The 72,089-nt window shown below is 44.6% G+C and overlaps 1 protein-coding gene and 1 pseudogene across 3 annotated transcripts; both read left to right on the plus strand.

Moving 5' to 3' along the window:
* The first annotated feature begins 11,173 nt into the window (after nucleotides 1–11,173).
* On the plus strand, nucleotides 11,174–15,187 carry LOC123404002 (annotated as a pseudogene). Its single transcript, XR_006611609.1, has 7 exons — nucleotides 11,174–11,650; nucleotides 12,055–12,395; nucleotides 12,495–12,713; nucleotides 12,959–13,018; nucleotides 13,175–13,330; nucleotides 13,416–13,509; nucleotides 14,815–15,187. The product of XR_006611609.1 is annotated as a nicotianamine aminotransferase 1-like (transcript).
* A 22,067-nt stretch (nucleotides 15,188–37,254) lies between these two features.
* Nucleotides 37,255–41,751, plus strand: LOC123404074 (phosphoethanolamine N-methyltransferase 1-like). 2 transcript variants are annotated; one of them, XM_045098002.1, is made up of 5 exons: nucleotides 37,255–37,818; nucleotides 38,542–38,679; nucleotides 38,810–38,947; nucleotides 40,390–40,533; nucleotides 41,430–41,751. In XM_045098002.1, exons 2-5 carry the CDS (start codon nucleotides 38,650–38,652, stop codon nucleotides 41,673–41,675), a joined length of 558 nt encoding a protein of 185 aa, XP_044953937.1. In that variant the 5' UTR covers nucleotides 37,255–37,818; nucleotides 38,542–38,649; the 3' UTR covers nucleotides 41,676–41,751. The 2 variants fall into 2 exon arrangements, with proteins under 2 accessions (XP_044953937.1, XP_044953938.1); XM_045098003.1 differs by having other exon boundaries at nucleotides 37,255–37,784; nucleotides 41,430–41,700.
* Nucleotides 41,752–72,089: the final 30,338 nt, after the last annotated feature.

Here is a 72,089-nt window from a genome sequence, read left to right on the forward strand (position 1 = left end):
TATGTAGTAGACAAGCTACAATGGTGTTCCTTGAAATGAGGGCTAGAGGAGGATGAAGAAGCTTGCTTGCTTCCCTTGCCTCTCTACTTATGTGTGTGTAAGAGAGAGAGTGAAAACCCTTGCATCGGGGGCACCGTGAGGCTTTATAAGCCATCCTCTCGCTTATAATATGCGTGGATAGTACAGATGGGGCCCGATTGGCAGCTTCCGTGGCCGACTGGAGGGTCTCGCGGTTGGTGCAGTTTCGTCGCTAGTGGGCCTCCAAGGTGCGGGGTCCCGTCGAAGTGGTGGCCCGCAGCGCCTTGTCACCGTCAACCGCGGTTAGCGTCTTGTTGGACATCCGTGATCTAGTCAAATTTGAGACATTGTTGTACTAGACTTAATTTGCATGCTATGCATGGATGATTTGTGCTATTTTCCATCCAAATTTTGATGAGTATCGGTCGGTTTGCATGAATTTTGTTCGGTTTGTTTAAATGTGAGTTGAAACGTATGCGGCTACGGTTGTGTTAGATAAAACGAGATAAACGAGACACGAGAGACACGGATTTTTACGTGGAAACCCTTGCGAAAGAAAACCACGGGCGTACGAAAGTGCAATCACTATGAGGAGGAGCATTACAAGCACGAGACGACAGACCGTCTTTAGGTGCAACTACGTGGAGTATATATGAGGGGCAATACATGAGAGTCCTTGGAGGACAAGTAAACGACTGTACTTGTACGCGTCGATACCAACGCAAAGGCCCACACCGTTTGTACTACGTCTAGTCCAATACCGTAGAATTTGGATCACAATTTAACAATCTCCACCTTGAGCCAAATTCCCTCCAGTAGTCGAAGAAAAAGTGAACAACCACATCCAAATCAGCATAAACACCTTGTGCGTCAAAGTCCATAGGACTAGTGAGAAATACCAACTAAGCCTGAACAAAGCTCAAACTTATTGGTAGGAACTAGCTTTGTCATCATATCAGCAGGATTATCATGTGTACTTATCTTGCATACCTTCAAATCACCTTTAGCAACAACATCTCGAACATAGTGAAATCTGACATCAATCGATTTTGTTCTCTCATGATACATTGGATTCTTTGTAAGATATATAGCACTTTGACTGCCCAAAATATGGTAGGGCAAGATGAATCTCCACAAAGCTCAGTGTACAAACCTCTTAACCAGATAGCTTCTTTGCATGCCTTAGAAATAGCCATATACTCGGCATCAGTACTGGAGAAAGACGCAATAGACTACAAAGTTGCTCTCCAACTCACAGCACAACCACCAATGGTGAAAACATAACATGTGAGTGATCTTCTCTTATCCAAATCACCAGCAAAATCAGAATCAACAAAACCAACAAGTCCATCTCCAGTTTTCCCAAACTGTAAATAAGCATTAGAAGTACCTCGCGGGTATCTAAAAATCCACTGAACTGCTTTCCAATGCTATTTTCCAGGATTAGCCATGTATCTACTAACAACACTCGGTGCATAAGATAAATCCAGACATGAACAAACCATGGCAAACATAAGTGAACCAATTGCACTCGAATAGGGAACTCTAGACATGTACTCAATATCTCCATCTGACTCAGGACATAAGGCTGATGATAATTTGAAGTGTGCAACTAATGGAGTACTTACAGGCTTGGCATTATGCACATTAAAACGACGAAGAACTTTATCAGTATATCCCTTCTGACTCAGATATAATTTTCCAGATGGTCTATCTCTGGATATTTCCATGCCAAGTATTTTCTTTGCTGCACCCAAATCCTTCATCTCAAATTCATTACTCAATTTCTTCTTTAGTTCATCAATCTCTAACATGCTCTTTGCAGCAATTAACATATCATCAACATAAAGGAGCAAATAAATAGCTGAACCATTGATAGTTTTCAAATAAACACAGGTATCATAATTAGACCGTTTGAAACCTTGAGAGAGCATAAAGGTGTCAAATCTCTTGTAACACTGTCGAGGGGATTGCTTCAATCCATAAAGAGATTTATTTAACTTACAGACAAGCTTTTCTTTTCCAGGAATAACAAAACTTTCAGGTTGTTCCATATAAATATCCTCTTCTAATTCTCCATGTAAGAATGCAGTTTTAACATCCAATTGTTCAAGATCAAAATCATTCATGGCAACAATACTAAGTAAAGTGTGAATAGAGCTACGCTTCACAACAGGAGAAAAGACTTCGTTATAGTCAATACGTGGAATTTGGCTATAACCTTTAGCAACCAACCTTGCTTTATATCTTTTCTCATCATTAGGAGAAACACCTTCCTTTATTTTGAAAACCCACTTGCAACGAATAGGTTTCTTCTCTATAGGTAATCTTACCAAATCCCAAGTGCCATTCTTTTCAAGTGATTCCATCTAATCATGCATAGCAATCATTCACTTATTACTATCAGGAGAAATAATAGCCTCGGAATATGAAGAAGGCTCACCATTACCTTCAATTTCTTCTGCAAAAAATAAAGAAAAAGAAACAATATTGCACTCCTCAATTAACCTTTCAGGTGCATTAATACCCCGCCTAACTCTATCACATGCGAGATTCCAACCGGCTGGAACAATAGGTTGATTTGGAGTGACATGTTCATCATCAAAGACGGGTTCATCATGTGCATCAACATTTTTCTTATCAGAAGTATCACCTAAATCGATAACATGCTCCACCTGAACAGTAGGCTGCTGAACAGTAGGCTGTTGTTCACTCTCAATTGGAACATTAGTAGATGTAATATCATGTAACATAGAAGATTCATTAAAGATAACGTTCCTGATAATAACAATCTTTTGTGTTTCAGGATTCCACCATTTAAAACCTTTAACACCAAATTTATAACCAAGAAAGATGCACTTAACAGCCCTAGGCTCCAACTTTCCATTATCAACATGAGCATAAGCAGTGCAACCAAAAACTCTCAATTGTGAATAATCAGCAGGTGAACCATACCATACCTCAACTGGAGTTTTCTTATTAAGAGCAATAGATGGTGAACGGTTGATGAGATGACAAGCAGTGGAAGCGGCATCAGCCCAAAAACACCTATGCAAACCTGCATTGGACAACATGCAACACGCTCTGGAAATAATGGTCATGTTCATATGCTCAGCAACACCATTTTGTTGAGGAGTATAAGGAATGGTGTGGTGTCTGACAATGCCTTTAGACTTGCAATAATTCCCAAATTGCTTAGAACAGAATTCCATACCATCATCGGTGCGAAGTATTTTTTACCTTCTTTTCAGTTTGTCTCTCAATCATAATCTTCCACTCCTTAAAAGCTGAGAAAGCTTGCCATTTATGCTTCAAGAAATAAGGCCAAACCTTTCTCGAATAATCATCAATAATAGTCAACATGTAAGTAGCACCACCTAGTGAATTTTTGCGAGATGGTCCCCATAAATCAGAATGGACATAATCAAGAATACCTTCAGTTGTATGAGTCGAAGTGTTGAATTTCACCCTCTTGTGCTTGCCGAAGATACAATGCTCACAAAATTTCAATTTACCAGTTTGATATCCTTTAAGAAGACCTCTCTTATTTAACTCTGCCAAACCAAGTTCACTCATATGTCCAAGCCGCATATGCCAAAGGTTAGAAGCATCACAATCAGAATTCTTTGAAATAGTCGGAGTAGCTTTACCTGAAACGATTGAACCTTGAAGGTGATAAAGACCATTGGTCGAACTTAAGTCACCTTTCATCACAATGAGAGAACCTTTGGTGACCTTCAAAATGCTATCTCCACCCGAATACTTGTACCCCTTTGCATCAAGAGCACTCATAGCGATAAGATTTATCTTCATCTTCGGAATATACCGAACATCTGTCAAAGTTCTGATTGTGCCATCAAACATCTTGATTCAAATGGAACATGTGCCTTCAATCTTGCATGGTGAAATATCAAAACCCAAAACGGAACCAGCAGCAGTAGTAGAATCAAAAGTAGTAAACCAATCTCTATGCGGGAACATACAAAAAGTACACGCAGTGTCAAGTACCCACTCCTCATTGGTCTCAGCACATCCAGCAATAACAACAAGAGCATCATCGGAACTATCATCATGAGCAACATTAGCAGAATTTTCACCTTGTTTGTTACCTTTCGGTTTATACGTGCCATTCATCTTTTCCTTGTTCTGCAACTTGAAACATTCTGAGATGTCATGCCAGTCTCTCTTGCAATATCTGCAAGACTGCTTCTTGTCTCTGGATTGCGACCGGCCCCTCTGGTCGTTCTTACTTTTGCCACGGTTTCCATTATGTGAGTTCTTCTCCTTTGTCCTGCCACGAACAGATAATCCCTCGGCTTGGGATGAATTTGAACCATCATGAGGCACCATTAATTTCATCTTCTCCTTAGAGTTCAAAGCTTCATAAACTTCATTAAGTGTGAGAGTGTCATGAATATATAATATGGTGTATCGAAAATTGGTATAAGAATTTGGAAGTGAACAAAGTAACATTAAAGCAGTATCTTCTTCATCATATGTAACCTCCATTGCAGCTAGATCGGATATGATCTCTTTAAATTCCGAAATATGATTCAAAACATCACCTCCCTCGGGTAACCTGTGCATGAATAATTTTTGCTTGAGATGCATCTTGCTGGTGAGATCTTTTGTCATGCAAATCCCTTCGAGCTTTAACCATAGAGCGGCGGCAGTTTTCCCGCTCAAAACTTCCTGCAAAATATTATTATGCAAATGGAGTTGAATTTGTGACAAAGCCTTATGGTCCCTTCTTTTCTCCTGGCTGTCCAATCCTCAATTTTATTTTTTCCAAAACTATCGAGTGCATCATCATAGTCGGCCTGCGTCAACAATGCCCGCATCTTGACTTGTCATAGGATAAACCTTGCGTCACGGTCCAGCAGGGGAAGATCGTACTTCATGGATGCCATCAGTAGATAACTTTGTGTACACAAAATAGTACAAGCTGGCAGAAAATTCTTGATAGAATTAATATGCGGATGAAACGGAATAGGATAAATAGCATCCGGTAGCTATTGGGTAGATGTAGCAAGTGAAGGGGAAAAAATCTGATATACTAGTAACTAGTACTCCCTCCGTCTGGAAATACTTGTCCTAAAAATGAATATAATGAATGTATCTATAACTAAAATAAATCTAGATACATTTATCTCTAATACAAGTATTTCCAGACGAAGGAAGTACTAGTCTGCACGAGTGGTGGGTTGCAAAGCAACTAGCAGTAGCACCTCCTGTCGCGGCGCGGCTGTAGCGGTGGCTTCACGTGAGTAGCAACAGACCTCGGGAGCTTGTAGCTGCAGCGACTCACTTGATGGATTTTGCCTTGCTGCTGGGACGTGAGTTGTACTTTGATCTCGCGGCAACAACGATGGACTTCGCGTAAGTAACAGCGGCGGCGACACGAGACAGATGCAACCCTAGCTCTCGTCTCCAAACGAATCTCGTATACTAAATCATAGCTCCGTACACCACTTGTTAGATAAAACGAAATAAACGAAACACAGAAGACATGGATTTTTATGTGAAAACTCTTGCAAAAGAAAACCATAGACGCACGAAGGCGCGGTCACTATGAGAAGAAGTATTACAAGCACGAGACGACATGCCGTCTTTAGCTGCGACTACGTGGAGTATATATAAGGGGCAATACTGAGAGTCCTTGGAGGACAAGTAAACGAGTTGTACTCGTACGCGTTGGTACCAACGCAAAGGCCGACACCGTTTGTACTACGTCTAGTTCAATACGGTAGAATTTGAATCATAATTTAACAGATTGGATGCCGTCCTTCCACATCTGTGTTTGTGAATTGATACCCTATCCGCGAAAGAATGCAAGAGAATTTTTGCGAGTTGTTGTTGGGGATGCTTTATGCTGCTCTATTTGTCTCTCGTTAGAGCATCTCCAACAGCCGTGCTAAACAAGCGTAGCGCCGCAAATTTACCCATTTTAGCGTGCGCGCAATCCGAAAAGTGTCTTCAGCGGGCGTGCAATAACCGCGCACGCGGCATATAGGGTTGGGCGCGCGGTCCAAATCCCCATCGCGTGCTGCGTATTTGGGGCATCCGCTTCAGCGTGCGGCACACACGAGCGCTCGCGCCGCACTCTCTCCCACCCCTCCACCTTCGCCCCCGCACGCGCCGACGCCGGCGAACTGACCCGATGGACGCGCGCGCCAGCTCCCCCATCACCCCATCCTACAGTCACGAACCCTCAGCCGCCGTTGCCGCAAACCCTAGCACTCGGAGCGTTGGCCTCGCCTCCGCCTCCGTCGGAGCTCCTCCGAGCATAAGCCTCGCGCGCGGCCTCTTCATGCCGCCGTGGATGACCTTGACGGCTAGCATTGTCGCGCCGACGCCGGCGCCCGCTGTGATGAAGCCCTCGAACCTCACAAATGTGGCGCGGCCGAAGAAGGGCAAGACATCCGTGAAGAAGAACAAGGCGGCGGGCGGCTCCGGAACCTCGAAGGCGTCGAGGAAGAAGCTTGCAGGGCGTGTGAGGGGCGAGGCGGCTACCGAAGCGCCGACGAGCTCACTTGTTGAGCCCGCGGCCGACGCGCACAATGTATTCGACGATATGCCCCAAAGGTAGAAAATTTCCTTAACTTGTTTTTCCTTGTTCTTTTTTGAATGCATACATATAGATACTTATTTGCATTGTTCTATATACTTTGTAGTGTCAACGACGATGCATACATGTCAACTATGGGTGTTGGCTTGAACAATTCACATTGGTCTCAAACCAATGACATGCATTTGGAAGACCATGAGTTCGAGGTGGACGAGGATGGTGAGGGCATTGTTGGCGCACCGAAAGGAAGAGGAGGCAACTACACCAACGAAGAAGACGTCGTGCTATGCAAAACTTGGTTGAATGTGTCGAGGGATCCTGAAAGGACGTGGATGTCGCCTAGAGGGGCGGGTGAATAGGCGCTTTAAAATAATTACGGTTTAGGCTTGAACAAATGCGGAATAAAACTGACGTTTAATTTGTCAAGCACAAAACGTACAACAACTAGGCTCACCTATGTGCACCAACAACTTATGCTAAGCAAGATAAACAACTAAGTGATAGCAAGATATATGACAATAAACAATATGGCTATCACAAAGTAAAGTGCATAAGTAAAGGGTTCGGGTAAGAGATAACCGAGGCACGCGGAGACGATGATGTATCCCGAAGTTCACACACTTGCGGATGCTAATCTCTGTTGGAGCGGTGTGGAGGCACAATGCTCCCCAAGATGGCACTAAGGCCACCGTAATCTCCTCACGCCCTCGCACAATGCAAGATGCCGTGATTCCACTAAGTGACCCTTGAGGGCGGTCACCGAACCCGTACAAATGGAAACCCTTGGGGGCGGTTACCGGTACCCGTACAAATTGCTCGGGGCAATCTCCACAACCTAATTGGAGACCACGATGCTTGCCCGGAGCTTTACACCACAATGATTGAGCTCCAAGACACCACCAAGCTTCTAGGATGCCAAAGCATCCACGAAGAACAATCTCTAGGGTACTAAGTACCAAAAGGTAATATGGCTTCTCAAACTTCACTTCCACGTATCACCGTGGAGAAGTGAAACCGATGCAACTCATGCAATGGCAAGAACACACAAAGTGGTAAAGTCCCTCACACTCAAATCCCTCCACAACAACAAAAGCTATGGAAAAATATGAGAGGAAGAACAAGGAGCTCACAAAGAACTCCAAGATCTAGATCCAAGAGGTTCCCCTCACATAGGGGAGAAAGTGATTGGTGGAGATGTGGATCTAGATCTCCTCTCTCTTTTCCCTCAAGCACTAGCAAGAATCATTGGAGGGACTGAGAGTTAGAAAGCTCTAAGAAGGTCAACAATGGGGGAATAACACGAGATCAACAGATAGATTAGACCAAGGGGGAAGAAGACCCCCTTTATATAGTGGGGGAAGGAATCAGACTCTTACCCCCACTTACATCCCGAGCCCAGCGGTACTACTGCTGGCTGAAGCGTACTACCGCTAAACCTCCAGCGGTACTACCGCTGAGCCCATGGTAGCGCAAAGATACTATCGGGCCAACCACCGCCAAGAAAGTCTTCGCAAAAAGTCTAACGTAGTACAGCCGCAAGGATGACGGTACTAAAGTCCTGGAGCGGTACTACCGCTGACCAGGGGCGGTACTACCGCCGGGCCAACGGTACTACCGCCAGCTCTAGCGGTACTACCGCTAGGGCCAGCGGTACTACCGCTCGCCACTGAAACAACCATAACTTTCGCATACGAGTTCCGAATCGAGCAAACCCAAGCTTGTTGGATTCACGACGACAAGAGCTATCCAAACAGCGAATGGAAATCTTAAGACCATGCAGATATGAAAATGCCAATGATATAGAGATGTGAGACCTCTATGAATGAAGAACCGACAAAAACTCCAACATCGAAAACATCATAGTAGATGCATATGGACTCCATTTTCGATGAACTGGAGCTTGTCATGAAGATGACCATAAGATCTAAAACTCACAAAGAGAAACACCAAATAAGAACCAGGAAGTATGATGTAAGGATGGAAATGGTTGGAGCTCTCAACGAACGATACGATCGAGCTACTCACTTGAGAGCCCCCCTTGACAGAACAGCAATCTATCCTTAAAACAGAAAACCTATCAAGGGCAAACATATACCTTGCACCTCGTCCTCTTGAGATAGATGACGATGATCTTGGCTTCCTCAAGATGGACCACCTTCTTGATTGCGTTGGCTTGATGAAGACTAGTTGATTGCTCCCCCATACACAACATGGGTGAGCCGCTCTTCAGTATATCTTCACAAGTCCATTGCCACCACAATGGACGGCAGGCTTTAAGCATGATATCTTCGTGCTGATCGACTTGAACTTGCACACCGCAATCTTGATGACGATCACCAATTGACGTCATCCTTCATGGGTTGTATGAGATCTTCCTCTAGACGCAAGCCCATGGAGACACACCTAACCCCACATAGAACTCTCACGAAGACCATGGGTTAGTACACAAACACGTAATGGACAATGCTTACCATACCATGGGATCACTTGATCCCTCTCGGTACATGTTGTACGCTTTGTGTGTTGATCATCTTGATTACTCTTTGTCTGAGATCTTGATCAACCTTGTGTCTCTATGACCATTCTTTGGATAATACCTTGAATACCATCTTGGTGATCATATAAACTCCTTGAACCCAACAGATGGACTTCAAGAAGTGCCTATGGACAAATCCTATAAATATAACTTAAGGCAACCATTAGTCCATAGGAATTGTCATCAATTACCAAAACCACATATGGAGATATATGCTCTAACAGATCCGTTTGTTGGAGGTGATCAAAGTAGAGAGGCTTATTGGCTCCGGATGAAAGAACACTTTGATCTTTGCAATGTGAGTGGAATTGACCGCTCCGCACGATCGCTTTGCTCCCGATGGTCAACCATCAACAAGGATTGTCAACAATGGGTGGCCGCACAAAAAAGCGGTTGACAAGTTGAACCCAAGTGGCACCAATGATAACGATAGAGTAAGTGTCATTTCATCATTCCTCGTGTTCATCATCATGCTTGTTGTTGGTGTTCCTTGTGCTAAATATTGCACAAACTTGCTTTCTTCATGTAGTTAAATATTGCACAAAACTTGTTCAAAGGAGAGGACAAGAAGACCAAGAAGGGGAAGCTAAAGAAAGGAAAGCCATTTTATCTTGCCTCATTGCTACGAAGTATTGAAGGATGATGAGAAATGGAAGAAGCGTGATGATATTGATGATTTGGATTTGAGCAAAAGACGCAAGCGAACAATTGATTTGGAAGATGATGATGAGGAGGATGCATCAAGTGAAGAAGGCAAGAGAAGCCCCACACCAAATTCGGTTTCATACTCGAAGCCCGAACGACCGGATGGCACCAAGAAAGACGCAAAAGAAAAGAAGAAGAGGAAAGAGATGATGAGCTCAAAAATGCTATGGAAGCAATTGTCAACGCAAGAAAAGGAGCCAACGAGGTGAGGAAAATGGCAAGGAACCAAGATGACGTGGCCGATGAGAGGAGGGTGGCGGCCGACGAGAGGAAAGTGGCATTGGAGGAGAGGAAGGTGGCCATGGAGGAGCGATCTAAATTGTTGGAATGGGAGAAGCACTTGTTCTTTTTGGACACATCTTTCTTCAATGATGCACAAAAGGAGTATGCCAATCTTGCCCGTGAACAAGTCTTGATCCAAAAAAGAGCCATGATTCGCGCAATGGGTGGTGGTGGCCTTGGCGGCATGGGTGGCGGTGGCATTGGTGCCATGGGTGGCTTTGGAGCCACCATGGGCGGCATGGGTTCCATGGGTGGCTTTGGAGCTACCATGGAGACCATGGGAGGCATGGGTGGCTTGGACGGCACAGATGGCATGGGTGGCATGAGTTTTGCGGCTCTCATTGGCGGCATGGGTGCACCTCCGGACGCCGGTGTGCCACCTTCCCACGATCTTGGCAACACCTTCCGAGCTTCACCTGATGAGGATGCGGCGCGCAACAATGGAGAGGAGGAGGAAGAATCGTCTTCGACGGAGTCGGATGAATTGGAGGAAGATGAAGATTGATTGTTGTGCCTTTCGTTTGTGTCATGAACTTGTTTGCATTTTGCACTTCGTTGAATGATGTTGTGGGCATGTTAAACTTATGGGCATGAACTTTTGGGCACGAACTTGGTTGAATGATGTTTGTGATTTAAATTTATATGTCATGTGTTTTGTGTTGAGGAAATGTGTGAAATCTGTATCAAATTGCAAGAAATGTGAGACCCCGGCTGCTCGTGCACGCTACATTTCAGCGTGGCTGCTGGAGCGAGCGTTGCACGCCACACTAAACCTGACGATGGACACGCTGTATATAAGTTTTTTAGACGCCGAGCGAAGCGTGTCTGTTGGAAATGCTCTTGCATCATTATACTTTTGCTTATATATATATATGCATGCCACTCCTTAATATAGGAGCATTTAGATTAGATCACTACGCACATGGTATTTCTTTACGGATGGAGTACTACTTATGTGACAAGGAAAACAGATCAAAGCTGTTGTTTGGTTGACTAGTGAAGACTTGCACCCACTGACCATCGAGAATCAAATGACAAGTTGGTTGTATTACCCGGTGTCTGATGCTCTGTCCATCACGAAGCCCGGTTGCCTTGAAATAATAGAGTTGAAGATGCTCTTAAAAGAAACACTGGTAGTAGAGCACTAAATACCAAGAACGAGGAATCCCTTGAACAAAATACACGGGCAAGCAACCAAGAACACGTACGGCCACACAGAGAATGGCGAACAACGGCAGCGGCAGCCGCCGCGGGGACGACGGCGTGGGCGTGACCCCATCCCGATGGCGTTTCTTCCGGCCATTGGTCGGCACGCCGCTGGCGGCCGCAGGGAGCATGAGCATCCGCTCGGTGCTCAACCGTCTCAACGCTTCCGTGGACGCTTCCGGGACGCGCCCCGTCGTGCCGCTCGGCCACGGCGACCCCACCTCCTCCGCCTGCTTCCGGACCGCGCCGGAGGCCGAGGACGCCGTCGTGGACGCGCTCCGCTCCAGGAAGCACAACGGCTACTCCCCCACCGTCGGTGTGCCCCAAGCACGCAGGTGAGCACGTCCACCCACCCACCCACCCACGGGCCGGCTCCCGGCTACTCCACCAGCATCGGTGTATGGCTAGCACCCAATCTCCTCCATGTATGGCTAGGAAAGGAAACTATCCAGTCGACTGGAATATTGGAGTGTTCTCATAAATGTACTTACCCTGTTTGATGTACTCCTATTTCGCATCAGTATAAAAACAACACAATCTACTAATATAGGACTACTTTTATTGGACACGTTTCATCCGAGTAACTGAATTTATTGGCTTGAGGTAGTCTTCATTTTGATAAAATTTCAGCCTGTAACATTTAGTCTGTCCAAAATTTTGCTGGCCAATATCACACTATCTGTTTCCAAAAGTTACCATCCCCAGACAGAGCATCTCACATCCGTTTGTCAAAACGCAGTGCTATTGCAGAGTACCTATCTCGAGACCTTCCTTATGAGCTTTCACCAGATGATATCTACCTGACCTCCGGATGCGTGCAAGCCATCGAGATCATGATCTCTGTCCTTGCCCAGCCCGGGGCTAACATCTTGCTCCCAAAACCCGGTTTTCCTATGTACGAGTCACGGACCACATTCAGCGAATTAGAGGTTCGATATTTTCGACCTCGTCCCCGAAAGAGGCTGGGAGGCAGACCTTGAGTCTCTGAAGGCTATCGCTGATGAGAACACGGTTGCGATGCTCATCATCAATCCCAGTAACCCTTGTGGGAGTGTCTACTCACATGATCATTTGGCCCAAGTGAGTATATGTTGCTAGAAAAAGTTAGTAACTCTACCGTTTGTTCAATACTATTCTGCATCTGATGCAGTTTGCGCAACGTGTACTTGCAATGAACAGATTGCAGAAACCGCAGGAGAACTTGGCATACTGATAATTGCTGATGAGGTCTACGACCATTTGGCATTTGGGGATAAGCCTTTTATACCAATGGGTGTTTTTGGCAAGACAGCCCCGGTCATCACCTTGGGAGCTATATCAAAAAGATGGCTTGTCCCTGGTTGGCGACTTGGCTGGATCGCAACGTGTGACCCGAATGGCATATTAAAGGAAACCAAGGTGATCTTTTTATCTATAACTGGATGCATCCCCTATTTTTGATCTTTCCATTCAGGATGGGGGCCGATCCACTGTATATAGTTTCTGCGCTTCATCCTTTATAAAACATTTTAGCACTTAGCTGATAGGATATCAAGTTTTAGCTATCGAAGTGGAGCCAGTAGTTCTTGAAAGGTTACGCTTACAATCTTATTTTTATCACCCGGTTGTATGGATTGGTTACTTGTCTTTATTTCTCCTAACAGGTTGACCAATCGATTCAAAACTACATTAACATCACAAGTGATCCTGCAACATTTATTCAGGTATATATATGCCTTATGATTTCCGCTTTTTTGAATGAAAATCTATTCATTTCCACATGTATCGTTTAAGATAATATGATTTACAGATGTCCATCTATCTCTCGTACCATAAGTTTGCATCAAGTGTCTTACATTCTAAATAATTGTTTATCACAGGGAGCAGTCCCTCAAATTATAGCCAACACAAAGGAAGAATACTTCAACAAAATTCTTGATTTATTGAGAACTTCGGCAGATTTATGTTACGGTAAAATAAAGGGCATCAGGGGCATTACATGTCCGCACAAACCGGAGGGATCGATGTTTGTGATGGTAGGTTAACATGCTCTAGATCAGCTGGTTAAGTTGTATTCTAGTCCAGTGAGGATATAACTCTGAGTTGATGCTTGTTCTTCAGGCTAAATTAGACCTCTCTTGCTTGGATGGCTTTTCTGATGATATAGATTTCTGCTGCAAGCTGGCAAAAGAAGAATCTGTAATAGTTTTACCAGGTGAGGTTCTATATATGTTGAAACTCTTTTGTTGTTGTATCGCTTTGATAAGGTGCAAAAAATAAATTAAAAGACTCCATTTCGAAGAAAGGTATATATGCAGATTTTCTAGTTTGCAAGACCACCTCCCTCTTTTGGAAAAATTCCTCTGTTTCATTGTACAAGAGTCTTCACAATATGTATTTACCAAGGAAGCAGCAAATTATATACAAAGAATTAATGAACCGGACAAGACATGCATGACCCTACAAAATTTTATCTGCATTACACATTTATATCTAAAGGATGGAGTGTATTACTAGTTTCATGATCTTATTCAGTGATTGTTATAGAAGAAACTACTTAGTAAATTAAAATAGATTTTGCAAAACCAACCTTTCATGCCCAATTATGAGTTGAGAACTCGTTCTAGAAAGTTGGTATGGAAGTTGGAACAGATTTATGGTTCTTTGCCCTATTCCAACTCTACCATTTTATCATATTTATAACATAGACGTGCTAAATTGGAAATAAATTTATACTAAATGGATTCGCAAAAGAAGATCTCGTTCAAAAATTAGTACTGACTGAAGAATGCGAGAACTCACTTTCAGAATTCGCAACTTTTCTAGCAAGCCATATATAGCTCGAACTTTGCTCTGAAAGAAAGGGAAAGTTCTGGTTGTACCCATATACTGGTGTACCCTCTATGCTCACCGTCCATTCTTGCATCAAAGTTTGTGCAAGAAAACTTCTTTTTTTTTCTCCCGAATAAAAGGCATTTGAACTCGAAACTTTGGGGATCAACATCACACAAGTACTACCATGTACATAAAATTTCAGGATTTTTTGGCGCAACATAATTTTTCTAAATGATACAATTCATTTGAAATTTGAAATTTCACAAATTTATGTTTCATAAATAAACTGGAAACATTTTATACAATGAATGACACTTGTGTGTACTTGATCTGCAAAGTTTCAAGGTAAAATGTTCTCTTGTAAGGTCTTTATGAATAATCAGTAAAATGGCCGCATGCATCGCCCAGATGCAGAGGCCGGGGGTAATCCTCCTTTTCTAATAAAAAAATGTTCTCTTGTTTGGAAGAAACAAAAAAGAGAAATTCCTACAAAAGAATAGCACGAATCTTGACGCAAACTGAATAGCGTAGATAGAGGGTACACTGGTATGGGGATAGTGCAAATCCACACTCAGAAATTCCTCTAAAACGACAAATGTACACAAAATAACAGAAATTTGGACAAAAAATGGTTGTTGCTACTCTGTTGCTCAAATCTGCCCTGATGTACATGAACTTTTTGCAGGTAGTGCACTAGGAATGAAGGATTGGCTTCGCATCACTTTCGCCATTGACTTGGTATCTCTTGAGGATGGGCTTGAAAGGCTGAACTCTTTCTGCGAAAGGCATGCTAAAGTATAAGCCTAGGCTCAAAGATGATTGAGCTTTCACACTACTGTGGCGAATGGCCAGCAACGCGTTGGATCGCCATTGTGTTGTTTTCAATAATCGCTTCTCTTTATGTCACCAAAATTAACATATTTAGCTTTCCACACATATATTTTGTATTCTGCCTGGTTGACTCGTACCAGTTTGTAAGTGGCGTACTATTGGAGAATCGTGTAATTTGTAACCATTATTGACTATGGATGATTTGAGGGTCAGTTTTTTCGGGCTTTTGGGTCTGCCTAGGGCAATTGAAGTTGAAAACAACTCGAATATGTTGCCCTTCTCTCCCGGCCCACACCAAATATATATATGAGGCTTTCCTAATTTCTCAAGCCCCTTTCTTAGGGCATCTTTAAAAAAAACCTATGTTAAAACTGCCAAAAGTTCTCCTGGTCTCACTTTTCTAATAATTTTCAAGGGAAACCACTATTCCGCACCTAACGGATCCCCCAAAGCTTACTTCCCTAAAGTATATATTTGGTTCGCGCAATTCGTTGAGCACCTAGGCTGAGCCGGCGAGGAAAGCCATGTGGCAAAACAACATGTGACATGCGTCATTCATGGGGCTCAATCTCGCACACGGTCGGTAGCAGCACCTTCATCAAACTCATGCAACCGACATGAGACTTGTGATGTGCCCTGTTGCTGCGGCGGCGGCCTCCCGTGACAGTGCACATGTCCACGCCCAACGCTCACACCGTCGTAGCCCCCTCCGTGATGTCATCTTTCTCCTACCTCACCGCCATACTTTCTTGTCCCGCCAGCATGTCATTACACTGTCATAGACTCGTTGGAATATCCCTGCTCTTGCCAATGCTCCCATGTGCCGACGAGTCGTGCTGCCCTTCTCCCAGTGACATGACACTACTAAGAAAACCCTTATAGGCAATCACATAATAGTGGCGCGGGTTACATGACACGCGCTACAGCCATACATGATCGGTGACCATGTTCACTAATGGGCCGCAACCTTAGCATCTGAAGCGGATGAAAAACTCATAGTTGACTTCTATCGCATCCAACACTTGCTTGCGACGCTCATCATCAAAGATGTCGTCGAAGAGGGTGGGGTTTTCTACGCCTGTTGGGGCATAGTTTATGCCTAAGTAATTTTGGTGATTGATGACAGTATCGTAAAGGACTAACCGTGTGTGTTAAGGTTTCAGATAACACACGTCAACGGCACAAGACGACTTGCCTCCTCATTCATGGAACGGAAGCACGACGCTCTCTACGATTCTCTTTATTTGAGTCATAGGAAAGCCATACTATTAAGAGGGGAACCGTAGTGGAAAGGCTTGGGTGGAATCTATCTTTGCACGCGCACACTTCACATATTTTCCCTTACCTTCATCTTTGGAGCGACCCCCGCCACTGTGTTTCTTTCCTCCTTGCAAAATGGTCCCCAGTGGTACTACCGCTGGCTATCGCTGGAATGCTAGCGATAGTACCGCTGGCTGGCGGTAGTACCGCCCCTGGTCAGTGGTAGTACCGCTCCAGGAGCTTAGTACCGCCTGCCTAGCGGTTGTTCGTGGACGGACCTTTTTGCGAAGACTTTCTTGGCGGTGGTAGTGCTTTTGCACTACCAGGGGCCCAGCGGTAGTACTGCTCGGGCCAACGGTAGTACCGCTGCAACCAGCGGTAGTACCACTAGTCAGCGGTAGTACCGCCCCTGGTCAGCGGTAGTACCGCTGCAGCCAGCGGTAGTACCGCTGGAGCTCGGGCAGAGAGTGGGAAAACGGTTGGATTTTTCCCCCACTATATAAAGGGTTCTTCTAGCTGTGGAACCTTATCTCTTACCCTCTCAAGCTCCATTGTTGCTCCCTAAGCTCAAAAGTGCCCGATCTCTCTCCCTAGCCAATCAAACTTGTTGATTCTTTAGGGATTGGTTGAGAAGGCCTAGATCCACACTTCCACCAAGTGAAAAGTTGATTCCCCCACCAATCCCTTGCGGATCTTGTTACTCTTGGGTGTTTGAGCATCCTAGACGGTTGAGGTCACCTCGAAGCCATATTCCATTGTGGTGAAGCTTCGTGGTCTAGTTGGGAGCCTCCAAGCTTTGTGTGGAGTTTGCCCCAACCTTGTTTGTAAAGGTTCGGTCGCCGCCTTCAAGGGCACCTATAGTGGAATCACGGTACCTTGCATCGTGCGAGGGCGTGAGGAGAATACGGTGGCCTTAGTGGCTTATTGGGGAGCATTGTGCCTCCACACCGCTCCAACGGAGACGTACTTCCTGTCAAAGGGAAGGAACTTCGGTAACACATCCTCGTCTCCATCGGTTCCACTTGTGGTTATCTCTAACCTTTACTTTGTGTATGCTTATATTGTTGACTATATCTTACTTGTCTTAATAGCTCTCGTTGTTAGCTCCATTAGGGTTCACCTCATTGTCGTAATATTTGTGAACCCATATGTTGTTTACCTTAACTTGCTAAGATTAATTAAAAAGTGGTCGATGTCTATTCACCCCCCCCTCTAGTCAACCATATCGATCCTTTCAATTGGTATCAGAGCCACGTCTCTTTATTAAGGGTTTAACCACCCGAAGAGTATGGAAGGCGAAGAGGGAATTAACCATGGGCAACCCGAGGCCATGGACTTGACTTCGGTCACAAGGGACGACTTGAATACGGCTATGGCCGCTCTCAAGACGTCCTTGACGAACGAGGTCAAGACCATGCTTAAAGAGTTAATTGAGGGATTTAAAAGTTCACCCGAACCGGCTATAGTGGTTAAACCCACCGTTTCTGATTCGGAGGCCAACTCCTCTAAGGAAGCGGCTAAAGGTATGCGACCTCCCTCATCTCACGAAAAGGATGGGACTGGAACATATGCCTCAGTTCCACCCCCCATGGTCTATGGAGGATCCGTTCCCACACCACGTCTTAATCCTGTTGGTCCTCCTCCTAAGCTTGTGAAAGGTGACTTTGCTAACTGGGTATTTTCTATTAAGTCTCATTTGAATCACAACTCAACAAACTTGTGGAGAATCATCGAGCAAGGATATTATCCCCATGATCCAAGCAACCTCACTCCAAGAGAAGATGCACACAATCAATACAATCACTCTGCTTTGTTTATTCTCCAGTCTGCAGTGCCACCTGAAGATCTTCCTCACTTGCGTCCCTTCACTTTGGCCAAGGATTGTTGGGAGCATATTATGGTGTTGTACAAGGGAAGCTCAAGCATTCAACGATCCAACTATGAAGTGATACTTGATAAGGCCGATGAGTTTGTGATGAAGGAAGACGAGGACCCTCGTGATCTCTATCGGAGGGTGACTGCTATTGCTGTGGCACTCAAGGATCATGGGAGCAAGGATGTGGATGATACACGGGTCAAGCGCAAGTTACTTAAAGCCATCATGCCTTTCAACAAAGCCATGTCATCTGTCATTCGTCAGCGGCCAGACTTCCACTCCTTGTCTTCCAGTGAGGTGTTGGATGAATTCATTGCAATGTCAATCATGAACGAAACAGCCGACAATGCACTTGCTCGTGTTCGATCAAAGACAACTTCACCCAACCTTGCGTTGAAAGAAAAAGCAATGCTTGAAGAAGAAGAAGAAGATGAGGAAGAGGAGGGCTGCCCTGAAGACACAAAGTATGCCTATCATGAGCACATGGCTCTTGCATCAAGGCAATTCTGGGGCAACAAGAGGAACTCAAGACCCACCTTCACCAAGAACAACTCGAGTGGATTCAAACCCAAACAACGAGTAAGGACATGTTATAACTGTGGTAACGTGAGTCACTTCATGGCAGAATGTCCCTATGAGAAAAGGGAAGACAACGAGGCAAGCTCATTCGCAAAGAAAAAACTAAATCATTTCCAATCAAGAACAACTTTGTGAAGAAACCTCACCCAAAAGGGATGGTGGCCCTTGAAGAGTATCCTTCCGATGATGATGGTGGTGATGATGATACAGTGGCAACGACAACTGTTGCTATTGCCACTACCTCTCCCCAGAAGGTGTCTCTCTTCAACGCCCCCAACGAGAACCACATCACCAAGTGCCTCATGGCAAAAGGTATCAATCAGGTAACTCCCATCATTAAGACCAACATTGCTTCTGCTCCTTCATTGTTAAATTGTGTTGAAGATAGTGATGTTGGGGAACTTAATGAGCATGATCTTGACAAGTTTCTCTGCACTATTAAGGGAGAACCCAAGAAGCACTTTGTTGCTCTCTTGGAACAACTGGGTGAGGCCACTGACCTCATTGAGTCTCATGAGGAGACCATCTCCGAGCTTCAGGGACACAGTCGTGACTATGCCGATGAAATTGCCGAATTATCTAATGCTCTAGAAGAGGAGCGCACTCTTCGTTGGCTCTCGAGGAGTCATATAACGATGACTGCGCTAAAATGCAAAAGAAACTAGATCATGATGTTGTTCTTACTCGTATGCTTAAGTCTGAACAGTATGCTCTTGGGGTTGGCCATGACAGACTCAAAGAGGAGTTTGACACACTTGACAAGGACCACAAGGTCTTGAAAGGTGCTCATTTCTCTCTGAAAGAGTCTCATGATCAACTCCAAGCAAAGCTTACCAAGGAGATCTCTACTTGCCCTCCCTTTGTGTTAATTGATAATGCTTGTGCAACTAACCCCTGTTGTGAGCATGTACATCTTGTGGAGGAAAATGCCAAGTTAAAGGAGAAACTTGAGAAGGGCCTTGTGGCATGCATACAAGGTGAGAAGAGTCTGAACGACCTCTTGAGCACTCAAAAGGGTGTTGTAGGAAAGGAGGGACTTGGACTTACCTCCAAGTCAAAAGGTAAAAGAAGGAACAGGAACAAACGATCTCCCACCCTCATGGACATCTTTGTCAAAGAGGGTGAGGGGACTCAGAAGGTGAACAGGAACAAGGTGGACTATGGAAACCTCAAGAAGGGCAAAACCATTCCTACTAACACAGCCGGCAAATTCAATTGTTCTTATGTCTTATGTTGTGCTAGTGATGGGCATGTTTATGCCAGATTTGTTGGTTCCTACGATGAGGATATTGAATGGGCTATCTGGGTTCCTAAGACCCTTGTCTCTAACATGAAAGGACCCATTAAAAAATGGGTACCTAAAACCAAGCCTTGATATATTGCAGGAGTTTGCTTCCGGTGGGGTGTCATGGTTGCTCGATAGTGGAGCAACAAATCATATGACCGGAAGCAAGGACTTAGTGGTGGATGTGCATCCTTCTCCATCTATGCCCACCCATGTCCAATTCGCCGATGCATCCTCTTCAAAGGTATTGGGATTTGGTAAGGTGGTCATATCTCAAGATTTATCTATTGAGAAGGTCATGCTTGTTGAGTCACTTGCCTACAATTTACTTTCGGTTCGGCAACTCGCAATTATGGGTTTTTCCACATTCTTTAATCTTGATACTGTGGTCCTCCTGAGGAGCAAGACTCTTAAAGTAGCCTATGTTGGACATGTCGAAAATGGTCTTTATGTGGTGAACTTCTCAAAGCGACCCACTAAGACTGCGACATGTTTAATGGCTAAAGTTGACGTGGGCTGGCTTTGGCATCGCCGCTTAGCTCATGTCAATATGAGATCTTTGCAAAGTCTTCTGACAGGGGACCATATTCGTGGACTAACAAATGTGAGCTTTGCTAAAGATCGTGTTTGCAGTGCCTGCATTGAAGGAAAGATTCATGAAACTGCTCATCGTCCAACGACTCTTATCTACACTAAGAGGCCATTGGAACTTCTCCATATGGATCTGGTTGGTCCTCCATCATTTGATAGTCTTGGAGGCAGAAAGTATTGCTTAGTGATTGTTGACGACTACTCAAGATATACCTGGGTATATTTCTTTAAAAAGAAGAGTGAAACTCAACAAACGGTCATCAACTTTGCTAATGAAGCGCAACGTCAACATGAAGCAAAGATCTTGATGATTAGAAGTGACAACGGCACCGAGTTCAAGAACTACACCTTAGATGAGTTTCTAGGTGATGAGGGAATAAAACACCAATATTCTGCACCATATACCCCTCAACAAAACGGCATGGCAGAAAGGAAGAACCGGACCTTGATAGACGCTGCAAGGACAATGATGGCAGAATTTAAATCTCCATATAACTTCTGGGCAGAGGCCATCAACACAGCATGTCATGCATCCAATCGGCTCTACATCCGCAAAGGCTTGAACAAGACTCCGTATGAGATTCTAACTGGAAACAAACCCAATCTCAAGTACTTCCGGGTATTCGGTTGTAAGTGTTTCATTCTCAAGAAAGGTGCACGGTTAGCTAAATTTGATTCTAGAGCACATGAGGGTATCTTTGTTGGTTATGCTACAAACTGTCATGCTTACCGTGTCCTCAAAAAGTCCACCAGACTAATTGAGGAGACGTGTAACATAGAGTTTGATGAAAATAATGGCTCCCAAGTGGAGCAAAGTGGTCTTTGTGATGTAGGTGATGAAATTCCTCCCCAAGCCATAAGAAGAATGGGGATAGGTCAAATACTCCCCATTGAGGAACCCCTTGTGGCCGAAGGAGAAGGACAATGCTCTACTCAAGTGGAGCCATCACCTCCACAAGCCCCACACGCTTCCGATGAACAAAGAGAGGACTCTCAACAAAATAAACAAGCTCAAGGTCAAGATAAATTGCCCAACAATGATGATGTGTCTCAGGATATTCAAGCACTACCCCAAGACTCCGAACCTACTCATGATCAAGATCAAGTGCAACCCCGAGATCCAGACCAAGTAGAAGCACAAGATCAAGATCAAGAGCAACCACAAATACAAGAACAAACTAGTGAGCCTGCTCAAGTCGAAGGACAAGATGATCAGGAGGCTGTCTCACAATTCCCTTCTGGAGCACCAACAACCGGCTCAAGACGCAAGGGCAAGCAAAGTAAACAAGTCAATGCTCCCCCGTTATCTAATGAAGAACTCTTGGAGCGTCGAGCAGCCAAAATTGCGAACAAGCTGAGAGTCAAGTCACATCTTATGAAGAATGTACTTGGCAGTTTAAAAAGGGGAGTATCCACTCGTCAACAGATTTGGAATTATTGTGAGCATCACGTGTTTGTCTCGTATTGTGAACCTCAACAGGTACAGGAAGCGCTCGATGATGAGGATTGGCTTATGGCCATGCATGAAGAACTTAACAACTTCGAGCGCAACCAAGTCTGGGATTTAGTGCCTAGGCCAACGGAGGAACATAATGTCATCGGGACCAAATGGATATTCAGGAACAAGCAAGATGCCAATGGGATTGTGATTCGAAACAAGGCAAGATTGGTGGCTCAAGGCTACTCCCAAGTCGAGGGTATCGACTACGGTGAAACCTTTGCCCCTGTTGCTCGTCTAGAATCTATTCGCATGTTGCTTGCATTTGCTTCTCATCATAACTTCAAATTACAACAAATGGATGTGAAAAGTGCATTTCTTAATGGTCCTTTGAATGAGTTGGTCTATGTCAAACAACCCCCGGGATTCGAACATCCCAAGCTCCCCAATCATGTGTACAAACTTAATAAGGCACTCTATGGCCTTAAACAAGCCCCACGCGCGTGGTATGAGTATCTTACTGAGTTGTTACAAGATCGTGGGTTTGAAATTGGGAAGATAGATCCCACTCTTTTTACTAAGAGGATTAAAGGGGATTTGTTCATATGCCAACTATATGTTGATGATATTATCTTTGGCTCTCCTAACATTTCCTTCAATGAAGAATTTGCTGCACTAATGACTGAGAAGTTTGAGATGTCCATGATGGGAGAGTTGAAGTTCTTCCTCGGGTTCGAGATTAAACAAGGTCTAGAAGGGACATTCATCAAACAAGCCAAGTACACTCAAGACATGCTCAAACGGTTCGAGCTCGAAGATGTCAAACCGGTCAAGTTCCCCATGCCAACAAGATGCAAGCTTGACAGTGATCCCAATGGTAAAGCAGTGGATCAAAAGGTATATCGCTCCATGATTGGATCCCTCCTTTACCTTTGTGCATCTAGACCGGATATTATGTTGAGTGTAGGGATATGTGCACGGTTTCAATCCGCACCAAAAGAAAGCCATTACATGGCTGTTAAGCGAATCTTTCGATATTTGGCTCATACCCCAAACTTTGGCCTTTGGTATCCCAAAGGAGCAAACTTCAATCTAGTTGGCTATTCTGATTCAGATTGGGTAGGAGATTGTGTGGAGAGGAAGTCAATGTCTGGAGGATGCCAATTCCTTGGTCGCTCATTGGTAAGTTGGTCGTCAAAGAAGCAGAATTGCGTCTCCTTATCATTCACCGAAGCTGAGTATGTGGCAGCTGCAAGTTGTTGTGCACAATTGCTATGGATGAGGCAAACTTTAAAGGATTATGGTGTCACTTGTGACAAAGTGCCTCTTCTATGTGACAATCAAAGTGCTATCAAGATTTCCCTCAACCCAGTGCAACATAGCAAAACCAAACATATTGATATTCGCCATCACTTCATTCGTGAACATATCAAGCTAGGTGATATTGAGGTGCACTTCATCCACACTAAAGAGCAACTTGCAGATATTTTCACTAAGCCTCTAGATGAAGCAAGGTTCCGGGAGTTAAGGCATGAGCTAAATATCATTGATTCAAGTAATGTGGATTGAAACTAGGCATGTTGCACCTCACTTTGGATTCCATCTTGGTCTAGATGTAGGCATGGACATAGGGGGAGTGTTGTTCTCTCAATGAACTTTCCCTCCCCCCATTATGCATAAATCAATCTAGTCTTTCACTTTAGCCATTGTCAAATGGCACTTGTGCTTCAAAGGTGAGCATTGGTCATGAACCCAAGGATAATTCTTCGCGGTGTCATACCATTGTCTCAAACATAGGTGGCCTCGGCCACCGCCCCTCCCACCTTTCTTTCGTATAGAAGAAAGGATATACAATGACAAGTCAATACATATTTCTAGGTGCTATTTTTTTCTTACTTGTCATTTGCCCAAGTTCTTCTCTTATCCTAGGCCGCGTTGTGTCATTTGCAGCGGTACTACTGCCAGGGGTAGCGGTACTACCGCCAGGACCCCAGCGGTACTACCGCTAGGGATAGCGGTACTACCGCCAGGATTCCCATCTAACATGACCTGCTAGGAAATTTTTAGGGCAGTCTCAAGGGGGAGCGGTACTGGCGCCAGGACCCCAGCGGTACTACCGCTGCATCCAGCGGTACTACCGCCAAGTCCACAGCGGTACTACCGCTGGCTCGTACCCCTTGTGCTATATAAAGGAGGGGAGCCCGTTTTTCCCAGGCTCTTTCTTCTTCCTCGCGGCTCCTCCCTCCCCTAGCCCGAAATCCCCCTGTTTTGATCTCTATTCGTGGAGCTCCTTCTCTCCGTTGGATTGGAGGGTTTGCTCCACTTCTCCTTCCTCCTCCAAGGGCCATGAATCCCGGTAAAGCTCCTCACCTTCTTCTCTTGGTTGATGTTCTTGTTCTAGGGTTAGGAGCATTGGGGGTTTGGATCTTGTGCCTTGTTCTTGGATGGCATGAAGGAGATATTTGAGGGGAGTGTAGGTCCTATGAATCGTTGCTGATTATTTTGCCATGCTCTAGGATTTACTTGTTTTAGATCAGGCACTTGAACTATGTTTGGATTAGATCTAAAACTTGCTCTCTCTTGCCTAGGCATGTACTTATTTCGGTGATACCTGTGATTCTCATGTGTGTAGGGTTGTGGTGGAGTTCTTAGTGTTCATATACAGCCCATGCCCCTCGTAAAAATCGTGTAGCCCTATCCATGAGGTCTATTTTATCTGTCAGATCTGAAAATCAAATCCCAGCGGTACTACCGCGAGGGGTAGCGGTAATACCGCTAGGACCCCCAGCGGTACTACCGCCAGGGATAGCGGTACTACCGCCAGGGGTAGCGGTACTACCGCCAGGAGGATTCACTGTGCATTCTTTTCATGTGCTTGGCAATGAGTGTTTATTTTTCTGCCTTTTCTAGTTCATTGCCTTGACTCTTTTTGTTGCTTCTTTTTCGCTGTGTGTTTTGTGTCACAGGTAGTTCTCGCTGTTCGAACCCCCCACGAGACACGCAGTCCAAGCATTATCGCAACCCAGAGGCTCCAGAGGGTTCTACCACTTCAGGTCTGCAACCAAAAAACAGTCCTTCAAGAAGACCGCGAGCAAGGACAAGGGGATCAATGTCCGCAAAATGCCCCCCAAGGACTTTCTGCGGTTCCGCACTCAGAACCATTATCTCCAAGAGAGGGCTGTGATCAAGAATGTTGACCATGTTTGGGTAAAGGATCACTGCAGGATCTACCGTGATATTGTCATGCATTTCAAGAAGAACTTTGTCCCCGTTCAGTGGATTGACCTAGCTCATCTTCACCGGAACCTGGACTATTTTGGTGACGCCCTCTCTCTGATTGACAAACTGGGCATCAAGGACATCATCACTTTCAAGACAGATTTTGACCCCACTGTTGTTGCTCAGTTCTATGTCACGGTCCACTTCTCTCCGGATCAAGAGCGCTCTACGGTATGGATGACTGGGACTCAGAAGATGACCGGTACCTGGCGTGAATTCATGGCATTCCTCAAGGTTGAGTGTCAGGGAGCTGACACTCCACTTGGGTCGCGTCCTCATGCTGTAGCCCCCACTGATAGGCCCCCAGCCAAGGACAGACTGCAGCAACTCTATGTGAGGAAGGGTGTGCTCCCCAAGCATTTGGACATCATGCATCGGATCTTCTGCAACACCCTCTTCCCTCGCATTGGTAACTTCGACGAGGTTCATGGCTCTTTGGCTGAGATGCTGCTGCTCTGTGAGGAGGCTATGACTAAGGAGTCTGCCCCTCTTGATATTTCTGATGTGATGTTCACGGAGCTCTGGAACTGCATCATGATGCGTAAGGTTCCCATCTACGAGCCCTATCTGTTCGCTTATATTCATCAGAAGTGGCAAGATACTTATCCGCAGGAGGAGCTCTACATTCAGTCTGACTACATTGTGCACGACCCTGTCAAGCTTCGCGTCAAGGATAAATGGGCCAACCCATCCACTTCCTCTCAGCACATGGATACTGACACAGAGACTGCTGCTGACAGAGGAACCGCCTCTCAGTCCCGCTCTTCTGCCATGCCATCTTGGGCCATCAAACTGCAGGATAAGATGAAGACTCTATTCTGTATGCAGGCTAAGGGTCAGTACCAGACGCACGTGGCTCAGAAGGAGAGCCACCAGAGGCACAAGCGTGTTCTAAGGACTCTTGATGTTGACATCTCCAGCGGATCAGAGGATGACATCACTCCAGAGGCTACTTGGATGCAGGCTCAAGGGTACCGGTGGTATGGCGATGAGGCAGAAGAGGAGGAGCGGGACGATCCGGAGGGTACCGACGAGTCTGGCGATGCTGAGGACGAGGAGTAACCACCTGTGGCGTTAGGTGTGCCCCTTTTTGGTGTCTTGTGCCAAAGGGGGAGAGAGTCTAGGAGCTGGATTTACTTGCTTTCAGAGTCGAACTTTGCTTTGCTTTGCTTTCTTTCGTGGTTTGCTTCGAACTTGGTTTGCTTCTAGTTTGCTTTTGTTTGTGAGACATGAACTTATGTGAGATTTATTTCCATCATATGCTGTGAGTCATATGCCCCGTATTGTCATATATCTCTATCTTTTTGTTCTCATATTATTCTCTGTGCAAATCCGGTATTGTCATCAATCCACCAAAAAGGGGGAGATTGTTGGGGCATAGTTTATGCCTAAGTAATTTTGGTGATTGATGACAGTACCGTAAAGGACTAACCGTGTGTGTTAAGGTTTCAGATAACACACGTCAACGGCACAAGACGACTCGCCTCCTCATTCATGGAACGGAAGCACGACGCTCTCTACGATTCTCTTTATTTGAGTCATAGGAAAGCCGTACTATTAAGAGGGGAACCGTAGTGGAAAGGCTTGGGTGGAATCTATCTTTGCACGCGCACACTTCACATATTTTCCCTTACCTTCATCTTTGGAGCGGCCCCCGCCACTGTGTTTCTTTCCTCCTTGCAAAATGGTCCCCAGCGGTAGTACCGCTGGAATGCTAGCGGTAGTACCGCTGCAGCCAGCGGTACTACCGCTGGCTGGCGGTAGTACCGCCCCTGGTCAGCGGTAGTACCGCTCCAGGAGCTTAGTACCGCCTGCCTAGCGGTTGTTCGTGGACGGACCTTTTTGCGAAGACTTTCTTGGCGGTGGTAGTGCTTTTGCACTACCAGGGGCCCAGCGGTAGTACCGCTGGAATGCGAGCGGTAGTACCGCTGCAACCAGTGGTAGTACCACTAGTCAGCGGTAGTACCGCCCCTGGTCAGCGGTAGTACCGCTGCAGTGCCAGCGGTAGTACCGCTGCAGCTAGCGGTAGTACCGCTGGAGCTCGGGCAGAGAGTGGGAAAACGGTTGGATTCCCCCCCACTATATAAAGGGTTCTTCTAGCTGTGGAACCTTATCTCTTACCCTCTCAAGCTCCATTGTTGCTTCCTAAGCTCAAAAGTGCCCGATCTCTCTCCCTAGCCAATCAAACTTGTTGATTTTTTAGGGATTGGTTGAGAAGGCCTAGATCCACACTTCCACCAAGAGAAAAGTTGATTCCCCGACCAATCCCTTGCGGATCTTGTTACTCTTGGGTGTTTGAGCATCCTAGACGGTTGAGGTCACCTCGAAGCCATATTCCATTGTGGTGAAGCTTCGTGGTCTAGTTGGGAGCCTCCAAGCTTTGTGTGGAGTTTGCCCCAACCTTGTTTGTAAAGGTTCGGTCGCCGTCTTCAAGGGCACCTATAGTGGAATCACGGTACCTTGCATCGTGCGAGGGCGTGAGGAGAATACGGTGGCCTTAGTGGCTAATTGGGGAGCATTGTGCCTCCACACCGCTCCAACGGAGACGTACTTCCTGTCAAAGGGAAGGAACTTCGGTAACACATCCTCGTCTCCATCGGTTCCACTTGTGGTTATCTCTAACCTTTACTTTGTGTATGCTTATATTGTTGACTATATCTTACTTGTCTTAATAGCTCTCGTTGTTAGCTCCATTAGGGTTCACCTCATTGTCATAATATTTGTGAACCCATATGTTGTTTACCTTAACTTGCTAAGATTAATTAAAAAGTGGTCGTTGTCTATTCACCCCCCTCTAGTCAACCATATTGATCCTTTCAACGCCGACTGTCGGGGAGAAACGATGATCTATGGGACCTATGGGGTCCCTTTACGGTTTTGTAGGGGGCTCGAGTGCACGAAGAGCATCAGTCGACCAGATCGCACGGGGTTTATACAGGTTTGGGCTGCTCGGGAGCGTAAAATCCTACGTCATGTCTGTGTTTGGTTGATTATGTGGGTTCAAATACATGAGCGTAACAACCCGGAAAGGATACTCGAGAGGTGCGGCTACACGTGAAATTGAACACGGTGTCGACCCCCTAAAAGGTAGCCCTAGCCCTCCTTTTATAGTTCAAGGGGTCACCACAATGGCTATAGTAGTCTTTTTCTGGGTGTACAGTGTGTACTGTAGCCACAGAGATTGTTTGTCATGACAGGTTGTGGGAAATACCTAACTTTGACGGACTAGGACAGGAATGCGCCATGAGGTGGCGCGCCGGCGACGTTCCCCGGCAAGGATTGCCTCTCCTTCTATGTCGTCCTCCCAGCTACCTCCTATTCTTCTGCCACACCGCGGGACGGGTGTCATTAAAGCTGCAACATGCCCGCTGTTGTGGCTACGTGCCCCTGCCAGCCCCGCCTGCCCACCTTGCCCACTCGACACCTCAGCTAATGTAGACAATCAGCCCCCTGGTGAGGTGAAGCGGTGGCTTGGCGGGCTGGGATCTTGCCAGGCATTGCTTGTGGTCGGCTTTACTAACTAGTGAGGGTCTTGTCGTCCTGCTTCGGCCTTGGCTTTGGCTTACTTCGGATGTTGGTGTGAGCCTGACAATTTGTCACCAGCTATGGGGCCGCGATTGCCCGTGCCTAAGTCTGGGTTCTAAGGACCCCCATTCCTTAGTACACTGACAGTAGCCCGTGGGCCTGGGCCATACACGCGCAAGCGCATCATTGTTAGGCTAGGCCCAAAACACTTGGAAAGACCTCGATGACGCCTACAGGGGGGGGTGAATAGGCTATTTAAAAACTTCTTCGGATTTGGCTTGAAAGTAATGCAGAAATAAACTAAGAGAGTACTTGTCAAGCACAAATCCTAAATGCACTAGGCACTGCAACGTGTATCAACAACACGATCTACCAAGATGGGCACAATACAATTACTAACAAGCACAAGTAAGTTACACAAACTTACTTGAGCTATATCACACGACAAGTAGGTGAACAACACAAGATACTAGATCACACTATATCACACGATATATCAAGAGCTGCAAGTATGAACGTGTGGATATAGAAGGTATGCTTGAATGATTAATCTTGTACAAGAAATAGCCAACATAATATAATGAGAGCAAACAATATGCAATGTACGTATGCTCAAGTAACACAAGTAAACCACAAGTAAGGAGTTAGGGTTAAGGATAACCAGGGTCACTGAGACAAAGATGTATCCCGATGTTCACTTCCTTGGAGGGAAGCTAGTCACCGTTAGAGAGGTGGATGTTACCACGAAGGCACACCAACGCCACGAAGGCTCACCCTATTCTCCCTTTGAGATAACACCACGAAGGCGTTTCTCAACCACTAGTGGTAAGCCTTTGAGGTGGCTTCCAAACCCTCACAAACTTTTCCGGGGGAAATCACACGGATTGATTCCTCTCCGAAGAACTCCTACTGCCTAGGAGTCTCCAACCTGCAAGAGTAACAAGATCACGGGGATTGCTCAAAACTTGCTCAAATCACAAATCACTTTGGTGGGAAGAAGGAGAGGGAGACAATCTATCTTTTGATTGGAACAACTCTCAAAGGGGCTCACGAATGCTCTTGGGATCTAAGATTTGGTGTGAGCAAATGCGTGTGAGGTGGAAATGTGTTCTTATGAGGATATGGCTGTGTTTTTGGCACGCTCTCACGAAGTGGGAGAGGGGTATATATAGTGGGGAGTGTAAAACAGCCGTTGGGGACACTTTAAGTCACACAGGGTCCAGACGTCCGACAGTTTCCGGAAGTCCGGGCGTCCGCAAGGGGTCGGACGTCCGACAGGGGTCGGTCGTCCGAGGGCTGTAGATATGACTGAAAATACTGTGAATTGAACAGCGACCGGACGTCCGGAGAAGACCGGAAATCGGAGTTATTCGACTCAACTTCTTCTGGTGGGAGGTTCCGGATTTCCGAAAGGGGACGGACGTCCGGCCCTCGGACGTCCGGAGGGAGCCGGAAATCCGAGTTATAGAGCTCATGTTCTTCTGGTGCAGGGCTCTGGATTTCCGACGCTGGTCGGACGTCCGGCCCTCGGATGTCCGGAGGGAGCCGGAAATCCGAGTTATATGACTCAAATACTACTGGTGGAGGGCTCCGGATTTCCGAAGCCTGCCGGTCGTCCGGCCATCGGACGTCCGGAGGGACCCGGAAGTCCGAGGCAATAGACCTGTTTTGAGATAGGAACAGAGTGGAGAATATGTGGTATTGAGTAGGATAGTGAATATCTAGTTTGAGCAAGTTCATCACAAAAACCTGTGATCCCCTCTTAATAGTGCGGGATCCCTAAAGTCTCAAGAATTGTAAAAGGGATACCGATGATCCATACTTGAGTGTGTACTTTTATTCGCTGATCATCACTTCGCACCGCTAACATCAAAGTAACTGATACCTTGAGTTAGCCCTTTCACTTGAGCTTGATGTTGTTGTTTCTTCTTGTCTCAATGTTGAAAGCAAGACATGATGAAGTCTTCAAGTAGCTCTCCCATACACAATGTAGAAAGCCTAGCTTATATGTTTATCTTCATTTGTCCACCATGTGAACATCCACAAGGATCAAGCATGTAGTGCTCAGGAATGCTTATCTTGATCTTGTCCTTGTTAGCCCATGAGTTTGTCCTTATCAACACATGATCATTCACAATAGCTTAAGAAGGGTTAGTGATTAATTATCTATATGTGTGTTGTCAGCAACACCAAAACATGATTAAGGGCATGACTGCACTTTCAACACTGCACGGGCATGTGTGGCCGCGTTTTCGTGCGGTCATGATGACTTTTGATGACCTTTCCCACAATGCGTAGTCCCGGCAGGAACGGTGTTGGTGGAGAGGGGTGGCCGCCCAAACAGCACACTTTGCAACAAGTGGTCACGTCGTACACGGGCGGCAAACCCCCTGTCCTTCCTCAGGGTAAGTAGTGGGGAAATGATGCGGCGCCCGTTCTCCTTTCACCATTAAATGGTGAAAGCACAATTGCGCCCTAGGGTGGTTTTGATAATTGATCACAACATATGCATCATTGGACTAATGTGTTTTCCAAGTATATTTCAGAAAAGTTCAAAATATGCTATGGCTTAAGTTTTATGTGGAGATTCCCCTGGATGCAAGAAAGGAATAATATTGGCTCAAGCTTCAAGCTAGAAGACTCTTCATTTTATATTTGTGAGAAATCACTTTTGAGTCCATAGGAAAGTCAATACTATTAAAAGGGGGTGAGGTAGTAAAATGCACTGATTGCTCAAATGCTCAAAGTTAGCCACAAAAACACTTAGTCATTTCTCCCACATATCCACTCTGTCAAGTTCCACATTCACAAATTCGTTGTCACCAACATTGCCACATCGGACCCACTGAGTTTAAACCGAAGGCAGAACCGAAGCCATTCCCACCAAATCGGTGCAACCAAAACTAGATCGGTGCTACCGAGTTCAGTGTGACCAACATTCTGTTGCCAAGATACACATAATCGGAATTTCCGAGTTTGAGTATCGGTGCCACCGAGTTTGGCCATCTTAGCGTTAGTCACCTTTTCAGTTCCATCGAGTTGTATATATCGGTCTCACTGAGATTCAAAGTTCACCACTTTAGTGCTAATCGGTACCACCGAGTTGTCCACTTCGGTGTCAACGAGTTTGCTCTTTTCTGTGTAATGGTTGGATTTTGGCTGCTACCTATATATACCCCTTCACCCACCTCTCATTCGTGGGAGAAGCACTCAGAACACACACTTCATTTCCAGATCCATTTACTGAGAGAGATTCACCTACTCATGTGTTGAGACCAAGATATTCCAATCCTATCATTTGAAACTTGATCTCTAGCCTCTCCAAACTGCTTTCCACCATATCAACCTCTCCTACCCATGCATATTCTATGAGAGAGAGATTTGTGTTGAGGAGACTATCTTTAGAAACACAAGAGCAAGGATTTCATTGATCTACCCCATCTATTACCTTTTGGAGGGTGGTGCCTCCTAGATTGGTTAGGTGTTGCTTGGGAGCCTCATACTTCACGTTGTGGAGTTGAACCAAGATCTTTGTAAGGGCAAGGAGATTGCCTACTTCGTGAAGATCTACCGTGAGTAAGGCTAGTCCTCCATGGACGGAAGCTGTGGTCGGATAGACAAGGCCTCTTCTTTGTGGACCCTCCGTGGTTGGAGCCCTCTGTGGACTCTCACAGCCGTTACCCTCCGTGGGTTGAAGTATCCACTAACATGGTCGTATGATAGCGCCACCTATCAGAACCATGCCAAAAATCGCCGTGTCAACCTCATGCGTTTGATCTCCCTACCTTACTCCTCTACTTTACACTTGCATGTTTTACTTTCCACTGCAATACTATTAGAACTTCATGTGTGGGGTGTAGTTGACTTGTGATAACTGTCGTAGCCGCCTCTCAAGTAAAATTAGGAAAAGGCAAAAAATTTATCTTGTCAAGTAGTCTAATCACCCCTCCTCTAGTCATACTTTCGATCCTACAAATAGCGTTGCTCCCCCTTTCGTATTGATTGTGCCTTCGGTGACGCGTGATTCACCATTGGTCAAAGAGGGCGGGCGCTAGGGCCGCGCGCGCGCTGATGTGCACTCCTCTTGGACCGCTAGGGGCCATGATACGTCTCCAATGTATCTATAATTCTTTGATCCTACAAGTGGTATCAGAGTTTTGGTCTCCATTTCATTGGTTTAGCAACCTAGGAGAGTATGGCATCTAGTGAGGGAAATTATCATCGTAGAGGTCCTTATTTCAATGGCACTAATTTTGCTAGTTGGAAGCATAAAATGAAGATGCACATTCTTGGCTTTAATCCTCATGTTTGGGTTGTTATCTGTGTTGGTGTGCAAGGTAACTTCTTTGGAGATGTTGCAACTCAATGCTCAAGCCTGCGATGTCATATTCAACTGCCTTTGCCCCGAAGAATTCAACAAAATAAGTCATCTTGAGAATGCAAAAGAGATTTGGGATACTTTGGTTGATATGGACGAAGGTACTGATTCAGTCAGAGAATCTAAGTTGGATGTGCTTCAAAGTCAGCTTGACAAGTTCAAGATGAAGGATGGTGAAGGAGTCGCTAAAATGTACAATAGGCTATCTCTCATCACTAATGAGATTTCCGGCTTAGGAAGCAAAGAGATGATCGACAAATTCATCATCAAGAAGATACTTAGAGCTCTTGATGGCAAGTATGACACAGTGTGCACATTGATCCAAATGATGCCAAATTACAAAGATCTCAAGCCAACTGAAGTCATTGGTAGGATTGTTGCTCATGAGATGTCACTCAAAGAGAAAGATGAGCTGCACAACAAGTCAAGCGGTGCTTATAAAGCTTCATGTGATGCCCCCGTTACTTCAAAAGACAATCTTCTCATTGATGAAGAGATAAGCCTCATGGTCAGAAAATTCAACAAGTTCTACAAGAGTAGAGGCAGAGATAGAAGCTCAAGTTCAAGACATGATGAGAAGCGTTCGTCCATTCGTGACCGAAACTGCTACAATTGTGGGAAACTCAGACACTACTCAAATGAGTGCTTGGCTCCCTACAAACGAAGAGAAGAGTCACCTCGCGGATGAAGCTCAAGAGATGAGTCACCTCTCAGAGAGAGAAGGAGCAGAGAAGATCACTATGAATGAAGACACTGCCGAAGAGGCAAGGAATCGGAGAAGAAGGACAAATACACCAAGAGCAGTTCAAGAAGAAGACATCAAGCTCATGTTGGTGAATGGGTTTCTGGCTCCGAATCTGATCACCTTTCGAGAGAAGCTATCACTCCCACTCTGACTATAGTCAAGATGAAGGTGTTGCCGGCATTGCACTTGTTTCCACCAACTCCTATGACTTATTTGATTCACAAATGAGGGAGTCGAAAACTGCTTCAGGGCTAAAGGCCCCAAGGTATCACACCCCAAGTATATTGATTTCAACAGTGATGAGGATGGCTTGTTCGGAGAAGATGACTTTCTTCTAGATAAAACTAGTGAATGCACTAAAAATAAACTTGCTATTTATTATGCTAGTCAAGAGAAATCGAATGATGACGATAAGAAAGAGATTAAACGACTAACTCAAGACTTAAAAACTCTTAAGTTATCTCATGAGACTACTCTAGAAGATCATAGAGAGCTTGCAAGAACCCATGAGAAGCTACGCTTCGAGAAGCTCAACTTCGAGCAAGAGCACGAGTTCTTAAAAGCAATTAATGATGACCTTCGAAAGAAGAGTTCTTCTTATCTAGCCAAATGATTAGTCTTGTTTAATTTTGTTCCACAAGTTAAGGCTAAGAACACTAGTAACAAAGGCAAGGAGGTTTCTGTTGGGTAACATAGTAAATTCAAAATTTTCCTATGCCATACAAGGATCTATCTATGGAGAGACCAACAACGAGCAAGAGGGAAGAGCATCTTCATACCTTTGAAGATCGCTAAGCAGAAGCGTTACAAGAACACGGTTGATGGAGTTGTACTCGCAGCGATTCAGATCGCGGTGTGATTCCGATATACGTGCCGAATCACGACACCTCCGCGTTCAACACATGTGCAGCCCGGTGACATCTCCAACACCTGGAACCAGCAAGGAGGAAGGAGAGGTTGAGGGAGAGCTCCGGCAGCCCGACGGCGTGGTGGCGATGGAGCTACGTGGGATTCCGACAGGGCTTCGCCAAGCACCGCGGAAGACGAGGAAGGAGAGAGGTAGGGCTGCGCCGAGAGAGAGAGAGGGTTGGTCGTCCCAAAACAGCCCCAACTCATGGGTATATATAGGAGGAGAGGGAGAAGGGTGCGCCACCTCTAGGATTCCCACCCTAGGGGTGGAGGCAGCACCATTTGGTGCCAGGAGGTGACGGCCATGGCAGAGAGAGGAGGGGTGGCGCGCCAGGTGGGCTTGGGCCCCCTCCTGGGCTAGGGTTGCCCCCCTTCCTCCCTTTGCCACGCCTTGGGATGGGTGGGAGGCTCACCAGCCCACCAAGGGGCTGGTTCCTCCCACACTTGCCCATGTAGCCTCCCGGGGCTGGTGGCCCCTCCTGGTGGACCCTCGGAACCCTTCCGGTGGTCCCGATACGTTACCGGTGATGCCCAAAACATTTCCGGTGTCCAAAATCTTACTTCCTATATATAAATCTTTACCTCCAGACCATTCCGGAGCTCCTCGTGATGTACGGGATCTCATTTGGGACACCGAACAACCTTCGGTAACCACGTACACTATTTCCCTATAACCCTAACATCATCGAACCTTAAGTGTGTAGACCCTACGGGTTCGGGAGACATGCAGACATGACCGAGACATCTCTCCGGTCAATGACCAACAACGGGGTCTGGATATCCATGTTGGTTCCCGCATGTTCCACGATGATCTCATGGATGAACCACGATGTCAAGGATTCAATCAATCTCGTATGCAATTCCCTTTGTCTATCTGTATGATACTTGCCCGAGATTCGATCGTCGGTATCCCTATACCTTGTTCAATCTCGTTACCGGCAAGTCTCTTTACTCGTTCAGTAGCACACATCCCGTGAGTAACTCCTTAGTCACATTGAGCTCATTATGATGATGTTCTACCAAGTGGGCCCAGAGATACCTCTCCGTCACACGGAGTGACAAATCCCGGTCTTGATTCATACAAACTCAACAAACACTTTCGGAGATACCCATAGTGCATCTTTATAGTCACCCAGTTACGTCATGACGTTTGATACACCCAAAGCACTTCTACGATATCCGGGAGTTGCACAATCTCACGGTCCAAGGAAATGACACTTGACATTAAAAAAGCTTTAGCAGACGAACAACACGATCTAGTGCTATGCTTAGGATTTGGTCTTGTCCATCACACCATTCTCCTAATGATGTGATCCCATTATCAACGACATCCAATGTCCATGATCAGGAAACCATGATCATTTGTTGATCAACGAGCTAGCCAACTAGAGGCTTACTAGGGACATATTGTGATCTATATATTCACACATGTATTACTGTTTTCGATTAATACAATTTTAGCATGAACAATAGACAATTATCATGAACAAGGAAATATAATAATAACTACTTTATTATTGCCTCTAGGGCATATTTCCAATAGTCTCCCACTTGCACTAGAGTCAATAATCTAGTTACATTGTGATGAATCGAACACCCATAGCATTCTGGTGTTGATCATGTTTTGCTCGTGGACGAGGTTTTGTCAACGGGTCTGCAATATTCAGATATGTATGTACTTCACAAATATCTATTTCTCCTTTCTGGACGTAGTCCTGGATGGAGTTGTAGCAGCGTTTGATGTGCTTGGTCTTCCTGTGAAATCTGGGCTCCTTGGCTATGGCAATAGCTCTAGTGTTGTCACAGAAGAGTGTCATCGGGCCTGATGCACTTGGAATCACTCCAAGGTCGGTGATGAACTCCTTCATCTAGATCCCTTCTTGAGATGCTTCCGAAGCAGCTATGTACTCCGCTTCACATGTAGATGCTGCCACGACATCTTGCTTGCAGCTGCACTAGCTAACTGCCCCACCATTCAAAACATACAAGTATCCGGTTTGTGACTTGGAGTCATCCGGATCCGTGTCGAAGCTAGCATCTGCGTAACCCACTACAAGAAAAATGCTCAATTATGACCAAAAAAATGATGGTGGTTTAATTGGTCATTGATCCATCACCAAAATTCCGAAATTAGTCATGGCAAGTCTAAGAGGGTCCAAAGCCCATAACTTTATGACCTTTTGCATCCATTAGTTCATGATACTATTTCACAAATTGGTCATTAAGTGCTACCGATTAAAAAAAGAAGAAGAGAAAAAGTGATAGAAGTGTGTTGTATGAGGGGAGGGTTTTGGAGAGTTGGATGTAGGAGGAGTGGATGGCCAGGATCTGTTTCTGGGAAGGGATCCGTGGCCTCGCATGTGATAGGCTGAATCTTTATTCAGATCGAGATGTAGATCACGTCTCTCTCTCTCACATGCACCAGATCCAGAGCACCCCAACCCCTGCCTCTTCCCGCTTCATCCCCGCCGCCGGAGCCCCCGACCCCAAGCCCCGGTGACCCCGCCTCCGTGCCCCGGCGACCCCGGCTCTGTGCCCCCGCGCCATGGCCTCGCCCCCGACATCCCACGCCCCGGCGACCCCCGCCTCGCTGCCGCACCCCCGGAGACCCTAGCACAGCCCCCACGCTCCCGCATGCCTCCTTTCCCAGCGCCACCAGCCTCCTCACATGTCGCCCGTGGAACCTCCTCCCTCCTCGCCCGTCACCCCCAGCATCATTGGCCTCCTCGCCCGTCGCCCCCAGCATGCTTTAACTGTGTCTCCCGCTGCATCTGGGGCAAGGTCTCCCGCCCCCACGATAGCACCGCGTCGTCCGCGCCAAGTTCACCTCCAACCTGCCCGTCGAGGCCATGGCGAGTTGTTGGGTCCAACTCCCCCGATTCTCTATTTCGGTGGCATGCTTGCTGCTTTTTGATGTACTGATTTGTGCTGTGGTGTTTGCATTGCCCCGGGGGAAAAGGTCAGTGCCTTCGTACCCGAGCAACATCTAAAAGGTTAGAATCGATTGGTTCCTGGTTGTCTATTTACCATCCAAGCATCAGTCCCAGAATGTTTTGTTGCCTGATGCACATTTTTCTAGATCGAATTGTCAGTTATTTATGATTCATCCATGTGTGTTTTGTTCATATTGTGCAAACTATGAAACAGTGTTATGAAAAATACCATGAATGTGGATGTATGATGTAAATACCGCGAATGTGGATGTATGATAAATGTACCACGCATACAACCAGAACCAAAAAATGAGATCTATGTATATTCCGTTTAATTATTTATTTTATACATTTTTGTGTGAGGGCTCTTTACAGGAAGCAACTGTGCTATGCTCATTGATGATGCTGACACGTAATTTTTAGTGTTCCCTGGATCCTAGTTTGGTTAAAGTAAAATATCGCGTCTACTTGAGATGATGCCAAAAACCTCAACTTCAATATGAAGTTTGTACTTGTTTTTTTGGTTTTATAGAAGTTTGCCATTCATATTTTCCTTAGTAATAATATAATAATACATCTTCCTATATATTACATTCAACATCAATATGGCATATTACATCAGGTATCATATAAGAAGACTTACCATGCTATATGCAGAGTACTAGAATAATTAAGGAGTAGTCCCCATGAAGTAGACATGATTTCTTGCAAATTAGTACTTCAGAACATGTTTACCTGGACTTGTAGTCAAGATTCTCATATAATTCTACTCTTACTTTTCAGATATTGTCTTTACTTCCTTCATATGAAGGAAAATCAGTGCTGGAGCTTGGTGCGGGAATAGGTCGCTTTACTAGAGAACTGGCTACGACACCTGGGCATGTTCTTGCAATGGATTTCATTGAGTGTGTGATTAAAAAGGTATCATCATTTAATTACTCCTAATTTAAGAAAACATATTGGGTGCCTGAAATGCGATGGCATTCTTTTAATCGCCACATGCATGAAATGTCTGGTTCACTGAGCTCTTTTCAATATATTTTCATTGTAGAATGAAAGCATAAATGGCCATTACGAAAATGCAACCTTCATGTGTACTGATGTTAGATCTCCATACCTGGTGATTGAGGACAACTCGATTGATCTCATATTTTCAAACTGGCTACTGATGTATCTTTCAGACAAGGAGGTAAGGGAATGCACTTATGAACCTGGTTGTTTGTCTCAATCCTTGATTTAATAGCCATTTTACAGGCGTGTAGCAGGACCGATCCTAACAATTTGGGGGCCCGGGGCCAAAGTAAACCCGGGGCCCTTTAGTACAAACATAAAAATAAATTATGTATTGTCCTTGGTTCTTGAATTCTCTCTTTAATTTGAACTTAATTATGTGTAAATATCTTCTACAGCTAGCCCATTACTTATTATTGGGTAAATATTCAAGCATAGCTTGGATTCTCTCTTTAATTTGAACTCGACAGAACATCATATAGGAATTTCTACGCTACACATCGTGATCCATTTTGCAAAATGAAGAAAAATAAGCTAATAAGGTTATTCAACATGAAGTTATCTACATCTTTCATGTTGTAATAAGAAATTGGGCATGCCTGAAAATAGGCTAGTTCTTGTGAAATAGAAATCTTCTAAAAGTCACAAAAACAATATCTTCTTAACTTCAAAAATATTTGTACAACAACACCATTCTGGTGATACCTCAGCTACCATGAATCCAAACTAAGAAAACCGGGTTCGATTGGAATGCAATCCACAACAATTACAATGTAAATTTATGTGTCATCTTGAAATTAAGCACAAATAGTGCAGTTTTCAACACACTAATCCTATCCAATGATTGGATTATCAAAAACAATTCTGGGCATCAACTTCAATTAACAAACAACAAATTTAGTAACTAGGGACTACCAGAGTAGCTACCTTTTCGAGCTATAGAACATGGATTTAAAATTCAACTGATTGATTCTGATCCAATCTAAGCAGGCCTTGACCGCTATTGTCCCTTGCTCCTAGCTGCCGCTGCGTATGAATGAAGGTGATAAGGCAAGGCGAGAGCGCGAGACCAGACATCGATCAAGTGATGGCAAGGGCACTCGGCCTAAAACAAATTTCGTTGCCTCGATCGCGAGCATTGTGCATGATACATGGCCCTCCTCGATCTGATTTGATCTACTCTACTAGATCAACCATGCTGCGTGTGTTTTTTGTTTCTTGGAAATCGTGCGTATATGCATGGTTACCTTACCTAGCCCAGCAATCTAGTTGGGCCATATGAAGCTGTACACCTGAAGCCATGCTACGACCCATTCTCGGTCGCTTTTTTTGCTCAAAAAATAAAAGTCATTTCTTTTTTTTCCCGAGAGAATCCCTCGGCTACTTGCATACCTGAGAGGGCCCCCCCTGGATCTTGGGGGCCCGGAGCGGCCGCCCCCTGCCCCCCCTCAGGGCCGGCCCTGCCCTGTAGTAATCCTTTATATTGTCCAGATCAATAGTTAACCTTGGTTCCGGAAAGCCTGAACTGATAACATCTAAGCTAATTTTTTGTCGGCATGTGTTAACTGGTATTCTATTTGATTTCGTGTGACTGTTTCTAAGCTTTATCCCTTGCTGTAGGTTGAGAAGCTTGTAGAAAGAATGGTTAAATGGCTCAAAGTTGGTGGCCATATCTTCTTTAGAGAATCATGCTTCCATCAATCTGGAGACTCAAAAAAGAAAGTGAATCCGACACATTATCGTGAACCAAGGTTTTACACTATGGTAAAAAATGCTAACTTTTCTACCACTAGTGCCTTTCACCCATTTCAGTTTTAGTTTTCAGTCTGTTTTCTGTTCTATTCGAAATTAATTATTACCTACTTTACTACATATTAGCTATTGCCTCTAGAATGGATACATTAGTACAAATTAGTGCTAAGTTAAACTAAAATGTTATGTTATACAACGAGAACCAAAAAATGAGATCTATGTATATTCCCTTTAATTATTTATTTTATACATTTTTTTGTGAGGGCTCTTTACAGGAAGCAACTGATTCATTTAGAAAATCATGTTAATATTTTTTCTTATTGCGATCATCTGAAATAGATCTCTTGTAATTCTGTGATAGGCTACAGGGCTGCCCTTTTTTGTATTGCATGCTACAGGGCTTAGTAATGGTGTCCATGTTTAGTTTTGACAGGTTTATTATGCTGGGATTTTAAGTTTTTAATGGCTATCAAATAGAACAAAATGCTTCCCTGTCATGAAGGGTTGCGTATTGATAGAACAAGTGATACCCTTCTCTTGGAAATAATCGTATCATGTGCCGCGCTTCAGTCCCAAGGATAAATTCTCTAGTGTTAGCTATCAGTCATGTGTATGTGTCTTCAAAAGTAGAACTGATAGGAGAAAAAATACTAGATCAATCATGTGTTATTGGTGCTATTAGATGTAACAACTGAATATGCGAAAATAAGATAAATGTGCACAGGCCCACCTAGGTGGCGCCACCAGGTGGTGCCCCAGCCTCTAGTACATGCAAACATACGCGTAGTCAGAGCTCAATATACTACCACTGTTGGAGGATGAAATAGTTCTAATTTATTTATTACTTGTACATTATAATATTTGATTATTTTGTATGCTTTCTTATGTTTGATTATTTGAATTACTAGGATGATGTGAAGCACCCAGAAGAAGTAGAGGACAGGTCAGGAGGAGGGAACATGAAGCTTCGTTTATCATTGATGTTATGTGTGATCTATAAAAGCTTGTGCTTCTCATCCAATCTTTGTCGAACTATGTTGATGTGTGATTATGCACTTGTTGGGCCCTTTTGCTGTGCACCTGCATTTGTAGACCTATTCTGTTGTGCACTTGTTGGGCCTGAAATCTTTATGTGTAGAGGAGTCGATGGATGATGTATTGTAATTCATGTGATGTGCTACTGAAATTAAATATATACAACTAATTTGCAATCTTTTATTCTTTTGTACTTGTTTTTTAATGGGCCTATCCTGAGATATACATGCTTTTGGCAAAATAATGCATCAGCCTAAACAATTTAGACATTTTTAATAATAAAATAGTATTGGTGGAGGCTCGTGTAGACAAGATTATTGAATTGGGCTGTGAAATTTATGATGATTCCATTTGGTCACTAGCAATGCCATGTCAGCACAGCCGCGTCAGATCCTATGTGGCTCACACAAATGGGTAATGACCAAACCAAAATTTTGGTCAATAGAGCTCTGTGACCAAAATTTTAGAAAGGTGAAGTTTGTTCATTCTTGACGGCCAACTATTGACCTTGTAAATTTGGTCAAAAAAGATCAATAAACCACAACAATGACGAATCAATGACCAATATAGGGAGTCATAATTGACCTTATTTCTTGAAGTGACCCTTTACGACGAGCTCTTCGTCACCTCCATAAATAAGAAACATCTCCTTAGTCCTTTTCAGGTACTTAAGGACATTCTTGACCATTGTCCAGTGTTCCATACCGGGATCACTTTGGTACCTCCCTACCAAACTTATGGCAAGGTTCACATTAGGCCTGGTACATAACATGGCATACATAAGAGAACCTACGCCTGAAGCGTAGGGGATGGTACTCATCTTCTCTTTATCTTTTGCCGTGGTCGGGCATTGAGTCTTACTCAATCTCATACCTTGCAATACAGGCAAGAACCCCTTCTTTGACTTATCCACATTGAACTTCTTCAATATCTTGTCAAGGTATGTACTTTGTGAAAGACCTATGAGGCGTCTAGATCTATCTCTATAGATCTTGATGCCTAATATGTATGCAGCTTCTACAAGGTCCTTCATTGAAAAACTTTTATTCAAGTAGGCCTTTATGCTCTCAAATAACTCTATATCATTTCCCATCAACAACATTTCATCCACATATAGTACGAGAAACGCTATAGAGCTCCCACTCACTTTCTTGAAAATACAGGCTTCTCCATAAACTTGTATAAACCCAAATGCTTTAATCACCTCATTAAAGCGAATGTTCCAACTCTGAGATGCTTGCACCAGCCCATAGATGGAGCGCTGGAGCTTGCATACTTTGTTAGCACTCTTAGGATCGACAAAACATTCTGGTTGCATCATATACAACTCTTCCTTAAGATATCCATTAAGGAATGCTGTTTTGACGTCCATTTGCCAAATTTCATAATCATGAAATGCGGCAATTGCTAACATGATTTGGACTGACTTCAGCTTCGCTACGGGAGATAAATTCTCATCGTAGTCAATTCCTTGAATTTGTAGAAAACCCTTTGCGACAAGTCGAGCTTTATAGACGGTCACATTACCGTCCGCGTGAGTCTTCTTCTTAAATATCCATTTATTTTCTATGGCTCGCCGATCATCGGACAAGTCCAGCAAAGTCCATACTTTGTTCTCATACATGGATCATATCTCGGATTTCATGGCCTCGAGCCATTTGTTGGAATCCGGGCCCACCATCGCTTCTTCATAGTTCGAAGGTTCACCGTTGTCTAACAACATGATCTCCATCACATGGTTGTCGTACCACTCTGGTGTGGAACGTACCCTCGTGGACCTTCGAGGTTCAATAGGAACTTGATTCAAAGTTTCATGATCACCATCATCAACTTCCTCCCCAGTTGGTGTAGGTGCCTCGGGAACATTTTCCCGCACTGTGCTACTCTCCGGTTCAAGAGGAGGTACAATTACCTCATCAAGTTCTACTTTCCTCCCATTTATTTCTTTCGAGAGAAACTCTTTCTCTAGAAAGGATCCGTTCTTTGCAACAAGACTCTGCCTTCAGATCTAAGGTAGAAGGTATACCCAATAGTTTCCTTAGGGTATCCTATGAAGACGCATTTCTCTGCTTTGGGTTCGAGCTTTTCTGGTTGAAGTTTCTTCACATAAGCATTGCAGACCCAAACTTTTAGAAACGACAGCTTAGGTTTCTTTCCAAACCATAATTCGTACGGTGTCGTCTCAACGGATTTAGACGGTGCCCTATTCAAAGTGAATGCTGCGGTTTTCAATGCATATCCCCAAAATGATAGCGGTAAGTCGGTAAGAGACATCATAGATCGCACCATATCTAATAAAGTGCGATTACGATGTTCAGACACTCCGTTACGCTGTGGTGTGCCAGGCGGCGTAAGTTGTGAAATAATTCCACATTTCCTCAGGTGTGTGCCAAACTCGTGACTCAAATATTCTCCTCCATGGTCAGATCGTAGACATTTTATTTTCTTGTCACGTTGATTCTCAACCTCACTCTGAAATTCTTTGAACTTTTCAAATGTTTCAGACTTGCGCTTCATCAAGTAGACATATCCATATCTACTTAATTCATCGGTGAGAGTGAGAACATAACGATACCACCGCGAGCTTCAGCATTCATTGGACCGCATACATCGGTATGTATTATTTCCAATAAGTTGGTTGCTCGCTCCATTATTCCATAGAATGGAGTCTTGGTCATCATGCCCATGAGGCACGATTCACATGTGTCAAATGATTCAAAATCAAGAGACTCAAAAAGTCCATCAGTATGGAGTTTCTTCATGCGCTTGACACTGATATGACCAAGGCGGCAGTGCCATAAGTATGTGGGACTATCATTATCAACTTTACATCTTTTGGTACTCACAAAGTGAATATGTGTAACATCATGATCGAGATTCATCAAGAATAAACCATTGACCAGCGGGGCATGACCATAGAACATATCACTCATATAAATAGAACAACCATTATTCTCTGATTTAAATGAGTAGCCATCTCGCATCAAGCAAGATCCCGATACAATGTTCATGCTTGAAGCTGGTACTAAATAACAGTTATTAAGGTTTAAAACTAATCCCGAAGGTAGATGTAGAGGTAGCGTGCCGACGGCGATCACATCGACCTTGGAACCATTCCCGACGCGCATCGTCACCTCGTCCTTAGCCAGCCTTCGTTATTCCGCAGTTCCTGCTTTGAGTTGCAAATGTGAGCAACAACATTGATATCAAATACCCAGGAGCTACTACGAGCGCTGGTAAGGTACACATCAATAACATGTATATCATATATACCTTTTACGCTGCCGGCCTTCTTATCCGCTAAGTATTTGGGGCAGTTCCGCTTCCAGTGACCGGTTCCCTTGCAATAGTAGCACTCAGTCTCAGGCTTGGGTCCATTCTTTTTCTTCTTCCTGGCAACTGGCTTACCGGGCGCGGCAACAACTTTGCCATCTTTCTTAAAGTTCTTCTTGCCCTTGCCTTTCTTGAAACTAGTGGTCTTATTGACCATCAACACTTGATGCTCTTTCTTGATTTCTACCTCTGCAGATTTCAGCATCGAGTACAACTCTTGATTGGTCTTCTCCGTCCCTTGCATGTTGTAGTTCATCACAAAGCTTTTATAGCTAGGTGGAAGCGACTGGAGGATCTTGTCAATGACAGCATCATCCGGAAGTTCGTCTCCAAGCTGAGTCAGACGACCGTGCAACCCAGACATTCTGAGTATATGCTCACTGACAGAACTGTTTTCCTCCATCTTACAACTAAAGAACTTGTCGGAGACTTCATATCTCTCGACCCGGGCATGACGCTAAAAAACTAGTTTCAGCTCCTGGAACATCTCAGATGCTCCGTGTTTCTCAAAACGCATTTGGAGCCCCGGTACTAAACTGTATAGCATGCCGCACTGAACTAGAGAGTAGTCATCACTCCGCGACTGCCAGGCGTTCTGAACGTCCTGGGCTGGCCGGGCAGCGAGAGGATCACCTAGCGCCGCATCAAGGACATAAGCCTTCTTGGCCGCAATAATGATGAGCTTTAAGTTATGGACCCAATCCGCATAGTTGCTTCCATCATCTTTCAGCTTTGTTTTCTCTAGGAACACGTTGAAATTCAGGTTGACAGGTGCGTTGGCCATTGGATCTACAATATTTGTAAAGACAAGTTTTAGACTAAGTTCATGATAATCAAGTTCATCTAATCAAATTATGTAATGAACTCCCACTTAAATTGACATCCCTCTAGTCATCTAAGTGTTACATGACTCATGTCGACTAGCCCGTGTCCGATCATCACGTGAGACGGACTATTCATCAATGGTGAGCATCTCCATGCTGATCGTATCAACCATACGACTCATGTTCGATCTTTCGGTCTCCCGTATTCGAGGCCATGTCTGTACATGCTAGGCTCGTCGAGTCAACCTAAGTGTTTTGCGTGTGTAAACTGGCTTACACCCGTTGTATGCAAACTTTAGAATCTATCACACCCGATCATCACGTGGTGCTTTGAGACAATGATCCATCACAACGGTGCGCACTTAGGGGAATACCTTTTCTCGAAATTTTATGAGGGGTCATCTTATTAATCTACTGTCGTTCTAAGCAATAAGATGAAGAATATGATAAACATCACATGCAATCATATAGTGATATGATATGGCAATTATCATCTTTGCTCCTTTGATCTCCATCTTCGGGGCATCGCGTGTGTTGGGGAACATTGCATGGGAAACAAAAAAATTCCTACGCACACGAACACCTATCACGGTGATGTCCATCCACGAGTGGAGATTAGATCTACATACCCTTGTAGATCGCTCAGTGGAAGCGTTAAGAAACGCGGTTGATTTAGTGGATCATCTTCACGTCCCTCGAACCGTCCCACGATCCGTCCCATGAACCATTTCGCAATCAGTCCCACGATCTGTTCCGATCTAGCACCGAACGGACGGCACCTCCGCGTTCAGCACAAGTACAGCTCGACGATGATCTCGGCCTTCTTGATCCAGCAAGCAAGACAGAGAAGTAGATGAGTTCTCCAACAGCATGACAGTGCTCCGGTGGTGGTGGTGACTACTCTTGCAGGGCTCCGCCCAAGCTCCGCAGAAATCTGATCTAGAGGTAAAACTATGTGGAATAGGCTAGAGTTGCACGTGGCAAAGTTGTGTCTCAAAAAGCCCTAAACCATCAATATATATAGGAGGAGGGGAGGGGCAAGCCTTGAGGCACAAGGTCCTCAAGGTGCGCCGGCCGCCAGGAGGAGGAGGACTCCTCCTCCAATTCGGTTTGGGAAGGAGGAGTCCTCCTATTCCTTCCCACCTCCCTCTTTCCTTTTATTTCTTCATTTCTTTTGGTATTTTCTTATGTGGCACCATAGCCCTCTTGGGCTGACTCCACCAGCCCAATAAGGACTTGGTGCGCCGCCCTAGGGCCTTGGGCTCACTCCCGGGTGGGTGGGCCCCTCCTGGTAAACACCCGGAACCCATCTGTCACTCCCGGTACACTGCCGGTAATGCCCGAAACTTTCCGGTGACCAAATGAAACCATCCTATATATCAATCTTTGTTTACCTCGTCACGCCCGTGATCTCATCTGGGACTCCGACATTCGGTAACCACACATATAACTCAACATATAAGTGTGCAGACCCTGTGGGTTCGAGAAATATGTAGACATGACCCGAGACACTCCTTGGTCAGTATCCAATAGGGGGACCTGGATACCCATATTGGATCCTACATATTCTCTGAAGATCTTAACGGTTGAAGCTCAGTGCTAAGGGTTCATATAATCCTGTATGTCATTCCCTTTGTCCTTCGGTAAGTTACTTTCCTGAGTTTCGATCGTCGGTATCCGCATACCTATTTCAATCTCGTTACCGGCAAGTCTCTTTACTCGTTCCTTAATAAAAGATCCCGTGATTTACACTTAGTCACATTGCTTGCAAGGCTTGTGTGTGATGTTGTATTATCGAGTGGGCCCTGAGATACCTCTCCGTCACACGGAGTGACAAATACCAGTCTTGATCCATACTAACTCAACGGACACCTTTGGAGATACCTGTAGAGCACCTTTATAGTCACCTAGTTACGTTGCGACGTTTGATGCACATAAGGTATTCCTCCTGTGCCAGTGAGTTATATGATCTCATGGTCATAGGAATAAATACTTGATACGCAGAAAACAATAGCAATAAAACGACACGATCAATATGCTACGTTCGTAGTTTGGGTCTAGTCCATCACATAATTCTCCTAATGATGTGATCCAGTTATCAAGCGACAACACTAGCACATAGTTAGAAAACCTTGACTATCCTTGATCAACTGGCTAGCCAACTAGAGGCTTGCTGGGGACATTGTTTTGTCTATGTATCCACACATGTATCTATGTTTTCATTCAATACAATTATAGCATGGATAATAAACGATTATCTTGTAAAAGGAAATATAATAATAACTATTTATCATTGCCTCTAGGGCATATTTCCAAGAGTCTCCCACTTGCACTAGAGTCAATAATCTAGTCCTCACATCGCCATGCGATTTACATTGTAATAAATCTAACTCCCATACAGTTCTGGTGTTGATCATGTTTTGCCCGTGGAAGAGGTTTAGTCAGCGGGTCTGCTACATTCAGATCCGTGTGCACTTTGCAAATATTCACGTCCTCTCCTTCGACGTAGTCGCGGATGAGGTTGAAGAGTCGTTTGATGTGTCTGGTCTTCTTGTGAAACATTTGTTCCTTTGCTAGAGCAATGGCACCAGTGTTGTCACAGAACAACGTTATTGGATTTAGTGCGCTCGACACAACTCCAAGATCCGTCATGAACTGCTTCATCCAGACACCCTCCTTTGCTACCTCCGAGGCAGCCATGTACTCCGCTTCACATGTAGAATATGCTATGACGCTTTGCTTGGAACTGCACCAGCTTACCGCACCCCCATTAAGAATAAATATGTATCCGGTTTGCAACTTAGAGTCATCCGGATCGGTGTCAAAGCTTCCGTCGATGTAGCCCTTTACGACGAGCTCTTGGTCACCTCCATAAATGAGAAACATTTCCTTAGTCCTTTTCAGGTACTTCAGAATATTCTTGACCGCCGTCCAGTGATGCACTCCTGGATTACTCTGAAACCTGCCTGCCATACTTATGGCCAAGCTGACGTTTGGTCTAATGCACAACATTGCATACATGATAGAACCTATGGCCGAAGCATAGGGGACGGAACTCATTTGTTCTCTATCTTCCGTAGTTGTTGGGCACTGCGTCTTACTCAATTTTATACATTGTAACACTCGCAAGAACCCTTTCTTGGACTGTTCCATTTTGAACTTCTTCAAAACTTTATCAAGGTATGTGCTTTGTGAAAGTCCTATCAGGCGTCTCGATCTATCCTTATAGATCTTAATGCCTCGAATGTAAGCAGCTTCTCCTAGGTCCTTCATAGAGAAACTTTTATTCAAGTAATCGTTTACGCTCTCCAAAAACTCCACGTTGTTTCCAATCAGCAATATGTCATCCACATATAATATTAGAAACGCCATAGAGCTCCAACTCACTTTCTTGTAAATACAAGATTCTCCAACCACTTGTATAAACCCAAATGCTTTGATCAGCTCATCAAAGCGCTTATTCCAACTCCGAGATGCTTGCACCAGTCCATAAATGGATCGCTGGAGCTTGCACACTTTGTTAGCATTCTTTGGATCGACAAAACCTTCGGGTTGCATCATATACAACTCTTCCTTAAGAAAACCATTAAGGAACGCCATTTTGACATCCATCTGCCAGATATCATAATCGAAAAATGCAGCTATTGCTAACATGATTCGGACGGACTTAAGCATCGCTACCGGTGAGAATGTCTCATCATTGTAAACTCCTTGAACTTGTGAAACCCCCTTTGCCACAAGTCGAGCTTTATAAACGGTCACATTACCGTCAGCGTCCGTCTTCTTCTTAAAGATCCATTTGTTCTGAATAGCCTTTCGGCCTTCAGGTAATCCTTCCAAAGTCCACACTTTGTTTTCGTACATAGATCCTATCTCGAACTTCATGGACTCCAGCCATTTGTTGGAATCCGGGCCCACCATTGCTTCTTCATAATCCGCAGGTTCATTTTGTCTAACAACATAATTGATAAGACAAGATTACCGTACCACTCAGGAGCAGTACGTGATCTTGTCGACCTGCGAGGTCCGATAAGAACTTGATCCAAAGTTTCATGATCATCATCATTAACTTCCTCCTCAACCGGCGTCGCAACGACAGGGGTTTCCCCTTGCCCCGCACCACCATCTAGAGGGGTTAAAGGTTCGATAACCTCATCAAGTTCTATCTTCCTCCTACTCAATTCTTTCGAGAGAAACTCCTTCTCAAGAAAACCTCCATTTTTAGCAAGAAACACTTTGCCCTCGGATTTGAGATAGAAGGTGTACCCAACTGTCTCCTTTGGGTAACCTATGAAGGCGCACTTTTCTGCTTTGGATTCCAGCTTTTCAGGCTGAAGCTTTTTGACATAAGCATCACATCCCCAAACTTTTAGAAACGACAATTTCGGTCTTTTGCCATACCACAATTCGTATGGTGTCGTCTCGACGGATTTTGATGGTGCCCTATTTAAAGTGAATGCATCTGTCTCTAATGCATAGCCCCAAAACGATAACGGAAAATCGGTAAGAGACATCATAGATCGCACCATTTCTAACAAAGTACGATTACGACGTTTAGACACACCATTACGCTGTGGTGTTCCAGGCGGTGTCAACTGTGAAACAATTCCACATTGTCTTAAGTGAGCACCAAACTCGAAACTCAGATATTCACCCCCACGATCAGACTATAGGAACTTGATCTTCTTGTTACGATGATTTTCAACTTCACTCTAAAATTGCTTGAACTTCTCACACGTTTCAGACTTGTGCTTCATCAACTAGATATATCCATACCTACTCAAATCATCAGTGAAGGTGAGAAAATAACGATATCCGCCGCGCGCCTCCACACTCATCGGACCGCACACATTGGTATGTATGATTTCCAATAAGTCACTTGCACGTTCCATAGTTCCAGAGAACGGAGTCTTAGTCATCTTGCCCATGAGGCATGGTTCACACGTGTCAAGTGATTCAAACTCAAGTGACTCCAAAAGTCCATCAGAATGGAGTTTGTTCATGTGCTTTACACCAATATGACCTAAGCAGCAGTCCCACAAAAACATGGCGCTATCATTGTTAACTCTAACTCTTTTGGTGTCAATGTTATCTATATGTGTATCATCGCTATCAAGATTCAATATGAACAATCCTCTCACATTGGGTGCATGACCATAAAAGATATTACTCATAGAAATAGAACAACCATTATTCTCTCACTTAAACGAGTAACCGTGTCACAATAAACAAGATCCAAATATAATGTTCATGCTTATGGCACGCACTAAATAACAATTATTTAAGTTCGTAACTAATCCTGATGGTAACTGAAGTGAAACTGTGCCGACGGCGATTGCATCAACCTTGGAACCATTTCCCACATGCATCGTCACTTCATCCTTCACCAGCCTTCGTTTATTCCGGAGTTCCTATTTCGAGTTGCAAATATGAGCAACAGAACCGGTATCAAATACCCAGGCACTACTACGAGAGTTGGTTAAGTACACATCAATAACATGTATATCGAATATACCTGATTTTTCCTTGGCCGCCTTCTTATCAGCCAAATACTTGGGGCAGTTGCGCTTCCAGTGACCCAGTCCCGTGCAATAATAACACTCTGTTTCAGGCTTGGGCCCAGCCTTGGATTTCTTCGTCGGGTTGGCAACAGGCTTGCCGCTCTTCTTGGAGTTACCCTTCTTGCCTTTGTCGTTTCTCTTGAAACTAGTGGTCTTATTGACCATCAACACTTGATGCTCTTTCCAGAGTTCTGACTCTGCGACTTTCAGCATCGCGAATAACTCGCCGGGTGACTTGTTCATCCCTTGCATGTTATAGTTCAACACAAAGCTCTTGTAGCTTGGTGGTAGTGATTGAAGAATTCTGTCAGTGATAGCTTCTTGCGGGAGTTCAATCCCTAGCTTAGCTATACGTTTTGAGTACCCAGACATTTTGAGCACATGTTCACTGACAGACGAATTATCCTCCATCTTGCAAGCATAGAATTTATCGGAGGTCTCATACCTCTCAATCCGGGAGTTCTTCTGAAACATAAACTTCAACTCCTGAAACATCTCATATGCTCCATGATGCTCAAAGCGACGTTGAAGTCCCGGCTCTAAGACATACAAGACTGCACATTGAACTACCGAGTAGTCCTCCTTACGTGTTAACCAGGCGTTCTTAACATCTTGGTCAGCCATAGCGGGTGGTTCATCTCCTAGCACAACATTAAGGACATAATCCTTCTTCCCAGCTTTCAGGAGCAACTTAAGATTCCGAGCCCAGTCTACAAAGTTGCTTCCATCATCTTTCAACTTAGCTTTCTCTAGGAACGTATTAAAATTCAGGGTGACTGTTGCGTGAGCCATTGATCTTCAACACAAATATTGCAAAGTGGACTTAGACTATGTTTAAGATAATTAGAGTTTAATTAATCAAATTACTAATAAACTCCCACTCAAAAAGTACATCTCTCTAGTCATTTGAGTGGTACATGATCCGAATTCACTAACTCAAGACCGATCATCACGTGAGTTGAGAATAGTTTCAGTGGTAAGCATCTCTATGCTAATCATATCATCTATACGATTCATGCTCGACCTTTCGGTCTCATGTGTTCCAAGGCCATGTATGCACATGCTAGGCTCGTCAAGTTTAACCCGAGTGTTCCGCGCGTGCAGCTGTTTTGCACCCGTTGTATGTGAATGTTGAGTCTATCACACCCGATCATCACGTGGTGTCTCAAAACGACGAACTGTTGCAACGGTGCACAGTCGGGGAGAACACAATTTTGTCTTGAAATTTTAGTGAGAGATCACCTTATAATGCTACCGTCGTTCTAAGCAAAATAAGGTGCATAAAAGGATTAACATCACATGCAATTCATAAGTGACATGATATTGACATCATCTTGTGCTTCTTGATCTCCATCACTTAAGCACCGACATGATCTTCTTATCACCGGCGCCACACCATGATATCCATCAACGTGTCGCCATCGAGGTTGTCGTGCTATCTATGCTTTTACTACTAAAGCTACGACCTAGCAATATAGTAAACGCATCTGCAAACACAAATGTTAGTTTAAAGACAACCCTATGGCTCCTGCCGGTTGCCGTAGCATTGACGTGCAAGTCGATATTAACTATTACAACATGATCATATCATACATCCAATATATCACATCACGTCATTGGCCATATCATATCACAAGCATACCCTGTAAAAACAAGTTAGACGTCCTCTAATTTGTTGTTGCATGTTTTACGTCGCTGCTATGGGTATCTAGTATGATCGCATCTTACTTACGCAAAAACCACAACGGAGATGTGCAAATTGCTATTTAACCTCTCCAAGGACCGCCTCGGTCAAAACCAATTCAAGTAAAGTTGAAGAAACAGGCACCCACCAGTCATCTTTATGCAACGAGGTTGCATGTCAATCGATGAAACTAGTCTCTTGTAAGCGTACGAGTTATGTCGGTCCGGGCCGCTTCAATCCAACTATACCGCTGAATCGAAAAAAGACTAAGGAGGGCAGCGAATCGAACATCACCGTCCACAAAACCTTTTGTGTTCTACTCAAGATAACATCTACGCATGAACCTAGCTGATGATGCCACTGTTGGGGAACGTTGCATGGGAAACAAAAAATTTCCTACGCACACGAAGACCTATCATGGAGATGTCCATCTACGAGTGGAGATTAGATCTACATACCCTTGTAGATCGCTCAGCGGGAAGTGTTAAGAAACGCGGTTGATGTAGTGGAACGTCTTCACGTCCCTCGAACCGTCCCACGATCCGTCCCACGAACCATCTCGTGATCCGTCCCATGATCCGTCCCGATCTAGCGCCGAACGGATGGCACCTCCGCATTCAGCACACGTACAACTCAATGATGATCTCGGCCTTCTTGATCCAGCAAGCAAGACGGAGAATAAGATGAGTTATCCGACAGCGTGACAGCGCTCCGGTGGTGGTGATGATCTACTCCTGCAAGGCTCCGCCCGAGCTCCGCAGAAATCCGATCTAGAGGTAAAACTATGTGGAATAGGCTAGAGTTGCACATGGCAAAGTTTTGTCTCAAAAGCCCTAAACCATCAATATATATATAGGAGGTGGGGAGGGGCAAGCCTTGAGGCACAAGGGCCTCAAGGTGCGCCGGCCGCCAGGAGGAGGAGGACTCCTCCTCCAATTCGGTTTGGGAAGGAGGAGTCCTCCTCTTCCTTCCCACCTCCCTCTTTCCTTTTTTTCTTCTTTTCTTTTGGTATTTTATTATGTGGCGCCATAGCCCTCTTGGGCTGACTCCACCAACCCAATAAGAACTTGGTGCGCCACCCTAGTGCCTTGGGCTCACTCTTGGGTGGGTGGGCCCCTCCCGGTAAACACCTGGAACCCATTCGTCACTCTCGGTACACTGCGGGTAATGCCCGAAACTTTCCGGTGACCAAATGAAACCATCCTATATATCACTATTTGTTTCCCTCGTGACGCCCATGATCTCATCCGGGACTCCCAACAACATTCGGTAACCACACATATAACTCAACTATACTAAAACATCAGCGAACCTTAAGTGTGCAGACCCTGCGGGTTCGAGAACTATGTAGACATGACCCGAGACACTCCTCGGTCAATATCCAATAGTGGGACCTGGATGCCCATATTGGATCCTACATATTCTCCGAAGATCTTATCGGTTGAACCTCACTGCCAAGGATTCATATAATCCTGTATGTCATTTCCTTTGTCCTTCGGTATGTTACTTGCCCGAGATTCAATCGTCGGTATCCAAATACCTATTTCAATCTCGTTACCAACAAGTCTCTTTACTCGTTCCGTAATACAAGATCCCGTGACTTACACTTAGTCACATTGCTTACAAGGCTTGTGTGTGATGTTGTATTACCAAGTGGGCCCTGAGATACCTCTCCGTCACACGGATTGACAAATCCCAGTCTTGATCCATACTAACTCAACGGACACCTTCGGAGATACCTGTAGAGCACCTTTATAGTCACCCAATTACGTTGCGACGTTTGATGCACACAAGGTATTCATCCGGTGCCAGTGAGTTATATGATCTCATGGTCATAGGAATAAACACTTGACACGTAGAAAACAATAGCAATAAAACGACACGATCAATATGTTACGTTCATAGTTTGGGTCTAGTCCATCACATGATTCTCCTAATGATGTGATCTAGTTATCAAGCGACAACAGTTGCACATAGTCAGAAAACCTTGACTATCCTTGATCAACCGGCTAGCCAACTAGAGGCTTGCTAGGGACATTGTTTTGTCTATGTATCCACACATGTATTTATGTTTTCATTCAATACAATTATAGCATGGATAATAAACAATTATCTTGTAACAAGAAATATAATAATAACTATTTATCATTGCCTCTAGGGCATATTTCCAACAGCATGATCATCATCATCACCGGCGTGACACCATGATCTCCATCATCATGATCTCCATCATTATGTCTCCGTGAAGTTGTCACGCCAACTATTACTTCTACTACTATAGCTAACAGTTAGCAATGAAGTAAAGTAATAAACATATGGCATTGCATCTCATACAATAAATTAAGACAACTCCTATGGCTCCTGCCGGTTGTCATACTCACCGACATGCAAGTGGTGAATCCTATTAGAAGAACATGATCAATCTCATACATCACACATGTAACATCACATCCTTTGGCCATATCACATCACATAGCAAACCCTGCAAAAACAAGTTAGACGTCCTCTAATTGTTGTTGCAAGTTTTACGTGGCTGATTTGGGTTTCTAGCAAGAACGCCTTCTTACCTATGTGACAGCCACAACGTTGATATGCCAAAGCTATTTACCCTTCATAACGACCCTTTTCATCGAATCCAATCCGACTAGAGTGGGAGAGACAGACACCCGCTAGCCACCTTATGCACGATGTGCATGTCAAGCGGTGGAACCAGTCTCACGTAAGCGTACGTGTAAAGTCGGTCCGGGCCGCTTCATCCCACTATACTGCCGGAAAAAGATAAGACTAGTAACGACAAGGAATTGACAAAATCAGCGCCCACAACTTTTGTGTTCTACTCGTGCATAGAATCTACGCATAGGAAACCTTAGCCCGGATGCCACTGTTGGGTAATGTCGTAAATTCAAAATTTTCTTACACCATACAAGGATCTATCTATGGAGAGACCAGCAACGATCAAGAGGGAAGAGCATCTTCTTACCTTTGAAGATCGCTAAGCGAAAGCATTACTAGTATGCGGCTAATGGAGTCGTACTCGCAGCGATTCAGATCGCGGTGTGATTCCGATCTACGTGCCGAATCACGACACCTCCATGTTCAACACACGTGCAGCCCGGTGACGTCTCCAACACCTTGAACCAGCAAGGAGGAAGGAGAGGTTGAGGGAGAGCTCCGGCAGCACGACGGCGTGGTGGCGATGGAGCTACGTGGGATTCTGACAAGGCTTCGCCAAGCACCGCGGAAGACGAGGAAGGAGAGAGGTAGAGCTGCGCCGAGAGAGAGAGAGTTCGTCGTCCCAAAACAGCCCCAACTCATGGGTATATACAGGAGGAGAGGGAGGAGGGTGCGCCACCTCTAGGGTTCCCACCCTAGGGGTGACGACAGCCCCATCCTGCGCTAGGGTTGCCCCACCTTCCTCCCTTTGCCACGCCTTGGGATGGGTGGGAGGCGCACCATCCCACCAAGGGGCTGGTTCCCTCCCACACTTGGCGCATGTAGCCTCCCGGGGCTGGTGGCCCCTCCCGGTGGACCCCCGGAACCCTTCCGGTGGTCCCGGTACGTTATCGGTGACGCCCAAAACATTTCCGCTGTCCAAAATCTTACTTCCTATATATAAATCTTTACCTCTGGACCATTCCGGGGCTCCTCGTGACGTCCGAGATCTCATCTTGGACTCCAAATAACCTTCGGTAACCACGTACACTATTTCCCTATTACCCTAGCGTCATCGAACCTTAAGTGTGTGGACCCTACGGGTTCGGGAGACATGCAGACATGACTGGGACATCTCTCCGGTCAATAACCAACAACAAGGTCTGGATATCCATGCTGGTTCCCGCAGGTTCCATGATGATCTCATCACATGAACCACGATGTCAAGGATTCAATCAATCCCGTATGCAATTCCCTTTGTCTATCGGTATGATACTTGCCCGAGATTCGATCGTCAGTATCCCTATACCTTGCTCAATCTCGTTACCGGCAAGTCTCTTTACTCGTTCCGTAGCACATCATCCCGTGAGTAACTCCTTAGTCACATTGAGCTCATTATGATGATGTTCTACCGATTGGGCCCACAGATACCTCTCCGTCACACGGAGTGACAAATCCCGATCTCGATTCGTACCAACTCAACAGACACTTTTGGAGATACCCGTAGTGCATCTTTATAGTCACCCAGTTACGTTTTGACGTTTGATACACCCAAAGCACTTCTACGGTATCCGGGAGTTGCACAATCTCACGGTCCAAGGAAATGACACTTGACATTAAAAAAGCTTTAGCAGACGAACAAGACGATCTAGTGCTATGCTTAGGATTAGGTCTTGTCCATCACATCATTCTCCTAATGACGTGATCCTGTTGTCAACGACATCCAATGTCCGTGATCAGGAAACCATGATCATCAGTTGATCAACGAGCTAGCCAACTAGAGGTTTACTAGGGACATATTGTGATCTATATATTCACACATGTATTACTGTTTCCGGTTAATACAATTTTAGCATGAACAATAGACAATTATCATGAACAAGGAAATATAATAATGAGTACTTTATTATTGCCTCTAGGGCATATTTCCAATAGTTTCTTCATCTAGTAACAACAATACTAAAGCTAAATCCAATAATGTTGTTGCTAGTTATTGGGGAACGTCGCATGGGAAACAAAAATTTTCCTACGCGCACGAAGACCTATCATGGTGATGTCCATCTACGAGAGGGGATTTCCGATCTACGTACCCTTGTAGATCGCACAGCAGAAGCGTCAGTGAACGCGGTTGATGAAGTGGAACATCCTCACGTCCCTCGATCTGCCCCGCGAACCGTCCCACGAACCGTCCCGCGATCCGTCCCACGATCTAGTGCCGAACGGACGGCACCTCCGCGTTCAGCACACGTACAGCTCGACGATGATCTCGGCCTTCTTGATCCCGCAAGAGAGACGGAGAGGTAGATGAGTTCTCCGACAGCGTGACGGCGCTCCGGAGGTTGGTGGTGATCTAATCTCAGCATGGCTCCGCCCGAGCTCCGTAGAAACGCGATCTAGAGGTAAAACCGTGGAGGTATGTGGTCGGGCTGCCTTGGAAAAGTTGTCTCAAATCATCCCTAATTGCTCCATATATATAGGAGGAGGGGAGGGGACGCTTGCCTTGAGGCTCAAGGAGCCCCAAGGGCTGCACCACCAGGGAGGAGGAGTCCTCCTCCAATCCTAGTCCAACTAGGATTGGAAGGTGGAGTCCTTCTCTCCTTTCCCACCTCCTTTTTTTTCTTTTCTCTTTGATTTTCTATCTATGGCGCATAGGACCTTCTTGGGCTGTCCCACCAGCCCACCAAGGGCTGGTGCGCCACCCCCAAGGCCTATGGGCTTCCCCGGGGTGGGCTGCCCCCCCCGGTGAACACCCGGAACCCATTCGTCATTCCCGGTACATTCCCAGTAACTCCGAAAACCTTCCAGTAATCAAATGAGGCCATCCTATATATCAATCTTCGTTTCTGGACCATTCCCGAAACCCTCATGACGTCCGTGATCTCATCCGGGACTCCGAACAACATTCGGTAACCAACCATATAACTCAAATACGCATAAAACAACGTCGAACCTGAAGTGTGCAGACCCTGCGGGTTCGAGAACTATGTAGACATGACCCGAGTGACTCCTCGGTCAATATCCAATAGCGGGACCTGGATGCCCATATTGGATCCCACATATTCTGCGAAGATCTTATCGTTTGAACCTCAGTGCCAGGGATTCATATAATCCCGTATGTCATTCCCTTTGTCCTTCGGTATGTTACTTGCCCGAGATTCGATCGTCAATATCCGCATACCTATTTCAATCTCGTTTACCGGCAAGTCTCTTTACTCGTTCCGTAATACAAGATCCCGCAACTTACACTAAGTTACATTGCTTGCAAGGCTTGTGTGTGATGTTGTATTACCGAGTGGGCCCCAAGATACCTCCCCGTCACACGGAGTGACAAATCCCAGTCTCGATCCATATTAACTCAACGAATACCTTCAGAGATACCTGTAGAGCATCTTTATAGTCACCCAGTTACGTTGCGACGTTTGATACACATAAAGCATTCCTCCGGTGTCAGTGAGTTATATGATCTCATGGTCATAGGAACAAATAGTTGACATGCAGAAAACAGTAGCAACAAAATGACACGATCAACATGCTACGTCTATTCGTTTGGGTTTAGTCCATCAAGTGATTCTCCTAATGACGTGATCCAGTTATCAAGCAACAACACCTTGTACATAGTCAGAAGACCCTGACTATCTTCGATCAACTGGCTAGCCAACTAGAGGCTTGCTAGGGACAGTGTTTTGTCTATGTATCCACACATGCATGTAAGTCTTCATTCAATACAATTATAGCATGGATAATAAACGATTATCTTGATACAGGAATTATAATAATAACTATATTTATCATTGCCTCTAGGGCATAATTCCAACAGTCTCCCACTTGCACTAGAGTCAATAATCTAGCCCTCACATCATCATGCGAATTACATTGTAATAAATCTAACACCCATACAGTTCTGGTGTTGATCATGCTTTGCCCGTGGAAGAGGTTTAGTCAGCGGGTCTGCTACATTCAGATCCGTGTGCACCTTGCATATATTTACGTCCTCTTCCTCGACGTAGTTTCGGATGAGGTTGAAGCGTCGTTTGATGTGTGTGGTCTTCTTGTGAAACCTTGGTTCCTTTGCTAAGGCAATGGCACCAGTGTTGTCACAGAACAAGGTTATTGGATCCAGTGCACTTGGCACCACTCCAAGATCCGTCATGAACTGCTTCATCCAGACACCCTCCTTAGCCGCCTCCGAGGCAGCCATGTACTCCGCTTCACATGTAGAATCTGCTACGACGCTTTGCTTGGAACTGCACCAGCTTACTGCACCCCCATTAAGAATAAATACGTATCCGGTTTGCGACTTGGAGTCGTCCCGATCTGTGTCAAAGCTTGCATCAACGTAACCTTTTACGGCAAGCTCTTCGTCACTTCCATACACGAGAAACATCTCCTTAGTCCTTTTCAGGTACTTCAGGATATTCTTGACCGCTGTCCAGTGATCCACTCCTGGATTACTCTGGAACCTACCTGCCATACTTATGGCCAGGCTAACATCCGGTCTAGTGCACAGCATCGCATACATGATAGAACCTATGGCTGAAGCATAGGGAACGGAGCGCATATGCTCTCTATCTTCATCAGTTGCTGGGCACTGAGTCTTACTCAATCTCGTACCTTGTAAAACTGGCAAGAACCCTTTCTTGGACTGTTCCATTTTGAACCTCTTCAAAACTATATCAAGGTATGTGCTTTGTGAAAGTCCTATCAGGCGTTTCGATCTATCCCTATAGATCTTAATGCCTAGAATGTAAGCAGCTTCTCCTAGGTCCTTCATAGAGAAACTTTTATTCAAGTAATCCTTTATGCTCTCCAAAAACTTTACGTTGTTTCCAATCAGCAATATGTCATCCACATATAATATTAGAAACGCCACAGAGCTCCCACTCACTTTCTTGTAAATAAAAGATTCTCCAACCACTTGTATAAACCCAAATGCTTTGATCACCTCATCAAAGCGTTTGATCCAACTCCGAGATGCTTGCACCAGTCCATAAATGGATCACTGGAGCTTGCACACCTTGTTAGCATTTTTAGGATCGACAAAACCTTCGGGTTGCATCATATACAACTCTACCTTAAGGAAACTGTTAAGGAACGCCATTTTGACATCCATCTGCCAGATTTCATAATCGAAAAATGCAGCTATTGCTAACAAGATTCTGACGGACTTAAGCATCGCTACGGGTGAGAATGTCTCATCGTAGTCAACTCCTTGAACTTGTGAAAAACCCTTTGCCACAAGTCGAGCTTTATAAACGGTCACATTGCCGTCAGCGTCCGTCTTCTTCTTAAAGATCCATTTGTTCTGAATAGCCTTGCGGCCCTCAGGTAGTACTTCCAAAGTCCACACTTTGTTCTCATACATGGATCCTATCTCGGACTTCATGGCCTCCAGCCATTTGTTGGAATCTGGGCCCACCATTGCTTCTTCATAATTTGCAGGTTCATTGTTGTCTAACAACATGATTGACAAAACAGGATTATCGTACCACTCTAGAGCAGCACGTGGTCTCGTCGACCTCCGTGGTTCAATAGGAACTTGAACTGGAGTTTCATGATCATCATCATTAACTTCCTCCTCAACCGGCATCACAATGACAGGGGTTTCCCCTTGCCCTGCGCCACCATCCAGAGGGATGAGAGGTTCGACAACCTCATCAAGTTCTATCTTCCTCCCACTCAATTCTCTCGAGAGAAACTCCTTCTCGAGAAAAGCTCCGTTTTTAGCAACAAACACTTTGCCCTCGGATTTGAGATAGAAGGTGTACCCAACTGTCTCTTTTGGGTAACCTATGAAGATGCATTTTTCCACTTTGGGTTCCAGCTTTTCAGGCTGAAGCTTTTTAACATAAGCATCACATCCCCAAACTTTAAGAAACGACAACTTTGGCCTTTTGCCATACCACAGTTCGTATGGTGTCGTCTCAACGGATTTTGATGGTGCCCTATTTAAAGTGAAAGCAGCTGTGTCTAATGCATAACCCCAAAACGATAACGGCAAATCGGTAAGAGACATCATAGATCGCACCATCTCTAATAAAGTACGATTACAACGTTCGGACACACCATTACGCTGTGGTGTTCCAGGCGGTATCAACTGTGAAACAATTCCACATTGTCTTAAGTGAGCACGAAACTCGAAACTCAGATATTCACCCCCACGATCAGACCGTAGGAACTTGATCTTCTTGTTACGATGATTTTCAACTTCACTCTGAAATTGCTTGAACTTTTCAAATGTTTCAGACTTGTGCTTCATTAAGTAGACATAACCATATCTACTCAAATCCTCAGTGAAGGTGAGAAAATAACGATATCCGCCGCGTGCCTCCACGCTCATCGGACCGCACACATCGCTATGTCTGATTTCCAACAAGTCACTGGCACGCTCCATTGTTCCGGAGAACGGAGTTTTAGTCATCTTGCCCATGAGGCATGGTTCGCACGTGTCAAGTGAATCAAAGTCAAGTGACTCCAAAAGTCCATCGGTATGGAGTTTCTTCATGCGCTTTACACCAATATGACCTAAACGGCAGTGCCACAAAAACACGGCACTATCATTGTTAACTCTAACTCTTTTGGTCTCAATGTTATGTATATGTGTATCATCACTATCAAGATTCAATATGAACAATCCTCTCACATTGGGTGCATGACCATAAAAGATGTTACTCATAGAAATAGAACAACCATTATTTCTGACTTAAAAGAGTAACCGTCTCGCAATAAACAAGATCCAGATATAATGTTCATGCTCAACGCAGGCACTAAATAACAATTATTCAAGTTCATAACTAATCCTGATGGTAACTGAAGTGAAACTGTGCCGACGGCGATTGCATCAACCTTGGAACCATTTCCTACGCACATCGTCACTTCATCTTTCGCCAGCCTTCGCCTATTCCACAATTCCTGTTCCGAGTTGCAAATATGAGCAACAGAACTGGTATCGAATACCCAGGCACTACTACGAGAGCTGGTTAAGTACACATCAATAACATGTATATCAAATATACGTGATTTTTCTTTGGCCGCCTTCTTATCAGCCAGATACTTGGGACAGTTGCACTTCGAGTGACCCATACCCTTGCAATAGTAGCACTCTGTTTCAGGCTTAGGTCGAGCTTTGGGTTTCTTCATCGGATTGGCAACAGGCTTGCCGCTCTTCTTTGAATTACCCTTCTTGCCTTTGTCGTTTCTCTTGAAACTAGTGGTCTTATTCACCATCAACACTTGATGCTCTTTACGGAGTTCAGACTCTACGACTTTCAGCATCGCAAACAACTCGCCGGGTGACTTGTTCATCCCTTGCATGTTGTAGTTCAACACAAAGCCCTTATAGCTTGGCGGCAGTGATTGAAGAATTCTGTCAGAGATAGCCTCTTGCGGGAGTTCAATCCCCAGCTCAGCTAGACGGTTTGAGTACCTAGACATTTTGAGCACATGTTCAGTGACAGATGAATTCTCCTCCATCTTGCAAGCATAGAATTTATCGGAGGTCTCATACCTCTCGATCCGGGCGTTCTTCTGAAGGATAAACTACAACTCCTGGAACATCTCATATGCTCCACGACGCTCAAAGCGACGTTGAAGTCCCGGCTCTAAGACATACAAGATTGCGCATTGAACTACTGAGTAGTCCTCCTTACGTGTTAACCAAGCGTTCTTAACATCTTGGTCAGCCGTAGCGGGTGGTTCATCTCCTAGCGCAGCATCAAGGACATAATCCTTCTTCCCAGCTTGTAGGATCAACTTAAGATTACGAGCCCAGTCTACAAAGTTGCTTCCATCATCTTTCAACTTAGCTTTCTCTAGGAACGTATTAAAATTCAGGGTGACTGTCGCGTGAGCCATGATCTACAACACAAATATATTCAAAGTGGACTTAGACTATGTTCAAGATAATTAGAGTTTAACTTAATCAAATTACTTGCTAAACTCCCACTCAAAAAGTACATCTCTCTAGTCATTTGAGTGGTTCATGACCCACTTATACTAGCTCAAGTCCGATCATCACGTGAGTTGAGTATAGTTTCAGTGGTAAGCATCCCTATGCTAATCATATCAACTATATAATTCATGATCGACCTTTCGGTCTCATGTGTTCCGAGGCCATGTCTGCACATGCTAGGCTCATCAAGTTTAACCCGAGTGTTCCGCGCGTGCAGCTGTTTTGCACCCATTGTATGTGAACGTTGAGTCTATCACACCCGATCATCACGTGGTGTCTCGAAACGACGAACTGTAGCAACGGTGCACAGTCGGGGAGAACACAATTTCGTCTTGAAATTTTAGTGAGAGATCACCTCATAATGCTACCATCGTTCTAAGCAAAATAAGGTGCATAAAAGGATTAACATCACATGCAATTCATAAGTGACATGATATGGCCATCATCACGTGCTCCTTGATCTCCATCACCAAAGCACCGGCACGATCTTCTTGTCACCGGCGCCACACCATGATCTCCATCAACGTGTCGCCATCGGGGTTGTCGTGCTACTCATGCTATTACTACTAAAGCTACATCCTAGCAAAATAGTAAACACATCTGCAAGCACAAACGTTAGTTTAAAGACAACCCTATGGCTCCTGCCGGTTGCCGTACCATCGACGTGCAAGTCGATATTATCTATTACAACATGATCATCTCATACATCCAATATATCACATCACATCGTTGGCCATATCACATCAGAAGCATACCCTGCAAAAACAAGTTAGACGTCCTCTAATTTGTTGTTGCATGTTTTACGTGGTGACCATGGGTATCTAGTAGGATCGCATCTTACTTACGCAAACACCACAACGGAGATATATGAATTGCTATTTAACCTTATCCAAGGACCTCCTCGGTCAAATCCGATTCAACTAAAGTTGGAGAAACCGACACTTGCCAGTCATCTTTGAGCAACAGAGTTACTCGTAGCGATGAAACCAGTCTCTCGTAAGCGTATGAGTAATGTCGGTCCAAGCCGCTTCAATCCAACAATACCGCGGAATCAAGAAAAGACTAAGGAGGGCAGCAAGTCGCACATCACCGCCCACAAAAACTTTTGTGTTCTACTCGAGATTACATCTACGCAGGAACCTAGCTCATGATGCCACTGTTGGGGAACGTCGCATGGGAAACAAAAATTTTCCTACGCGCACGAAGACCTATCATGGTGATGGCCATCTATGAGAGGGGATTTCCGATCTACGTACCCTTGTAGATCGCACAGCAGAAGCGTTAGTGAACGTGGTTGATCTAGTGGAACGTCCTCATGTCCCTCGATCCGCCCCGCGAACCGTCCCAAGAACCGTCCCGCGATCCGTCCCACGATCTAGTGCCGAACGGACGGCACCTCCGCGTTCAGCACACATACAGGTCGACAATGATCTCGGCCTTCTTGATCCAGCAAGAGAGACGAAGAGGTAGATGAGTTCTCCGGCAGCGTGACGGCACTCCGGAGGTTGGTGGTGATCTAATCTCAGCAGGGCTCCGCCCGAGCTCCGCAGAAACGCGATCTAGAGGTAAAACCGTGGAGGTATGTGGTCGGGCTGCCTTGGAAAAGTTGTCTCAAATCAGCCCTAATTGCTCCATATATATAGGAGGAGGGGAGGGGAGGCTTGCCTTGAGGCTCAAGGAGCCCCAAGGGCTGCGCCACCAAGGGAGGAGGAGTCCTCCTCCAATCCTAGTCCAACTAGGATTGGAAGGTGGAGTCCTTCTCTCCTTTCCCACCTCCTTTTTTTTCTTCTTTTCTCTTTGATTTTCTATCTATGGCGCATAGGGCCTTCTTGGGCTGTCCCACCAGCCCACCAAGGGCTGGTGCGCCACCCCAAGGCCTATGGGCTTCCCCGGGGTGGGCTGCCCCCCCGGTGAACACCCGTAACCCATTCGTCATTCCCGGTACATTCCCGGTAACTCCGAAAACCTTCCGGTAATCAAATGAGGTCATCCTATATATCAATCTTCGTTTCCGGACCATTCCGGAAACCCTCGTGACGTCCGTGATCTCATCCGGGACCCCGAACAACATTTGGTAATGAACCATATAACTCAAATACGCATAAAACAACGTCGAACCTTAAGTGTGTAGACCCTGCGGGTTCGAGAACTATGTAGACATGACCCGAGTGACTCCTCGGTCAATATCCAATAGCGAGACCTAGGTGCCCATATTGGATCCCACATATTCTATGAAGATGTTATCGTTTGAACCTCAGTGCCAGGGATTCATATAATCCCGTATGTCATTCCCTTTGTCCTTCGGTATGTTACTTGCCTCAGATTCGATCGTCAGTATCCGCATACCTATTTCAATCTCGTTTACCGGCAAGTCTCTTTACTCGTTCCGTACTACAAGGTCCCACAACTTACACTAAGTTACATTGCTTGCAAGGCTTGTGTGTGATGTTGTATTACCGAGTGGGCCCCAAGATACCTCTCCGTCACACGGAGTGACAAATCCCAGTCTCGATCCATACTAACTCAATGAACATCTTTGGAGATACCTGTAGAGCATATTTATAGTCACCCAGTTATGTTGCGACGTTTGATACACACAAAGCATTCCTCCGGTGTCAGTGAGTTATATGATCTCATGGTCATAGGAACAAATAGTTGACACGCAGAAAACAGTAGCAACAAAATGACACGATCAACATGCTGCGTCTATTAGTTTGGGTCTAGTCCATCACGTGATTCTCCTAATGACGTGATCCAGTTATCAAGCAACAACACCTTGTACATAGTCAGAAGACGCTGACTATCTTTGATGAACTGGCTAGACAACTAGAGGCTTGCTAGGGACAGTGTTTTGTCTATGTATCCACACATGCATATAAGTCTTCATTCAATACAATTATAGCATGGATAATAAACAATTATCTTGATACAGGAATTATAATAATAAGTATATTTATCATTGCCTCTAGGGCATAATTCCAACAGTCTCCCACTTGCACTAGAGTCAATAATCTAGCCCTCACATCATCATGCGAATTACATTGTAATAAATCTAACACCCATATAGTTCTGGTGTTGATCATGCTTTGCCCGTGGAAGAGGTTTAGTCAGCGGGTCTGCTACATTCAGAACCCCAAGCCAAGGTCAAGTGGGTTCCCAAGGATACTACTAGCTCTACCTCAACAAGTGCTACAACAACTCCTAGGATTTCCATCAATTTGGTGTGGATTCCCAAGAGGTAGAACTAGAAGTTCTTGAGGCGTGACTCTGCCAATGAAATTCACTCTTATGAATTTTGGCAAGAACTATATGCAATCAACCTCATCCTTATGCATTAGTTCAAGGAGTCACACATTCCCTCCAAGGTAAGCAAGGAACTAGGTAATCAATCCATCTTTGGACATCATCCCATTTGTGCTTCACTCCATGTCCATAGATATACTTGCATATGTTCCTTTTTTGCTTTGGGACTAACCCATGTAGGTGAGAAGAGTATGAAAACAACAAGGATTGCTCCCAACTCAAGATGATCTTCATCAACTTTGAGCATCCACCACTACTTCACCTACTTGAAGTCTTCTACGACAAAACCCAAGGTTAGTTGATCCCTCTTTGTGGGGATATCATATCAAGGGTGAGCTTTACTCTAATACTTGAGTATAAGCATCTCCTAAGGATATGAAAACATTATTGCTTATGTAAAAGTGGTAACCCCACTTGTGCTTAACGATGAGTATGACCTATGATCAAGTATTCTTGCTTGGATCCTAAGTAAATATACTCATATATAGATGAACTTGTCATTGCCCAAGTGCTTGATAGCTGCTAGGATGTGTGAATGTTCAACTTGTTTGTATCATCATTCTTATTGTGTGAGCATGTTGGCGTGCATGAATTTAATCATTCGAGGACATCCAATTGTTGTTATTTGGCTTTTGTTTTATCTTTTGCCAATTGGATGAACAAGAATGCCTAGGACCCTTCTCTAGCTATCTATGCTATCTCATCTCAAGTTCTATTCATGCTTCATCACAAAACTTGAACAAGCACTCGTCGATCCCTCTGTGTGAAGATTCACTCGGAGTTTTGTATCATCAAAGGTTGCCTTCCAAAACCTCTTTGAAAAACTCCGTGTGACCAACTCCACAAACTCGGAGCCACCAATTTTCCAAAGTTGATCAAGTTTTCTCATCTCGGTACCACCGGAACCTCCAGCTCGGTTCCATCGAGTTTCCCTGTCTACTGACAGTTGAGGAACTCGGTAACACCGATTTTTCCATCTTGGTGACACCGACAGTGCACGGGTATATATATACCTGCGGACCAGACCTTTTGATTTCACTTCGTCAAACAGTTTGTTCCTCAAACCCTCGGTGCCCCCCAAGACCCCGGGTCATCGCCTTGACTCCCTAAGCGCCACCATCGTTGGGTGATGTCTACTACACAACATTCTCCTTGTAGACGTTGTTGGGCCTCCAAGTGCAGAGGTTTGTAGGATAGTAGCAATTTTCCCTCAAGTGGGTGACCTAAGGTTTATCAATCTGTGGGAGGCGTAGGATGAAGATGGTCTCAATCAAGCAACCCTGCAACCAAATAACAAAGAGTCTCTTGTGTCCCCAACACACCCAATACAATGGTAAATTGTATAGGTGCACTAGTTCGGTGAAGAGATGGTGACACAAGTGCAATATGGATAGTAGATATAGGTTTTTGTAATCTGAAACTATAAAAACAGCAAGGTAACTAATAATAAAAGTGAGCACGAACGGTATTGCAATGCGTGGAAACAAGGCGTAGGGTTCATACTTTCACTAGTGAAGTTCTCTCAACAATGATAACATAATTGGATCGTATAACTAGCCCTCAACATGCAACAAAGAGTCACTCCAAAGTCACTAATAGCGGAGAACAAATGAAGAGATTATTGTTGGGTACGAAACCACCACAAAGTTATTCTTTCTGAAAAAACTATCCTAGAGTTCGTACTATAATAACACCTTAAGACACACATCAACCAAGACCCTAATGTCACCTAGATACCCCATTGTCACCTCAAGTATCCGTGGGCATGATTATACGATATGCATCAGACAATCTCAGAATCATCTATTCAACCAACACATAGAACTTCAAAGAGTGCCCCAAAGTTTCTACCGGAGAGTCAAAACGTGTGCCAACCCATATGCATAGGTTCCTGATGTCACGAAACCCGCAAGTTGATCACCAAAACATACATCAAGTACTCACATGAATATCCCATTGTCACCACAGATAGACAGGTGCAAGACATACATCAAGTGTTCTTAAAGACTCAATCCGATAAGATAACTTCAAAGGGGAAACTCAATTCATCACAAGAAGGGAGAGGGGGAAGAACATCATAGGATACAACTATAGTAGCAAAGCCCACGGTACATCGAGATCATGACATCTCAAGAACACGAGAGAGAGAGATCAAACACATAGCTACTGGTACATACCCTCAGGCCCGAGGGAGAACTACTCCCTCCTCATCATGGAGATCGCCGGGATGATGAAGATGGCCACCGGAGATGGATCCCCAGCCGGCAGGGTGCCGGAACGGGATCCCGATTGGTTTTTTGTGGCTATAGAGGCTTGCGGTGGCGGAACTCCAGATCTAGGTTTATTTCTGGAGGTTTCTGTATTTATAAGACCAGATGGTATTGAGAACAAGTTAGGGGGACCCACGAGGGAGTCATGAGCCCCCCAGGAACGCCGAGGGGGGGTGGGCGCGCCTCCCTGGCTCATGGCTTCCTCGGGACTCCTCTCCGGTATCTTTTTCTTCTGGTATTTTTTATATTTTCCATAAAAAATCACGGCGAAAGTTTTATTCCGTTTGGACTCCATTTGATATTCCTTTCTGAAAAAGGTCAAAAACAAGGAAAAAACAGGAACTAGCACTGGGCTCTAGGTCAATAGGTTAGTCCCAAAAATAATATAAAATAGCATATTCATGCATACAAAACATCCAAAGTTGATGATATAATAGCATGGAACGATAAAAAATTATAGATACGTTGGAGACGTATCAAGCATCCCCAAGCTTAATTCCTACTCGTCCTCGAGTAGGTAAATGATAAAAACAGAATTTTTGATGTGGAATGCTACCTAACATATATTGTGGCATGAATATTCAGATCCATATGATTCAAGACAATTTTTTTAATGTTGACATAAGAACAATAATACTTCAAGCATACTAACAAAGCAATCATGTCTTCTCAAAATAACATGGCCAAAGAGAGTTATCCCTACAATATCATATAGTATGGTTATGCTCCATCTTCCCCACACAACATATTTAAATCATGCACAACCCCAGTATTAGTCAAGCAATTGTTTTCACACTTTTACTTTCTCAAACCTTTTCAACTCTCACGCAATACATGAGCGTGAGCCATGGACATAACACTATAGGTGGAATAGAATATGGTGGTGGTTGTGAGGCAAAAAGGAGGAGATGGTCACATCAACTAGGCATATCAACGGGCTATGGAGATGCCCATCAATAGATATCAATGTGAGTGAGTAGGGATTGCCATGCAAAAGATGCACAAGATCTATAAGTTTATGAAATCTCAAAAAGAAACTAAGTGGGTGTGCATCCAACTCGCTTGCTCTTTTTTCATTGGAATATAGAAGCCAAGTTCTATAACGAAAATTCCCACTAGTATATGAAAGTGACAATATATAAGACTCTCTATCATGAAGATCATGGTGCTACTTTGAAGCACAAGTGTGGTAAAGGATAGTAGCATTATCCCTTCTCTCTTTTTCTCTCATTTTTTATTGTTTGGGCTCTTTGGCCTCTTTTTTCACTTTTTTAATTCATTTTTTTGGTGTGCTCTTTGGCCTATTTTATTTTCTTTTTATTTTAAGTCCGGAGTCTCATCCCAACTTGTGAGGGAATCATAGCTTCCTTCCTTTCCTCACATGGGACAATGCTCTAATAATGATGATCATCACACTTTTATTTACTTACAACTCGATACTTAGAACAAAGATATGACTCTATATAAATGCCTCCGGCAGTGTACCGGGATGTGCAATGACTCATGAGTGACATGTATGAAAGGTAACGGTGGCTTTGCCACAAATACGATGTCAACTACATGGTCATGCAAAGCAATATGACAATGATGATGCGTGTCATAATAAACGGAACGGTGGAAGTTATATGGAAATATATCTCGGAATGTCTATGGAAATTCCATGATGGGTAGGTATGGTGGCTGTTTTGAGGAAGGTATATGGTGGATTTATGCACCGACAAAAATTGCGCGACACTAGAGAGGCTAGCAATGGTGGAAGGGTGAGAGTGCGTATATACCATGGACTCACATTAGTCAGAGAGAACTCAGATACTTGTTGCTAAAGTTTTATTAGTAACCAAAACAAAGTGCTAGACCCATGCTCCTAGGGGAAGGGTTGGTAGGAGTTAACCATCATGCGATCCCGATCGCCACACAAAGGATGACAATCAATAAAAACATCATGCTCCGACTTCCTAGCATAGCGGTTCACCATACGTGCATGCTACGGGAATCACAAACTCTAACACAAGCATTTCTACCAATCCATAATTACTCACTAGCATGACTCTAATATCACCATCTTTATATCTCAAAACTATATGCAAACAATCAAACTTCTCATAGTATTCGATGCACTCTATATGAACGTTTTTATTATATCCCTCTTGGATACCCATCATATTAGGACTATATTCATAACCTAAGCAAATTACTATGCTGTTTAAGACTCTCCAAATAATATAAGTGAAGCATGAGAGTTCAACTATTTCTATAAAATAAAACTATTTCAATGCTCTACAAAAATATAAGTGAAGCACTAGAGCAAAAGACAAACTACTCCACAAGATATAAGTGAATCTCAATGAGTAGTTGAATAATTATTTGGCTATGTGAAGACTCTCCCATCTAAGAATTTCAGATCCTAAGTACTTTATTCAAGCAAAATAAAAAAAACTTCAAGTATAGCACGAAACATGTGAAGAAGCAAAAACTTAGGTTCAACCGATACTAACCGATAATTGTTGTAGAAGAAAGGTGGGATGCCAACCGGGGCGTCCCCAATCTTAGACGCTTGAGAATTCTTGAAATATGGATTGGGGATGACTTGGGAATCCCCAAGCTTGAGCTTTTTGTGTCTCCTTAATTCCTCTCATATGACGGTTTCCGAAATCTTAAAAACTTTATCCACACAAAACTCAAGAAGAAGTCGTGAGATAAGTTAGTATAAATCAATGCAAAATTTTATCATCCTCTACTGTAGAAAATCACTAGAATCATTATTTGAGATTTCATACTAAATTCCTCTGCATATTTAAAACCCCCATCCTCAAATGGAATCATTAAAGAAGCAAACATATGCGAACAATGCAAACATAACAGCAATCTTCCTAAACAGAAGAGTATGTGAAGAATGCAGAAAGATCCATGCTTAATTAACTCCAAAAAATATGAAAAAAACTCCACTCTGTATATAAT

The sequence above is a fragment of the Hordeum vulgare genome, chromosome 6H (genome assembly GCF_904849725.1).
Source record: "Hordeum vulgare subsp. vulgare chromosome 6H, MorexV3_pseudomolecules_assembly, whole genome shotgun sequence".
NCBI lineage: Eukaryota > Viridiplantae > Streptophyta > Magnoliopsida > Poales > Poaceae > Hordeum > Hordeum vulgare.

Bases quoted from the DNA above. Each gene is read 5' to 3' on its own strand.
- LOC123404074 (XM_045098002.1), top strand. From the start codon at position 38,650: ATGGATTTCATTGAGTGTGTGATTAAAAAG. The intron at 38,680-38,809 runs GTATCATCATTT...TTTTCATTGTAG, and splicing joins TTGAGTGTGTGATTAAAAAG to AATGAAAGCATAAATGGCCA. The intron at 40,534-41,429 runs GTAAAAAATGCT...TTGAATTACTAG, and splicing joins AACCAAGGTTTTACACTATG to GATGATGTGAAGCACCCAGA.